Source organism: Chrysochloris asiatica, unplaced genomic scaffold (genome assembly GCF_000296735.1).
Source record: "Chrysochloris asiatica unplaced genomic scaffold, ChrAsi1.0 scaffold00006, whole genome shotgun sequence".
Lineage (NCBI taxonomy): Eukaryota > Metazoa > Chordata > Mammalia > Afrosoricida > Chrysochloridae > Chrysochloris > Chrysochloris asiatica.
In genome coordinates, this window is record NW_006408524.1 from 9,041 (window position 1) to 73,214 (window position 64,174).

At 39.7% G+C, this 64,174-nt stretch overlaps 1 protein-coding gene across 1 annotated transcript; it reads left to right on the top strand.

Moving 5' to 3' along the window:
• Positions 1-4,889: 4,889 nt before the first annotated feature.
• Positions 4,890-39,218, top strand: UBE3A (ubiquitin protein ligase E3A). The gene is made up of 7 exons (XM_006832072.1): positions 4,890-5,029; positions 10,098-10,303; positions 10,907-11,071; positions 13,730-13,885; positions 13,982-14,055; positions 38,256-38,399; positions 39,096-39,218. Exons 1-7 carry the CDS (start codon positions 4,891-4,893, stop codon positions 39,214-39,216), a joined length of 1,005 nt encoding a protein of 334 aa, XP_006832135.1. The 5' UTR covers position 4,890; the 3' UTR covers positions 39,217-39,218.
• Positions 39,219-64,174: the final 24,956 nt, after the last annotated feature.

The window sequence follows — 64,174 nt, forward strand, 5'->3', positions numbered from 1 at the left end:
GTGTGTAAATTTGAATAATAGTGGTATTAACTGGGCTTCCCTGTAGGCGCATGCATATTATCCTATCACAGACAACGTTGTACCTCATGACGCATCTGGATATGTTCTTTTTGACGATGAATGCAACACCATTCATCTTCATTTATTTATTGCAAAGATAAAAAAAAATTCTCAATATCTAAAAACTCCATCCTAGGCAATGATTTAAGTGTATTCACAAGCAAACTGGTGACCAGAGTATCTAAAAAGATGACTGAAGTCGGATTAGCCAGCGTTTCTCATAGGAAGTAGGCAGTCTTAAGTATTAGATCTATTGTACCTGGTACTCCGACCTCTCATTAAATATTTATAACACTAAGGAGCTTTTTTCCAGTTATGGATAAGCACAAATGTGCCATACTGAGTAATAACTCAAAATATTATATAGGAATTCACATGGTTAAATTTTACTTTTGACACTTAAAAAATCTGGCAAGACAGAGGTTAGTTTAAATATATATAGTTAACATAGTAATAGAACATATTGCTTGAAAATCCCTGGGTACCAAAGTATTATACTGAGATGTCATCCTACCTTTGTAACTGGGAATGTTTAGATACTGGATCAGATTTTTAAACTGTGATCTCTAAGATTTCATCATCATGACCAATTAAGAATTCAGAGATTGAAAATAATTTTGCCTTAAAATCGATTGAATCAAGTTTTCATAAGAGCAGTCATATAAAGAAGTTTGGTTGTTATTAAGGGTAATCATCAAGCTGGTTCTGTCTCCTGAAGACTCTGTATGGAGTTTCGGAGGCTGTAAATCCAAGTGGAAGCAGAAAGCCTTACTTTTGCCACGGATCAGCTGGCGTCACACAGTCCAGTGCTTATCTTATGGAGCCATCATGCTCACAAAGAAGAGGCTTTTGTTAAGTGCTGTCAAATCAATTCTGACTCATATAACCCTGTATGGGGTTTCTGAGGAGTAGCTGGTGGGTTTGAACCTCTAATCTTGTTGTTCGTAGTCCAGTGTTTATCCTACAGAAGGTGCTGTTGAGTTTATTTCAGTTCATAGTGTCTGTGTACAGGGTCTCCGAGCATTAAATCTTCATAAGAGTAGAAAGCCTCATCTTCCTTCCCGGGAGCTACAGGCTGGCCTGAGCCATGAACCTTGTGATTTGCAGTCCATTGCTTATCATGTGGAGCCATAGATGTCATTAAATGCTGAGTATATTTATTTCTCTCTGGTAATCAGTGTCACTTGCAGTCTCTATATGAAATTAATACAAAAGATACACTACTTTAGGAAAAGTCTTGTAATAATCAGGCTCATATCATAAAATCTTTCCAGGATATTTTGTAACTGTAGGCCTCTAATTTCCAGATACCCTGTTGCCTTTAAAGCAGTTTTTTATTTGTAAAATACTGCCTGTTAGTTTTTATGATATATCTATTACATAAAGTCCTTACTTTTTCTCTAAGTGACTGGACAATATTTTAGGGAGCTTTGTTTTAAAAAAGGGAGATATAAGATAAGGAAGACCGTAGAAGAATTGATGCCTTTGAGTTGTGGTGTTCGAGGAGAATACTAAAAGTGCCGTGGACTGCCAAAAGAACCAATAGATCTATTTTGGAAGAAGTGCAGCCAGAGTGCTCCTTGGAGGCCAGGATGGCTAAGCTTCGTCTCTCATACTTTGGACATGTTGTCAGGAGAGAACAGTCACTGGAGAAGGATGTCATGCTGGGTAAGATGGAGGGTAAGAGAAAAAGAGGAAGACCCCCAACGAGATGGATCAGCCAGCTGGGTAAGATGGAGGGTCAGAGAAAAAGAGGAAGACCCCCAATGAGATGGGATCAGCCAGGTGGCATCATTGATGGACTCAAGTGTGGCAGCGGTAGTGAGGTTGGCCCAGGATCGGACACTGTTTCGTTCTGCTGTGCATGGGGTCTCTATGAGTCGGTTCCGACTCGATGACACCTGACAACAACAACAACATAAGATAACATACTTTAGCTTATTTATTACCAACACTCTTATGCTCGGTTTCCAGATGCAGAAACTAAAGCACAGATAGTAAACTTAAATATTCATAATTAACATGATGATAGAACATATTGTATTAAGTTGACTTAGTGCCCAGGGGACAGAATGGACCGTGGAGATCCTTGTGGATGAGCAGACATGTAACAACTCATCAGGGATGGTGATGAATTTGCCTGTTTTCATGTGACGTGTCTGAAGTGGATCCAAAACTAGAGCCCAGAGCCTGTGAATCTTTTAGAAACTCTGCATCCAATCCTTAAAGAGGTATCAGATAGAGAGTCAGCTCTTACTTATGAATATTCGTGGAGAAAGGGATATAGGTACATAACCTAAATATTAATCATCAAAAGACACCTTTTGCCTTCATGTTTGTAACGGCAAATACAGACATGTACTTTCACTTCATTTGGGAACTGGAAGAAGAAAACCAGAAATTCCTTATAAGGTAAGACGAAAGGTTGGCTTGATGGATTAATCATACGTCAGATAAGGTGATAAATCTAATTTCAATTCTAGGATTCTGTATGTGTTATTGCTTGAAACATATCCACACGAAACTTTTTCTAAGGTTATTTTCAAATTTACATTTATTTAGAAAACAAAGTTTTGGTATTAGGTTATGTCGGGTTCTTTGTTCTTCGTAAGCGCTGTGGAGTTAGTTTGAACTCAGAATGACCCCACCCCCCACCGTATAGGGTTTCAGCGCCTTTAAATCTTGGAGGAAACAGAAAGCCTCATCTTTATCACACAGAGCATCTGACGGACTTGAACCACAGTTATCATGGCTGACAGTCCAGTGCTTATCGTTTGGAGCCACTATGCTCCCATGTCAGCTTCTTTGTTGTTCTTATGTGCTGAGGAGTCGGTTCCAACTCATAGTGACCCTGTATAGGGTTTCTGAGGCTGTAAATCTTTATGGAAGCAGAAAGCCTCATCTTTCTTGTGCGGAACAGCTAGTAGTTTCGAACTGCTGACATTGCGGTTCGCAACCCAATTCGTAACCACAATGCTACCAGAGCTCCTTTGTCAAGCTTCTTTAGGGAGCATGAAATTGTGTATCCTCTGTTCAAAAAGCATTATATTTAGTTATTTGAAAAGATAAAAATACGCTGTATTTGCTTTCAAAAGTTTAAAACTCTGTACAGAATTCATATATTCTCATTAAACCGTCATAACTTTGTAGTGTGAAGAGTGTTAGCCCTTTGTTTTTTCTTTGTAAATGAGGAAATACAGACTTAATTGAATTGTTTTCTAAAGGTTAAAAGACAGTTGAGATTAGTACAGAGTATTCTGATTTATGATCTTTCCTCAGGAACACCCTGCCTCAAAACTAAATCATGAATACAGTAACATATGAAATGATTTTGTAACCATAATCATTGATTAGCAAGGAAAGAACATTTTTTTAAAAGCTAAAGCAAAGAGATAATGCTAATTAATTTTATAACTAAAATTGATTAAATTCACAAAATCATAAAATCCAAAAGTTGAAGGTAACCAAAATCATTCAGGACTATATAGTTCAAACTTTTGTTGACTTCAACCCCTAGTAAGAAATTTTTTACTTAGTATAAATATGGAGTCCTAGTGTGGCACTGTGGGTTAATACGCTAGACTGCAAAGGCAGTTCAAACTTACCACCTGGTCCTCGGAAACCTTTAAAGTGTCGCTCTGGGTCAGAACCAACTTGATGGCACTGAACAACAGTATACACATATATCCATCTGTCCCTGTAATTGAAACGAAACTTTCACAAGACAGGTGCCATTACCATGTGGAAAACATTCTGATATTTTCCTCAGTGTTTGTTGTAAACCACTAAATGGATTAGACTAATCACTAATGATTGTTGTTTATAAAATATTGATCTAGGTAATTTGACATGATACATGATTGTATTAAATATTACAAATAAACTAGGATGTCCAAAAAAATGCTGTTATCTAAAATAATTACTTTAGGATTATACTATATTCTAGTCATGTTCACATTGCTCAAAGCCAGTTTTTAAAATTCTGTTTGGAATTGTAATCTGCATACCCTTAAATACTCTTCTTATGGCAAATTTGCATCCACAAAGAGTGGAATTTGTTTTAAATGCCCATTTGGACCCAGTTTAGCAAATAAAGTGTGTAGTGTGTGGAGTTACTGTTAGTACATTTCACATAGATGAAACAACTAACTTGTAGCACAAACATTTCATAGTAGAATCTGGTATACATTTTATGACTAAAGAAGTGTTTCAGGGTCTTATAGTGACTGAGATTGATTTCCATAGATAGAAAACATGCTGAGTAAAATATTTATAGTTGGAAAAATGAGAAATACTCGCATTTGGTAATTTACAAGAAATTAAGGTATGAGTAAGTAAGCGTTTGTCTTACCTGCTTCAAGGCAGTGTGAATTTTAATCCATTAAAAAGCAGTAATTTAGACTAAGCACACTTCAGAAAGACACAAATTGCTTGCCTATTTACTGTCAATTTATTTTGAGTTATAAATATGAAGACTCAGTTCTTGACTTTCTATTCTAAAAACATGAAGGACTATGCATAAACAATTTTGAGACCAAATTTTGCCATTGATTTTGCTGATATTATTTGCAGCTTAGATTTGGTAACAGAAAGTCTAATTCTTGTTTTTTACTACAAAAACTGAGTCTGAGAACTATCCTGGACTTCCCTGGCTTTTTACCAGTTTACCTCTTGTTTCCATTTACAAACAAATGAGTCAAAATGTCCTATTTTGCTCCCTCTCCCACTCTTCATTTTTATTTTGTATCTATTTTGCCTCTACTTGTTTTGCTTTCATCCTGATACTTCTGGTCACCTTTTCCCATTTGTTTTTTCACTCACTAGCTAGAGATGATTGCTATGGAAAATCCTGCAGACTTGAAGAAACAATTATATGTGGAATTTGAAGGAGAACAAGGAGTTGATGAGGGAGGTGTTTCCAAAGAATTCTTTCAGCTGGTCGTGGAGGAAATCTTCAATCCAGATATTGGTAAATATTTTAGTGATGTGATTATGGTGTCAAACCATCCTTTTAAATAAAGAATTTTTTTATGTTAGTTTATAGACATTCTTAGTGAGAAAGAACAATAAAAGAAAGTTTTGGTGTGGATTAATTAGAACCACAGATAATGATTTCAGTGGTTCATTGTTTCACATTCTTACTGAGATTACGTAGCCAAATAGTTTAATACAGAAAATCATCTTTTTGGTAACTTCAACTAGGAACACTTGATAATAATGGTACACTAAATAATTAAAAGGATTTATACGCTCTTCTGGATTCCTGGTGTGGTGTGGTGTGGTGTGGTAGCATAAACATTAGACTGCTAGTAACCTCAAGGTTGGGGGTTCAAAACTACCAGCTGTTCCTCAGAAGCCCTAAACAAGATCCTGGTGAATTAGATTCTATTCAGCGGCACTTAACAAATAATGCTCTTCTTGGTAGTCGAAATGTTGATCAAATTTGTGATACAAAACAAGAGCTTATAAGAACAGTGGTCTGAAGAATGTTGAGACTGTCTCAAAATTTAGAGAAAGTCTGGACTGTATCAAACAGATTGATTTGTGTAAGATATCTTAGAGCTGTCATTATCATATTTCTTCCCTTGTTCACCTCGCATCTCTAATGGTATCTGTCTCCCTAGAAATGTCTCACTTCACACACTTTGGGAAAGGCTGATCTGTATGGTTCAGTTGGAAAGTGAAGGAATTGAGTTTCAGGTTTTCTTCCTTGTTGATTGTGAGACAAATAGGCAAAGCAGAACAGGGAAGATATACAACTCCTTGGATAAGTGGATAGCCCTGACCTAGTTCATTTTTCACAGTAGAACAACTTGGAGATTCTGGGCCTGCTTAGTTTTTTAATTGAAGCCATCCAGTGATAGGAGTCCTGCTACGGTGCTGTGGGTTATGCGTTGGACTGCATAGTTGGTTGAAACCACAACAACAGCAGCTCAAGTTCACCAGCCACACAGGGTTGCTATGAGTCGGAACCGACTCGATGGCACTTAACAACAACAACAGGTATAGAAAAGGTTTCCACTAATGGTAACATCTGATTTGTGTGAAATGCATAGGTCGTTACCCTTAATCTTTGTCATTACTGTTAACGGCCTATTTTTAAGTTAAATGCATTGAACTGATCTTTCTGATTGTTACTGGTCAGTAATCTATAAATATATATAACTAAAAGCAAATAATTTTGAGTTTAAGGAAAAATTTGATCAAGGTAATACTTTATAAGCTTCATAAAGGAAAAGACAGTTGCAAAACAAAGGTAATTCAACTATGTAATTTCTCCATTTGGTTTATAGTAAATCTTGAGCTCAAGCTTCAGACCTGTCTATAAATGTTAAAGTACTTATATATGCAGAAATATTTTTAAGAAAAAGATATACTAATGTCTTCAAGGTGTCCTTGTATAGCACCTTAGAGTAAGCACTGGATTGCTAACCACAAGGTTGACAATTCAAACCCACCATTTGCTCCTTAGAAACCCTGAACAGGGTCGATAAGTCAGACCTGGATCCATGGCATTTAACAACAACTATGTTTGAAAGCAAAAAGTTACTAGATAATTGAAATGATAGCGGTAAAAATATCAAAAGAACTAATTTACAAGATGAAGTCTTCCAATTCTTTACCACCTGAAAAACAGTATTTCTTTGGACTCAGAATTTGTGTTCTCTTATATACAGGAGTCCTGGTGTGGCTGTAGGATGAGCACTGAACTGCAAGGTCGGTTTTAACCGTAAGGTTGGCAGTTCAAACTCACCAGTCACTCCTCGGAAACCCCATACAGGGTTGCTAATGAGTCGGAACTGACTCAACAGCAACTTATATATTCTCGTTAATTTATACTTTATTGCTTTTGAAACCAAGGATGTGCATTTCTGAGATCATCAAATTTATTAATGATGTATAATATAATGAACTGTACTTATGTACTTAGCCCTCTTACTAAGGAGCCCTGGTAATGTAGTGGATTATGTATAGTCAGCAGTTAACAAACACATCAGCTTCTCCTTTGAGAAAGATGAGGCTTTCAGCTCCCTACAGATGCAGGGCCGCTCTGAGCTGCGCCAGCCCTGAGGATGGGTGGAAGCAGCAGCAGCAGCAGCAGCAGCAGCCCTCCGTGTTACCATGGTTACAACTAAATGAACCAGATTGTAACATCAGTTTACCTAAAAAACCTCCTTAAGTCTAGACTTTGAACGTCAAGTAATAGATGATTCCAAGCTATCATTTCCTGAAGATTAAAATTTTAAGAACTCTTCATAATTTGTGCTCTGGTGATTAAGAGAACATTTTAAAATGTCTTTATTTTGAACTTAAATGTGAAAATGAAGGAACATTTTTAAGGCTTTCAAACTTCTTGGTAATCTGATTTGAACCCTTTTATAACCAAACTGGAGTCCTGGTGTGGCTCTGTGGGTTAATGCTGCGCTGGCCTGCAGAGTCTGTTAGAACCACAGGGTCCGTAATTGAAGCTCACCAGCCAATCCCTGGAAACTCTATACAGGGTCTCTGTGAGTCAGAGCTGACTCAATGGCACTTAACAACCACTACATCCTTTGAACTGACTCCTCGGCACGTAGTAACATCAACATGACCAAATTATTAATCTGCTTTGTAGCTTTTATTGTTGATATTGTGTGGTTTCAGTAATGGAAAACATGCTGAAATCAAGGGGAAAAAATCAACTTTGGTGTTTTTTTCTTCCCCCTGAGGTAACATGGATTTTGATAACAGTTATGTGGTAGTCATATGTCCAAAGTGGACTCTGATGGTAGGACTGGTGGGGTGAGTCCCGTTTCTTCAGAATCCCGCAGTTACACAGGTCCCCAGCAGGTGGTAGCACGTACTGCAACTGGGATAGCAGATTCCCAAGAACCCTGAGAGGCTGGAAATGTTGGTGGGTGATGATATACAAGGGTAAGTCAAAAAGTATTGCTACTAAACCCATAGAACCCTTTATTAAACAGTATCAAAATGTAAAGTGATTGTTCCTAACATATCCTCCAACTAGTTCTGTATACATCTGAAGGCTGTATTTTAATTCTTTCTAATCCTTCCCCAGAGAATTCTGTGCATTTCAGTTTACACCACGTCAGCACGTCAGTTTGGGCATCTTCGAGGGAATCATATCAGGTTCCTTGGGCATTCTTTGAGTTTGAGGGACAAAAAAAAGTGCAAAGAATTCTGAAGGGGCAAGATCAGGACTGTAGGGTGGATTTTGTTTTCTTAAAACTTCTTCAAAATCCCCTGTGATCATTTTGAGTTCTTCGAGAAAATCTACCACTGTTTTACCACAGGAATCCTCAAACAGTCTCTGTAACCTTCTGAGCTGGCCTCTGCCTTGAGTTTAACTTGTCCAGTAGATCTCAGAAGCCCTTATTTTGACTAGATCTTTTTTGAAAGTACCCTAACAAGAGTAACACAAATGTATTACTTAGAGAACTTATCTGCAGCTGTCCACTGATTGCAGAGATGCATTTAAAAGCATTTTGTTTGAAATATATCTGTGTAGGTGTCACAGAAGGATTAAAATGTAGTTATTATGTACTATTTTATTTCTACTGAAATTAGAGTTTTTTAGTTTTGAGATCTAAGTCTTAACATATTTCTTCAATTTCACAGTAAGAATTGAAAAATTCATATGTAAAAAGAAAATGTTATAAATTCCTATACAATTCTTAACTGACTTTTCCTTATGACATTGATTTGAAGGGAAAAAGGCAGTGCTGTCTTAGTAATGGCTTTCAGATTGATAAAACCAAATATATATCCTGTTCTCCACTGCGTGAATAGCTTGGGTGGCACCAGTGGCTGCTCCCCTGATGGTTTAGAGCCCTGGCAGCACAGTGGGTTATGTGAGGGGCTGCTTAACCTGAAGATCAGCATTTGGAGTCCACCAGCCGCTCCATGGGAGAAAGATGAGGCTTTCTGCTTCTGTAAAGGTTTGCAGCCTTGGAAACCCTATGCAGGGTCGCAATGAGGAGAAAGGACTGGGGGACTCCTTCTGTAAAGATAGCCAAGAAATCCTGGGCCGGGGCTGACTTGATGGCAGCTAACAATAAGTAACATCAAAATGATCTTCAGATTTGGATCTGGAATAATGAAGGACCCAGGTGAAACTAACAGCAGACTGCCTTTATTTTCTATAGTAGCTTACAGTTCATGTGTGAAATAGCTTTGGATTGTGGACATATTCTAAGTTTACCAAGCTTACTGACTTAATAGCCTCTTTTCTTAAGCCCTGGTGTGGCATTCTAGGATAAGCATGGGACTGCTAACCTCAAGTTTGGTGATTCAAAACCACCAGATGCTCCATGGAAACCCTTTCTAATGTCTCATTAGAAAGGTGCTAGAAAAAGTTCATTGTCTTAGTGTGCAGTTTTGAAAAATTGAAAACTACAATAAAAACAGTTTAAATTGTATGTTTTTTAAATGGATCAGTTATGGTTTTATAAATGAAGTTTGCTCAAAGTATGATAGCCTTTTATCTTTATTGATAATTTGTTTTTGTTTTTCTACCATTGAGTGGATAAAATATGTATGTTAATTAATTTTTCACGTTAGTGGAAGATTAGAAATTTTGAATTTAATGAGTAACATGCACCAGAATTGCTTATTGCTTTGTTTCCTTCATTTCTTAAAGTTACATGTTACCATTTGCTGTAACTTATAATAATAAAATCAGAATGTGTTTGAATATTGGCTTCTCAAGTGCTCAAGTAATAGAAACAGATTGACAGTTTCAGAAACCTTATCATGTAGAGTTTGTAAGTCAGAATTGACTTGATGGTAGGAGGTTTGCTTTGGTTTAGTCAGTTTATGTACGTAGCTTTTACAGTTTTGTTTGCATATGAAGTTCTTGTGGTTAATGTTTTCTATAGGAATTTGTCAGTCTATTCTGACTACTCTCAAATTTTGTACAACTGGTACTCGAAGTTTCATATGTGTAATTATTTCAAATTTATATTTTGATTGTCTTCCATTGTCAGTCTTTAATAGAATACAAAAGTAATATATTTTTTACAACTCATTTCTTATAGGTATGTTCACATATGATGAATCTACAAAATTGTTTTGGTTTAATCCATCTTCTTTTGAAACTGAGGGTCAGTTTACTCTGATTGGCATAGTACTGGGTCTGGCAATTTACAATAACTGTATACTGGATGTACATTTTCCCATGGTTGTCTACAGGAAGCTAATGGGGAAAAAAGGAACTTTTCGTGACTTGGGAGACTCTCACCCAGTAAGTTCTTTATGTTTTTTAGTTGATACCTTAGATTTTATTTAAATGTTAGAATGTAGTTTAAATTTTAGATGTTTTGGAGTGAGGGAGTATTTGTTCATATATCCAGAACAATAAAGTTATTTTAATCTTATGTTGTACCGTTAAGACTTAAAAACTCAAAGGGAAAATGTTTCATATGTTGCTGTCAGCAAGCAGCTTTTGTAAGACCAATAACATAGAACAGTGGCTTTGAAACAATTTGCTTTTCTTTAAATGAAACTCTGTGAGATTGCCAAATGAAGTCAGTGCTGGCCTGACTGACGTGCTTGCTAGCTGCAGTGTGTGTTTCCGTTTCTGGCTTCCACGGTGTCCTTCCCTAACTGATCGAGCAGAGTGTGAGTTCTACTGCTTAGGTTGTGCTAGCAGAGAATGGGACACCGCATCAATTAATGGCAATCATTCTGTCATTTCTATGGTGTAAACTATTTAGGGACCAAACAGAATGCTAATTGTGTTTTAATTCTTCCTGACAGACTCTTGTTTTCCATGAAGCATGATACAAACAATTTGTTGTACTCTGTGGTATTATGGTAGCTTCAGTTTTCCCTTTCTTATTGTTAGGTTCTGTATCAGAGTTTAAAAGATTTGTTGGAGTATGAAGGAAATGTGGAAGATGACATGATGATCACCTTCCAGATATCTCAGACGGATCTTTTTGGTAATCCAATGATGTATGATCTCAAGGAAAATGGTGATAAAATTCCAATTACTAATGAAAACAGGAAGGTAACACATTTTTGTTTCTTCATTGTTCTTTCTGGTAACCAAATTTCAAAGCATGTGTTCCTGTAATTTTCAAAGAAGTGTCTAATAGTTTGTGTCAAGAAATCTCAAGTAACCAAGATTATGTAGATATAATCACATATTTTAAAACCTTTGTTTGGTAATAAGTATACTTTGTGATTGTATTTTTTAAAAGTCAGTTGTAGCTAATGTATCTTAATAGTATTTCAGAATTAATCTTAATACATAAATAAGCATTAATATATGAATGGTCCAAGGAGAAATTTTGGAAAATACCAAAAAAGATAACAAAAATTAATTCCCATTTCCCATAATTATGCTGGTTTTGTTATTTATCCTTAATATTTTGAATAAATATAAGGTACATCCCTCCCAGCCCTTGATTTTTCTCTTGCTGTGTTATTTACCTAGTCCTTCTTACCTTTGAAGTGTGGGCACTGAAATCTTTCAGGCTGTCAGGGTGAGAGAACTGAAAGAAGCCAGAGAGTGAGCCTGATTCAAACACACAGTTTTATTTTCTGTGACTCTGCCCTCCCTCATACTATGGGAAAGTTGCTTGAGTGGACATTCTCATCCTAAATAAGGCCATCCTATAATTGCCATTCAGGCCTGGATCACACTACTGTACTCTCTAAAAATGGTCAAATTTTCATTCTTTTGGTGCCATTATGGAGTCCTGATGTGGCACTGTAGGATACGCAATAGACTTCTAACCTCAAGGTCTATGATTCAGATCCACCAGCTGCTCCTCGAAAACCCTATACAGTGTTGCTATGATTCCTAACCGACATGACAGCACTAACAGCAGCAAGAAGTGCTATTGTTTTCAGAATCATATAGTGAGTGGTTGCTGTAAGAATGGTATGGCCCTATGTTTTATTACCAGAAACTTTGTAACCAGACTTAGAAATAGAGGAGGCAAAGACGGATGCTTATTCTATATCCTAAGAGGTCAGAGGGTAGAGATAGTTGGACCAGGGTTTGTCAACCGTGGCACTGTGTACTTAAGGGGCCAGATCATTCTTGGTTGTGGGACTGTTGCTTTGCCTTGTATAGGATGTTTACCAGTATCCCTGTGGCCTCGACACACTAGATGCCAGCAGCACCTTCCTGAATCATAATAGTCAGAGTGTCTCCCGACATTGTGAAATGTCCTTTGGTGGGGCACAGTTCTCCCCATTCTCTCCCACTCCCCATTGTGAGCCACTGCTTTACCCATAGCACTCAATGGGATTTCATTGGATTATTTATCTAGACGTTTTGAGACAGAAGGAAGGGAGGCCATAATAGAAGAAAAGTGAGAGGCTGATTTTCCATAGACATGCATAGTGTGAATTGAACTCTGGAAGCGAGAATAATAACCTTGTAGTGAAACAAGGAAGCCCCTACAGCTAGGACTTTCTACATGCAGCTCTTCTCTATTTGGTTTAAGAAAGATTTTGCTTTTTTTAATGTCATTGATTGACTTAATCTGTTGATGTTACTCCCCCCTAAAGCTCCTTATTTAACTATTTTATGAGTATTGTTATGAACTTGGAGTGGGCCAGGCAGTGTGGTCAGTAATAAAGAACTCTTGGTGTGGTGCTGTGGGATAAAGCACTGCACCGCAAGGTTGTTTTGAACCACAGATCAACGGTTCAAACTCACAGCCGCTCCTTAGAAACCCTATATAGGGTAGCTGTGAGTCAGAATTGATTCAGGAACAGTTAGCAACAGCAGCAGGCAGGCAGGCAGGGAGTTTCACTGTGGGGTATTGAGTGAATACTGGGCTTTGTTTCTGTGTTACATGCTATAGAGTCACTTCTGTTGTGTATATCCCATTTTTTTTGACATAACTACACTTCTCATAATTATTCTTTAAATCAAAACTTTCCTGTTAGCTAAAAAACAAAAAAAAACCACCTGTTTATCTGGAAACAGGGTAATGACCTAGAATATAACTGAAAAATTATTTTAAAATATAGTTGTTGTTGTTAAGTACCGTCAAGTTGGTTCCAACCCATCCCGACCCTGTATAGGGTTTCCAAGGAGCAGCTGGTGAGCTTGAACCACCGACCTTGAGGTTCAAACAGCTTTGCAGTCTGGTGCATTAACTCACAGAGCCACACATTTTGAATGTTAAATGTTACAACACTTGAAACATTTTAAAATATTTTAAATGTTAATGCTTATTAGAATACAAAGTACATAATCCATTCATGACTCGGAAGAGATGCATATATATCAAACAGAACGGCAACTTTTTACTCAACTGAGGGCAGTAGGCAACACTGGACTGCAAGGCCAGTTTGAACCACAAGGTCTGCGGTTCAAACTCACCAGCCACTCCTCAGAAACCCTATAAAAGGGGGCTGTGAATCAAACTGACTCCGCGGCACGTAATAACAACAACATGAGTCAGAATCGACTTGATGGCTGTAGGTTTGGTTTAATCAGTTTGTGTACATAAATTTACAGTTTAATTAGGCTATTGCTCAGAGCCATGAATTATAAAACCTTTTTCTTTGTATATGTAAAATTATCCTTGAGTATGTTTTCATTGGGGAAAATCAAATTTGTAAAGCTGTGCATTTCTAAGAAGCTGGCTGTGTTTTTGCATAGCATATTAAAAGAAGTTCTTGTGGTTAATATTTTCTACAGGAATTTGTCAATCTCTATTCTGACTACATTCTCAATAAATCAGTAGAAAAACAATTCAAGGCCTTTCGGAGAGGTTTTCATATGGTTACCAATGAATCTCCCTTAAAGTACTTATTCAGACCAGAAGAAATTGAATTGCTCATTTGTGGAAGCCGGGTAAGAAAATAGTGGTCTACAAAATGTTATGTATTGACTTATTGTTTGTAGCTCTGTGGTACCGAAGATGTTAAAGATGTTTTCTTATATTTGCAGAATCTGGATTTTCAAGCACTAGAAGAAACTACAGAATATGATGGTGGTTATGCCAGAGACTCTGTTCTGATTAGGTGAGATATCTTAATTACTAAAAGGAAGTTTTGACTCACTAAAGAAGGCGTGTTTTGAGATGTTGACCTTTATCTGTTTACTAGTTTCCTAATAAGCAAACTCAAAAAATTTCAGTTTCTGAAATTAGAAGTGTTTTTGAAATATAATCATCACTTTTTAAAGTTAATTTTGTAAGTTGCATCATGAATGAAGTGTTGTGAGGTTCCTTCGGCATATAGGATATAATTTGTCTATAATATTCCTGACTTTCTATTTGTTAGAAGATGACAATGAAAATAGAACTACTATCTCAGAATATTTTTTCTTTGTGAATGGTTAAATAGTTCCCTTTGTATTCAAAAACTTTTGTATGAAATGGTACTTCCTTTTATTTAAACATTATAACGTGCCAAGATGCATCCTTGTGTTTCCATCTCACACCTGACGACACTGAACCTAAGCTCATGCAAGGAGGCTAAGCTTTCCAGTAAACACACGCTTTGTGCAGCACAGCCTCTCTGTACCATACTCTCCAAATCTTGGCAGACACATGTCTTCCCCTCCCATCCCGTGCAGAGGAGATAATAAAGTGGGTGAAGCTGCCTTTTGGTACATACTGGGAGGGTAAGATAAGCAGCCATGTGTCTTCCAAGAGGTGCTCCAGAGGTCACTGTTCAAAAGGTGATTGTACTCAAACATGAGACCCCCAGAGTGAATAGCACTTGTATCCATCAGGAGGTGCTCTTTTATCGTGTGGTGTTCTATTTTGTTTTGTTTTACATTGGTTTGAATGAGGTTACTGATGAACTGCTGTTACACTCTTGGTCATTTCTAGCCATAGTGATGAACAATGACCACTACCTTGCTAAAGGGGTTCAGATACCAGAGTACTAGGAAGCAACACAGTGATATATCTGTAATATTGAGCAGTTAGGGCCTCTAACCGTTCCTATGAAAAAAGTAGCATCTTTACGTTTCTCTGAGAAACCTTAATGCTATGGAGCCCTGGTAGCGTAGTGGATTATGAGCTGGCCTACTAACCACATGGTCAACAACTCGAATCTACCAGTCACTCCAAGGGAGCTAGAATAAACTGTCTACCCCTTGTGAAGATTACTCTGGCTGTACCTCTTCCAACACTGATCATTTATTCGTCTGGCATCCATGATCCTTTCTATAGTCTCCTCTAACACGTAACTCAAATGCATCAGTTCTTCTACGATCTTCTGTATTCACTGTCCAACTTCCATATGCATTTGAGGCCATTGAGAATACCATGACTTTGTTCAGACTGCACCATATTCATCAAACTCCTACATCTTTGCTCTTGAATACTTTTAAAAATGTCATAGTATTTTCAGTAACCTCATATGCATGCAAAAGCTGGACAGTGAATAAGGAAGATTGTAGAAGAATTTATGCTTTTGAGTTATGGTGTTGGAGGAGAATATTGAAAGTGCCATGGGCTACCAAAAGAACCAATAGATCCGTTTTGGAAGAAGTGCAGCCAGAGTGCTCCTTGGAGGCCAAGATGGCCTAACTTCGTCTGTCATACTTAGGACATATTGTCAGGAGGGACCAGTCACTGGAGAAGGATATCATGTTTGGTAAAGTGGAGGGTCAGAGAAAAAGGAGATGGATTGGCCAAGTGGCAGCATTGATAGACACAAGCATGGCGACAGTAGTGAGGTTGGCCCATGATTGGGCAGTGTTTCGTTCTGCTGTGCATAAGGTTGCTATGGGTCAGTACCAACTCAGTGGCACCTAACAATAACAACAGCTTTGTTAAGTCCTTTTCACATTCAACAAGCAGAATTGTATCATCTGCCTATGGCAGGTTGTTAATGAGTCTTCCTTCAATCCTGATACCATGTTCTTCTTCAAAGAATCCAGCTTCTCAAATTATTTGCTCAGCATACAGATTAAATAAGTACAATGTTTTTTCTTTCTTTCCAACTTTTTACTTTCTTCTTGCATGATGTTGTTGATGTTTTTCCACACTTCTTTTGATCTTCAGTCATTAGTATCTAATGTATGAATAATCGATGGTCTGTTTCACGTTCTGCCCTTGGCCTTATTTTGACTGATAGTTGTGAGCTTTTCTACCTTCTCTTCCCAAAGATGTAGTCAGTTTGATTCCTGTGTATTCCATGTGGTGAGGTCCATGTGTATAGTAACTTTTTTTTTTTTTTTTAAGTTTTTATTGTGGATTGAGTAAAAGTTTACAGTTTGAGTGGAAGTTAGAGGTCATCAGTTTTACATTCAACAAACTATACATCTTGTTTCATTATCATGATTACAATCCCCTCCATGTACCATCAGTTAACAGTATTTAACTTTTTTTTTTTTTTTAACACTCAGGCATATATAATAATCTACACCATCAGAGGGCACATTCTACAAGTCTGCCTTTTGGCTGCCAGCTCTCAGTCCCTCTCTTTCCATGATTCTAGAGTCCTCAGCTGTCCCCTCTCTCCATGTCTCCATCTCTGCCTCCATCTCTGGCATTGCTGCTTCTCTGGATTAGGGTCCTGCGTTCTGCTTGTGCTCTTCTCCCTTGATGGTCCTAGGGTCTTCTGTTTCTGGACTGTAAGATTAACTACTCCCCCGTTTTTGTTACAAAACTTCTACCTTTACAGTTGTGACAGTTGCAATTAGTTGTGATGATAGTCACTCACTATTGATCATAACAATCTTATCCCCATCTTTTTTAACCAGACACATCTAGACAGATGAAAACTATTCACTGGGACGCTTTCTCCTCCCCCCACTCTTAAACTCGCCTTTGAAACCTTGTAAGCCAGTCATTTTGTGCCTTTATCACCCCCTTGTTTTAGGTAGGCAGTGTCTAAGTTGCCTATCCCCATCTACCCTGTGTACAGAGGGGATAGCAGTATAGTAACCTCTCATGTTGTTTAAATAAGATATTTGCAATGAAGATTTTTTCCACGCAGTGTCCACATAATTTCTATCACCAAGGCCATATTTTCTAACTACTGATCCTTTTTCACTGATCCTTCATAGTTCAGTCACTGGTAATTATCAATGAATGCTTGATCTGTTTCAGACTGAAGAAGTTGGTGGAATTCTTAAATTTTATCATCATTGGTTTTTGTGGTTGGTGCATAAATCTTAATATAATCGTATTAACTCATCTCCCTTTTTGTTGTGTGCCATTGAGTCTGTTCCATCTCATAATAATCCTGTATAGAGTTTCAGAGATGTGACTGTGGATTTCAAGTACTAACTGAGTCCATTGCATATCCTACCATGCCACCAAGGCTCCCTTGTTGGTATCTTCTTTGTAGGCTTATGGTTGTTATCCTATTATAGGCAGCATTTTACTTTGAGATCTTGAAAAAAAAATTATTTTTGATCTCAATCTTTATGCACTCCATTTTATTTTTGACCACTCTAGTTTTCTGGTAGCTGAGTGGTTACGAATCAGGCTACTAATCTCAGGGTCAGCAGTTTGTAACTACCAACGGTTCGGCGGGAGAAAGATGAAGCTTTCTGCTCCCGTAAAGATTCACAGCCTCGGAAACCCTGTGCAGGGTCGCTATGAGTCAGAACAGACTCCACGGCACACCACCACCACCACCCAGTTATCCTAGATTCATGCTTCGTGCTTGTCATTTCTGGATAATAATGGCTGTTTGCAGCTGTTTCTCATTTTGAGTTGTGTCCAATAAGCAAATAAAGATCCCGAATGCTTTACATCATTCATGCCATTGTACTCAACTCTACTTTGAGGCAATACCTCTTCTTCCATCTTCTAATCTGAGGGGCTCATTTCTCAGCACTTTAAGTTTTTCACTGGTTAATCATCCTTGGAAACCCTCTCCAGGGTCTCTGTTATGAGTTGGAAATGACTTGATGGCACTTAACAACAGCAATCGTTCTGAAGTGGTCTGCCTTTCCTTAGTCTTCCTTTGGCTGGAAGCTCCAATGAAACCTATTCACCATGGGTGGCCCTGCTGGTATTGAAAATACCGCTATACTTATGTCACCACAGTTATAACAAACCAACAAACAAATGGTGGTGAGTGATTACTTAGAAAAGCTGTGTTAAGTAGTAGCATTCATCATCAAAAAGAACATATAAAGATCTATCTTGAAGTACAATACTGTCTTAAGATATCCATATGCCTATACGGATGACCAGTTAATACCACTAATACCCAAATTGATGCAACCAAGTCTGCTAAACCCTGTGATAATGAAATTGAAGAATTCAAACAAATTTTTCAATATGAAATTGGTCAAACATACAATCATGATAGATGTATAATTATTGGTGATTGGAATGCAAAGCTTGGAAACAAAGAAGAAGGATCAGCGGTTGGAAAATATGACCCTGGTAGTAGAAATGGTGCTGGAGAAATGATCATCATAGAATTTTGCAAGACCAGTGGCTTACTTCTTCATTGCAAATGCCTTCTCTGCACTCACACACAAAAATCTAATTGACTAAATCTGTGACCAGAGATGGTGGAAAAGCTCCGTATCTTCAGCCAAAACCAGGCCAGGGGCAGACTGTGGAAAAGACCATAATTTGTTCATATGCAAGTTCAGGCTGAAGCTGTAGAATATTAAAACCAAGTCCAGGAGAGCCAAAAATATACCCTTGAACAAATCCCACCTGAATTTAGAGGCCATTTCAAGAACAATTTTGATTTGTTAGACACTAATGAAGGAAGACAAGAGGAGTTATGAGATGACATCAGGAAAATCATGCAGAAAGAAAAGAAAAGGTCATTTAGAAGGCAAGGAAGAAAGAAAAGACCAAGTCAATGCCAGAAGAGAGTCTGAAACTTACTCTCCAGCATAGAAATGCCAAAGCAAATGGAAGAAATGAGAAAGTAAAAGAGCTGAACAGACGATTCAACAGAGCAGCTCAAGAAAACAAAGGCAAGTACTAAAATGAAATTGTGCAAAGACCTGAAGTTAGAAAACCAAAATGGAAGGGCATGCCTCAGCATTTCTCAAGCTGAAAGAACTGAAGATAAAATTCAAACCTCAACTGGGATGATCGAAGAATGCTATGGGTCAAGTATTGATTGATGCAGAAATCAGCAAAAGAAGATGGGAGGAATAACCCAGAGTTATTGTTCTAAAAAGTAATGGTTGATGTTCAGTCACTTGAGGAGGTATCATATGATCAATAGTCAGTGGTACCGAGGGAAGCAGTCCAAGGTCACTGAAGGCCTTGAAATAAAAAACAAGCCTCCCGGAATTCATGGAATACAAATAAAATCTTTCAACAAACTGATTTGGCACTTGAGGCACTCACTCATCTATTCCAAGAAATTTGGAAGACGGCTTCCTGGCCAACTGATGGAAAGAGATCCATATTTGCACCCATTCCTAAGAGAGGTGACCCAATGAAACATGGGAATCATGCCACATGCAAGTAAAATTTTGCTAAAGATAATGCAAAAACAAATGCAACTGTACATTGCCCAGGACCTGCTAAAGGTTCAAGCTGGATTCAGACAAGGATGTGAAACTAGGGATGTCATTGCTTATGTCAGTGGGATCTTGGCTGAAATCAGAGAATACCAGAAACATGCTTACCTGTTTTATATTGACTATGCTTTTGACTGTGTGGATCATGACAAGCTATGGTTAACATTGTGATGAATGAGTGTTCTCGAACACTTAATTGTGCTCCTGAGGAGCCTATACAAAGAACAAGAGCCAGTCATTTAAACCAAGCAAGAAAACATTGAAAGATTTCGCCAGGGTTGTATTCTTTCACCATACTTCTTCAGTCTATATGCTGAGCAGATAATCCAAAAAGCTGGGTTATATGAAGAAGAACATGGCATCAGGATTGTAGGAAGACTCATTAGCAGCCTGTGATACACAAATGGTACTTCCTTGCTTGCTGAAAGAGAAGAGAACTTAAAAAATCATTAATCATGAAGATCAAAGACCACAGCATTCGGTAATGGGTTGCACCTCAATGTAAAAAAAAACAAAAATCCTCACCATTATGATAAATAGATTGGCATGGTCAAAGATTTTATTTTGCTTGGGTCCACTATCAGTAGTCATGGCAGCAGTGGAGAAATCAAAGGACTATCACGCTAGGCAAATCTGCGACATAGAACCTCTTTAAAATATTCAAGAGCAAAGATAACAGTTTGAAGAGTAAGATGCACCTGGCCCAAGGTTTAGTCTTTTCAGTAACCTCATATGCATGTGAAAATTGGACATTGAATAAGGGAGATGGTAGAAGAATTAATGCCTTTGAGTTACAGGAGAACTGAACGTACCATGGACTGCCAAAAAACAAACCAATCTGTATTGGAAAAAATGCAGTGCAGCCAGAAAGCTCCTTGGAAGTCTGGATGACTCGACTTCGTCTCCCATACTTTGGACGTGTTATCAGGTGGGACTAGTCCCTGGAGAAGGACATCATGCTTGGTAAAGTGAAAGGTTAGTGAAAAAGAGGGAGAACCATCAAATGAGATGGATTAGCACAGGGTTACAACACTGTGAGGATGGCACAGGACCGGGCAGTGTTTCATTTTGTTTTGCTCCGGGTCACTATGAGTTGTTTGTGCCGTTAACTTATAGCAACACTGTGTAGGCTTTCCTAGGAGTAGCTGATGAGTTTAACTGCTGACCTTGCGGTTCAAACTGACCTGGCGGACCAGTGCATTATCCTACAGGTCTACACCTTAGTGGTCAAAACTCAGTTTATGTGATGATCTGCTCTGTAAAGCTTCACTTAATTTATAATAAAAATTAAAAAGCAGAAAACAACAAACGTATGATGAATAGCTGTACTCTGAAACATGTGTTGTCACCATTAGTCAGAATTAAAAATATATTATCTGTTTATGTATGAGTCTTAATTGTGGATTCTCAGTTCTGTTCTTTTGATCTCTTTATAATTATGCCAAAAACCACACTTTGATGACTGCAGCTCTGCAGGATAAGTCTTCAAATTAAGTGCTGTGGACTATCCAATTTTGTCTTTCTGGGAGATAACTTTGGCATTTGTATATCTTAGAATCGATTTATTAATTTCTACTAATTAAAACAAGGCTAGAATTTTGATTCTGATTATTTTGAATCTGTAAGTTAATTGAAGAGGGTTGATATTTTAACAATACTGATTTTTCAGATCCTTAAAGTGTATTTTTACTTTCATCTAGACATTTAAATTTTTCAGCATTGTTTTATAACTTTTAGTGTTGAAGTCATGTATTTTTGTTAGTAATTTATTTTTGAATGTTTTTCTTTTTGATATAAGTACTATTTTTAAATAATTGATTTTTCCATTGTTTCTAGATCATACAGACAAACCCAGTGTGTTATGATCCTTCTGAATTTATTCATTCTAGTAATTTTGTTTTGTTTTGTTTTGTTTTAATGTATTTTTCAGGATTTTCTATCTGATTAGTTAAATTATTTTCAAATAAACAGTGCTTCACTTCTTTTAATAGTTGTCCGTCTGATAAGTATTTTTTAGGCATTATGCTTTTTTAAGACGATCTTGACACATACACACCCAGGTATTTTTATAAGCATACAGTTGCTTTTGAAACTACCATGGGGGGCGAGGCAAGGTATCCGCCCCATTAGAATTGACTCCCAGGTCCAGGTCTGATCACTTAGCCCTCCGTCTGTGGAGAAAGTGTACTGTTACTATGTACAAGTTTTCCACTGTAACTGTGGCGTCAGATGTTAAGTTTCTGGTAGATGCGCTTCATCAGATTCACAAAATTACATCGATTTTCAGTTTGCTGGTAGTGTTTTTATCATGAATATTGATTCTTACCAAGTGCTTTCATGCATCTAGAAAAATGATCATGTACTTTATCTTCTTTAGTCAGTTAATGTGATTAATTTCTTTGAATTTTCCAATGTTTGATCAGTCTTCTTTCCTAGGTAAATTCGATTTCGATCTATGTTTACGAGGAATTGTTGTTAATTGCCCTCAAATTAGTTTTGACTCACAGCGACCCTGTATAGGGTTTCCGATGAGCAACTGGTGTGTTTGTACCACTGATCTGGTGGTTAGTAGTTTAATGCTTATCTTAAAGCGCCATTACCAGGAACTTCTTAATGAGGAATACTGAACTGCAATTTCCTTTTGTCTCACATATTTGCTCAGTTTTGTTGTAAAGGTTTTGATGGCCTTGTGTAATGATTCAGAAATATTTATGTAAAATTGGTAGATTTTTCTAAATATGGAATTCACCAGTGAAAATGCCTGGGTCTCAAGTTTTGTGAGAGTTAAAAAATTTCTTGCCTTTAGAAATTTTTGTATTGAAATAATTAAATATTCAACAGAAATTTTTTGTTAAAAACACAGACATCGGTATCATGCTCCCTCCATTTATTTTAACACAATAATAACAATTTGCATAAGAGTACAGTGACAAAATGAGGAAATTGACATTGGTATAATCCTTTGAATGGTTTAAAATCAGGAGAAGTGTGCTCCAGGATTGTATTCTTTCACCATACTTGTTCAATCTGTGTGCTGAGCAAATAATCTGAGATGCTGGATTATATGAAGATGAATGAGGCGTGTGGGTTGGAAGAAAACTCTTTTAACAACCTGAGGTACGCAGATGATACAGCCTTGCTTGTTGAAAGTGAAGAGGACTTAAAATACTTACTGATGAAGATCAAAGACCATGACCTTTGGTATGGGTTACATCTCAGTGTGAAGAAAACAAAAATCCTCACAAGTGAACCAATAAATATCACACTTGGGACATATGTGAGAGAGACCGGTCCCTGGAGAAGGACATCATGCTTGATAACGTGGAGAATCAGCAAGATCAGCAAAAAAAGAGGAAGCTCCCCAACAAGATGGACTGGCACAGTGGCAGCATAGCAAAAATTGTGAGATTGGCCCAGGACCAGGCAGTGTTTCATTCTGGTGTACGTACAGTCATTACGAGTCACTACCAACTCGACAGCGCCTCACAGCAACAAGCCATAGAGCATATTGAGAGTTTTCTAAGTTTACTTGTATGTGTGTATCCAGTTTTATCGTATTTGGCATAATCGTATCATTATCAGAGTACAAATCTGTTTAATCACAGGGTGTACCTCATTGGGACCACACTTGCACCCCTTTCCGTCTGTGTCGTAAGTTTGTTGTTTGCAGTATTGTATATAAATAGTATCATACTTTTCTTTGCAAAACCTATTCATAGTATGCTTTTCATCAGTGCGAGTTTAGCAGAAGCAGCAACTGATAATATCATGATTTTTGTTTATTCTTTATTGATATGACAGGTTCATTAATGAAAGATTTTCAGATATGAAGCCAGTCATGGTACCTGAGCAAATATTTCCTCATGTACATAGTGGTGTCTATACAGGGTTGAATTCGATTTGATAATATGCTTGTAGCAGGTTTGTGAGAGATACTCGCTTGTTTTTTTTTTTTGGGTTGTTGTTGTTGTTGTTGTTCTATTTTGACTAATTTTAGTATCAGAGTAATAATGAGTACACCCCCAGTCATCTGTCCATTTGTTGTATTGTGGTGGTTTGTATGTTGCTATGATACTAGAAACTATGACACCAATGTTTCAGATACCACCAGGGACACTCAGGGTGGACAGGGTTTCATGGAGCTTCCAGACTAAGAACAGACTAGTGGTGGTGGTGTGCCATTGAGGCAGTTCCAACTTACAGCAACCCCATATAGGGCTTCTGGAAGGCTGGTGTATTTAGACAGCTAATGTATGGCTCACACTGACCTTATTATGCTCTAGTGTGTATCCTACCATGCCACACCAGGCTTGGAAGAAGAAATAGGTGTTCCTAAAAGATCAACCCCTGAAAACCATACAAATAGCAGGGGACCGTTGTTAGATATAGTGTCGAGAGATGGATCCCTCAGATTGGTGGAAGACACTCAGAAGACAACAGAAGAGCTGCTTTTTCAAAGCAGTCAACCTTAATAATCTGGATGGAGTATAGCTTTCAGTATATTCATTTGCTGATGGATCATGACTTAAAATGCAAAGAAAAAGTGGTAAATATCCATTAATTAGAATGTGAAATGTACAAAGTGTAAATCTGGGAAAATTAGAAGTCGTCTAAAATTAAATGGAACTCATAAAGATGTATATCCTCCTGCCTCCTCATAGTAGAGTTGACTGGTGATGCGAATGGAGTAAAGCCTTCAGGGCATTCGTTTGCTACAGGGGCACAACTCAAAATGAAGAAAAAACAGCTTTGGACATCCATTGGAACATGGGGTGTATGAAGTATGAATCTAGGAAAATTGGAAATTGTCAAAAATGAAGTGGAACACACAAAACATTGGTATTCTAGGCATTAGTGAGCTGAAATGGACTGGTATTGCTCATTTTGAATCTGACAGTCACACAGCATATTATGCCAGGAATGACAAATTGAAGAGGAATGGCATCACATTCATTATCTCCATGGGAGAAAGATGAGCCTTTCTGTTCCCACAAAGATTGAAAGCATTGGAAACCTATGTAGGGTTGCTATGAGTTAGAACTGACTCAACAGCAATTAACAACAACACATGAAAGACAAGTTCATAAAGTATTAGCTAAATTTTTACACCACCAAAGCCAGTGATGAAGATTGAAGACGCTTACCAATTACTTCGGTATGAAATTGATCAAAACTGCATTCAAGATTCATTGATAATTACTGAGCATTGAAATGTGGAAGTTGGAAACAAAGAGCAAGGATCCATAGTTGGAAAGTAAGGCTTTGGTGACAGAAATGATGCAAGAGATATGCAAGAGATCTCTTTATAGAATTTTGCAAGTCCAGTTACTTATTCACTGCAAATATGCTTTTCAACAACAAACAATTGACTACACAGGTGGGATACACAAAAATTAAATTTACTTCATCTGTGGCAAGAGACCATGGAGAATTTCAGTTATCAGTCAAAACAAAGCCAGGGGTTGAGAACAAATCATCAGTTGCTCATATGAAACTGAAATTTTAAAAAGTTAATGAGTGCCAAAATGCAGCCTTGCATGTGTGGTTGTCAAGTGCCATTGAGTCAGTTCCCACTCCTAGTGACCCTACATTGGGTTTTCGAGGAGCAGCTGGTGAGTTTGTACCACCGACCTTGCAGTTCAAACCAACCTTGAGGTCAAGTGCATATCCTGTGGCGCCACACCAGGGATATACCTCCTCAATTTAGAGACTTATTTCAAGAACAGACTCGAGGCACTAAATACTAATGACCAAAGAGCAGAGGAATTATGGGATGATATCAAAAACATCGTAAGTGAAGAAAGCAAAAGATCATTAAAAAGATGAAAAAGAAAGAAAAGACCAAAATGGATATTAGGATAGATTCAGACTTGTTCTTGAACATAGAGTAGCTAAAGTGAGTGGGAGAAATGATGTAAAAAAGTGAACAGAAAAATTTGAAGGGTAGCCCGAGAAGACAGTGTAAATTTTTATAATGAAATGTGCAAATACTTAAAAATCAAAAGGGAAGACCATGCTAAGCATTTCTCAGGCTGAAAGAAGTAAAGACAAATTCAAGCCTCAGTTGGCAGTATTGAAGGAGTCTGGGGAAAATGTTGAAAGATGAAGGAAGCAACAAAAGAAGATGACAGGAATACATAGTGTTAGAATGTTTCAGACATTTCAGTAGGTAGCATATGATCAAAAACCAATGGTATTGAAGAAAGAAGTCCAAGCTCCTCTGAAGGCATTAGCGACTAGGGGCTGACTTAGAATGCAGTGGGTCTAGAGGATAAGCTACTGAACTGCAAACTGCAAGGTCTGTGGTTCCAGCTCAGTAGCTTTTCTGCTGGAGAAAGATGAGGCTTTCTACTCCTGCAATGATTTTCAGCTTCGGAAAACCTATACACAGTCACTGTGAGTTGGAACTGACTCTGTGGTACTTAACAACAACAGAGGTTGACTGAATACCAATTGCAGTGTTTCAGCAAACTGATTATGACCAGCCAGTTGTATGACCAGCCAGTTGGAGGAGGTCTCATCTGTGCCCACTTTGAAGGAAAGTGAGCGTACAGAGTGCAGAAATGATTGAACAACATCATTGATAATCTTGTGGTTACATTACAGCTTCAGACACCCTATACAAGGTTGCTATCAGTTGGAACCCACTCCATGGCACACAACTGCTTCTCTTTGGTGAGGCATGTGACGTTAGCTGGTATTGATGATGTTGCTACTTGAAACTTGCATAGGTCAAACCCGAGTGCAGTCGACTGCGATGGTAAATTTTCAAAATGAACTGCTGCAGCAGTAAGTTGTTCCAAACACAGATGCATATTTCAATGCGTGACTCCTCAAAGTAGGAAATTCATCATTCCTTATGTGACATTTATAGAACTCAAGCCATGGAAGGTTATTGTGCATAGCTTTCAACTCACCATCACTTTGCAGCTGAATGATTTCGTGTTATAGGGTATCAGGCACATAGAGCACTGGTTCTACATTGAACGGTGGAGCAAAGATGGTCAGTTCCATTTGTTAACATTCACATCCTTGAATTTTTCATTAAATCTCAGTTAGTTTCACACAACTATCATCATATTCAAGTGTCGTAGAAGGCTTTGTCTTTTACAGAGTTATTTAGCTTCAAATGATTTCTTGTTTGAAAGCAGGGAGCTGAGAAGCTGCCTGGGGCTGTGTAGCTGGTGTTCAGCTCTGAGAGGTACGTGGTGATGTCCACCGTGAACACTAGATCCCACAGCCACTTGCTGTCCTGAGTACCCTGACAGGCTTTCCCTTCATCTCCATGAACTGCTTGTCTTCATCCCTCGCAGTTCGTTAAACCTCACAAGCATGTTATGTGACTCAGCCACTGCACTTCATGGTGATAAATAGGATTACTGTCCTCAGACTCAAGATCATGCAGTAACTCCTTAAACTGGCAGCTTCGGACAACATTTATGCACAGCACTACTGTTGATATCAAGGAGCTCTGGTAGCGTAGTGGTTAAGAATCGGGCTGCGAACCACAAGGTCAGCAGTTCGAAACTACCAGCTGTCCCGCGGGAAAAAGAGGAGGCTTTCTGCTCCCGTAAAGATTTACAGCCTCGGAAACCCTGTGCAGGGTCGCTATGAGTTGGAACCGACTCCACCACGGCACATAACAACAGCGACTGTTGATATCACACTGTTGAGCCACAGTGACTGTGTGCAGAGGCTGTCTTGGTGTATGATGCAGTGATGTGTAATTAAATCAGTTCTTTCTTGACAAATGCAAGTAACCCTTTTTGTGAGCCAACCATGGCTGGAGCTCCATCTTACAGCAAGGTCACTTAGCTTTTCGAATGTTAACTCGAGTTTTCCATTGATAAAACAAGTCTCCTCACCTCTTGTGCCATGTGCAGCTTACAGTGACAGCGTCTCCTCTCATGTGTCTTAGTCTGCAGTTATCCCATTAACAAACACGGCCAGCTGGACAGTATTTGATGCATCTGTTCTCTCATCACAAGCCAGAGAGAAAAACTGGAAACCTGCAGAATTCTTCAGTGTTCTGTCCATATTTTGTACTAAGTCAGTAATCTGATCTGAGATGGTTCTCTGAGATAATTTCCCTTTGTCAGGTGCTAACAGTGCCTCTTCTCAAACTTCCTCTACTTGAAACCTCAGCCTCTTTACCATTAGCTCACTTGCTACATTTGTTGTGTTGTTGTTAAGTGCCATTGAGTCGGTTCCGACCCGTAGCACCCTCTATAGGGTTTCCAAGGAGTGGCTGGTGAGCTTGAACTGCCAACCTTGCAGTTGAGGTCTAGTGAAAGCGTCTTGTGATTCCAAACTCTGCTGGAAAGCACTGATTTTATCCAGAAGCATTTGGCTTCCCAATTCTGTTGAGTTTTATGGATGACCTCTTTCACTCTATAAGCTTTCCAAGCTACATCAGTATTGTAAAGTGTGTGATTCCTCTGTCTTCATAGTTGTTAAGTGCCGTGAAGTCGATCCTGACCCATAGCGAACCTGTGTAGGGTTTCCGAGATGCAGCTGGTGAGCTTGAACCGCCAACCTTGCAGTTCAAATGGCTTTGCAGTCTGGCGCATTAACCCACAGCGCCACACCAGGACTCCGTCTTCATAGTACTCTTACGTAAATATGTACCATATTTTGCTTATCCAGTCATCTGTTTATGGGCATTTAGGTGGTTTCTACCTTTTACCACAGTAATGGTAAAAAGAATCAATCCACCAAAAACACATACTAAGACACAAAGTCTGTATGTACACACAAAAAAGCAAATATTGTATGTCCTCACTTACATAGGAGTCCTGGTATGGCACTGTGATAAGCACTGGACTGCTAACCTTAAGGTTGGTAGTTCATAAGTACCAAGCTGCTCCTTTTAAACCCTGTACAGGGTGGCTATGAGTTGGAACCAGCTCAACAGCACTTAACAGCATGTTTGCTAATTTTCTTTCTTCCCAATTTTATCTGATATTAATATTAATCTTTTATGTTAATTTCCTTTAAATTACACTTTAGTTTTGAGATAGTTGTAAATTCACCTGTGGTGGTGGTTATGTGCTGTGGAGTCGGTTCCAACACAGCGACCTTGTGTATGGTTTCCGAGGCGGTAAATCTTTACAGGAGCAGAATGCCTCATCTTTTTCCTGTGGAACGGCTGGTAGTTTTGAACTACTGACCTTGAGGTTAGCAGCCCAACTTATAACCACTATGCTACCAGAGCTCCTTAACTTCATCTGTACTTGTTAAAAATGATACATAACGACTCTTGTATACTTTTTAACCAATTTTCCTTTGATAGTAACTACAAACCATTCTTCCAGTATTACAATCAGTACATTGATGTTGATACATCCAAGATGCAGAACAATCCTGTTACCATAAGAATCATTAATGTTGATGCCCACACCTCCACCCACTCTCTTCCCTCTCCCTATTCCCTGCCCTGTCTCCTGGCAGCTACTAATTTGTTCACTAATTCTTTAATTTTATGCTTTCAAGAATATTCTACAAATTGATTATAGTATATAAAATTTGTGACTTTTATCTTTTAATTTAATAAAATTTCCTTGAAATTCATAGGTTTTTATGTAGTAGTATTTCAGGGTAAGGGTTTACACCAGTTTGTTTTAACCAGTAACTGTTAAAAGTACTTCTAGGTGATTTCTACCTCAGAGCTATTACAGTAAAATTGCTTTGGACCGTCGTGTGTCAGTTTTTATGTAAATATAAGCTTTCATTGCTCTGGCATAAATACTAAGTATGAATTTTTTTACTATTGAATTTTGACATTTAAAAAAATATGTATATGTACAATATATATATCGTCTAGATATGTCTGTATTCTATATCCAAATATACGTCTATAGTCGTCTATATTCTAGCCTTTCTCTATTGAAATACTTTTTCACATATGTAAAATCCACATTTGTGTAGGTCTTTCTCCTTTCAGTTGTATCAGCTTGTGCTTCATGTGTTTTCATGCTCTGTAGGATGTTATCTTGGTGGACTGATATTTTTTTCCCATTTCTTTGTAATAGTGCCATAGTGTCTTGGGTTTTTCTTTGCTTTGAATGCTGCTTTATCTGATAATGTCACCATTTCTGTTTTTCAAATCAATACTTTCATGACATATCTTAATCTATTATTTTATTTTTGACACATGTTGTAATTGGGATTTGTTTCTTTTTAACAGTATATTTGGTTTGTGCTTTCTTATCCATTTTCTGTCAATCTCTGCCTTTTAAATGGTATCCTTATACCTTCTACATTTAAGGTAATTACTGATATTAAGTATTTTTAGAGCTAAACCTTCCTGGTTTATTTACTTTTCTCATTTCTTTGGGGTTATCTGTTATTTGTATGTATTGCTGTGTGAATTTTATTTTTAGTGGTTGCTCTGGGCATTGCATTATACATAAGGGAACTTCTCCCTCTTTGTTGGTCCTGCCCCATTTTGAAGTGCGCTTCCATTCCCTTCCTTTTACCTGCTGCTCTTTTGACTGTTGCTTTGAGTGTCAGAGCTGTTGTAGTTCTGTCTCGGTCATTAAATCTGAAAGATTCATGAGGAGAGGACGATAGTTTTAGCTTTATCACTGTCGTTAGCCAAACGTCAGCATTAGATCTGCTAATACCAACTCTTTCACTGTTTCTTTCTGAGGATGGCTTTATTCCCTCTTTTTCCTGAAGAATATTTTGACCAGTTAGTAAGTTCATACTCAATAATTATTCCTTTCAGCATTTGACAAATGTTGTTTCGCTTTGTTTTTAACCTCTGTGTCTACAGATGAGAAATCTGCAATTCTAAGTGGTGTTCTTCTGTAGTTAATATTTGTTGCTATTAATTGCCATCGCATTGGAATGGCTGGTAGGTTTGAACCACCAATATTGTAGTTAGCAGTCCAGTGCTTATCCTACAGTGCCACACCAGGACTCAGAACTCGGATTTCTAAAAGTTCATGGAAACATTATCTTCGTATTCAATTTTTCCATAAACTTTTTGTAGCCTCCTCATATTTCATTTTTCTAGCTCTTTAAAGACTTTTGACTTTCTCTTTAGTTTCCAAAAATTGAATTCTGGTGTGCCTTGGCATTATTTTGTTTCAGTTTGTGCTCTTTGGGGGGTTTTGTCCACTTTATTCTTTTTGCTTGTGTCTTTTACCAGGCAGGGAACCTTTTCAGCTATGATTTCTTCAAATCCTTGGTGCCCCCCTGTGAACTTGAGTGACACACCTGTGGAATGTCTCATGTGTCCCTGAGGCTGCTTTCCTTCTTTGCTCTGTGTTCTTTTTACATGTTCCAATTTCTGTCATCACTACTTTACTATTATAAACTCCCTGTCAATTGTTTGTCTTTACTGTTTTTGTAATTGCTGAGATTTTTCTTTTATATGTGTTTCAATAGAATGTGTTACTTGTGAGGTCGTTTTAAAATGATTGTATTAAAATTCTTATCAGATAATTCCAGCAAATACATCCAACAATTGATGTATCTCAGTTGTCGCCTGAGTGAATTTCTTTTCTTATTGTGGCTTCCTTGGTTCTTAGTATGACAGGCAGTTTGGGGTTGTACCATGGACACTTTTGCTATCGTGTTAGGAGTCTCTGAGTTCTTTTTTTAATCTTTAATGTTGGCAGGCCTATCTAGGGTTAACATGTAGGCTTTTGTAAGCTGTGGTTTCAGTGGCAGTCTAGTTCCAAGGGCCTTTGTGCTGCTGTTCAGTGCACACAGATCCCTTTGGTGCTGTTGAGAGGGTAAAAGGAATTTCTTCCTCATGTCAGGCTGTTTGGTGTTTCTAGGTGGGAGGTGAGTGTTACTAGCCCATAGGAGAGCACTTCCAACAAAGTGTGCTTACTGTGGTGAGACTCCACTCCCCATACCCCATTCCTGGAGACCCTGGCCGTGTCCCTTGCTGTGCTGTTTTTCTGGGTGGAGAGGAGAACCTTTACTGCCCTGTCTGGAACCCCTGGTGCAGTTCCCCTTGTTTGTGTCTAGATGAGTCAGGAAGGAAGATCAATGCATTGACATGGAGAGGGAGGGAGCAAGTTGTGGCCAGAATAATCAGTCTTTTGAGATCAAAAGGATGCGTTTGCCCAAGGACAAAGTTTAGCCAGAAGGGTTAGGAAATGAGAAATGGAAACAGGAGATAAGAGGAGGAATCAGGGAAAGTGATATGTGTGAATTGTCTTACGGGATACTGATTTGCTTCTCAGTTATCACCAAGTGGGTGCTTGGTGTGGCCTGTGCCACAGGGTGTCTCTGGATGGGCATGGGGGGTTCCCTCACTGTCTTATTTCTTTTTTATTTATAAGAATTGTCTTCTTTGTTTTGTGACCCTTGTGTTTCTTACAGTTTAGTGCTCAGCTTTGACGTTTTCCTAATTCTAACTATTTTCCTAGTTCTGTTGTATCTTCTCAAATATAAGTTTTCTTCACTTACCTTTATCCTAAGGTTTTTGGATTTTTATATGGAATTCATTTTATTTTTAGGGAATTAATTTTCAATCACACATGTACAAAAGGACTTTCAAAAGTTTGTGGGAAGCCTCCATTATCTTTTAATTCCATCATTCCACAATCTTTTTGAAACCCACCCGTAATACTTATTTACCCCAGTTTGCTAGTAATTTATTTAGGGTTTGACTGTGATCCTTTTCTGTTGCTGATTTTTTAAATGTGCTGAATTTTTCTTTTCTTGCAAGAAAAGAGAGTTAGACGAGCATAGCTTTCCTACTTCCGGGCTCTCCATTGCTACCCGATGATTGACACTGTGGCCTTGTGCTTTCTAGAATGGTCTCTTCCACTCTCCTCCCCCACCTTTGTCTCTGCTGTGCATCATCTACTGCATTTGCACTTTATTCCTTGCTGTCTCTCCTCACTGCAGAGTCTGTTTAGATGTAGAGTTTTAGTGTTCAAGAGGTTTAGTTTGGATTTTCAGAGCAAATCTGTTTTCATTCAACAAAACGTTGCTTCATGTCCTTGCAGTCCCCACTGCCTGTCGTCCTGCTGCATACAGCTCTCTGCTTTCCCAACTCTGTGCTGGCCCAAATGGGCAGTCCCCAGTGTTATTGTTCTAGAGACTTACTATGTGACTGAAACTGAGACACAGGGTTGACTTGATACTCAAAGATCCTACTAGTAAGCCTGGTCTTCCTTTTTTTTTTTTTTTTTTTTCAATATCTTATTTTGAATTTTCCTCCCACTTTATCCAGCACCTTCTAATGTGATCACTTTCAGAGCATTCCGTTGTGGCCAGGCGCCATTGAGTTCCTCTGGGGCTAGGGCACTGGAAGCTATGCATCGGTCCACTGGACTGTTTCCAGGCCTTCTTTACTCTGCTTTGCTCCTCACAGGGAAAGACCAAGAGTTGCAAGTATGGGAGATGAAATCATACCATTCTGCCTATACTTCTTCCAAGTCAGATATGATTATTCTTCTGGCAGTTCATGGTACTTTTTTTTTTTTTTTTTTAATGACCCTACAAGCATTTAAGGAGCTCTGGTAGCATAGTGGTTATGAATCGGGCTGTGAACTGCAAGGTCAGCAGTTCGAAACTACCAGCTGTTCTGCAGGAGAAAGATGACGCTTTCAGCTCCTGTAAAGATTTACAGCCTCGGAACCCTTGTACTGGGTCACTGTGAGTCGGAACCGACTCTATATAACAACAACAACAAGCATTTATTGAAACTTTAACATGCCAGACACTGTTCTTTGTACTTCATGTGTACTGAGTTGCTTTAGTTTCACTACAGTCTCTTAAAAGGAGCTCTGGTAGCGTAGTGGTTACGAATCGGGCTGCGAACCTTAAGGTCAGCGGTTCGAAGCTACCAGCCGCTCCGCGGGAGAAAGATGAGGCTTTCTACTCCCGTAAAGATTTACACCCTCGGAAACCCTATACAGGGTCGCTATGGGTCGGAACCGACTCGATGGCACATAACAACAACAACAACAGTTTCTTAAGGTAGGCATTGTTGTTAGCTCCAAGTACAGAGAAGAAAACTGAGGCATAGAGGCATACCCATTGGTATCTAGTCATATAGCTTTCAAGTGGAGCAATCAGGAGTCCAGTCCGTACCCTCGCCACTCTCTTCCTTTGTAAGAACATCCTGGGAAGAGGGGTTTGTGGGCTATGATGGAGATGGGGCCGTGAGTGGGAGGAGTTGCCATGGTGAAATCATGGCTTGTAGCAGGTTGAAGACTGAATAGGGATTGAAGATGCAGAGAGATTGTTTGGCTTTTTTGTTGTTGTTAAGTACCGTCGAGTCGATTCCAACCCATAGCAACCCTGTACAGGGTTTCCAAGGCTGTAAATTTTGACAGGAATAGAAAGCCTCCATCTTTCTCCCACAAAGCATCTGGTAGTTTCGAACTGCTGCCCTTAAGGTTTGCAGCCTGATTCATAACCACTATGGTACCAGAGCTCCTTTTTGTTCTTAGGTGCCATCAAGTCAATTCCAACTCTTAGTACCCTATGCACAACAAAACAAAACAGTGTCTTGTGCCATCCTCACAATTGTTATTAAACTTGAGCCCATTGCTGATGGCCATGTTGTTGGGGGGTGGGGGAGGGGTCTTTTTTTTGCTGACCTTCCATTTAATTGAGCATAATGTCCTTCTCCAGGGACTGGTCCCTCCTGATAATATGTCTGAAGTATGAGAGATAAGTCTTGCCATCTTTGCTTCCAAGGAGCATTCTGGTTGTACTTCCAGCACAGATTTCATAGTACTTTTAATAGTCTTCTCCAACACCATAACTCAAATGCATCAGTTCTACTGTTTTCCATATTCACTGTCCAACTATCATATGTCTATGACACTATTGAAAATATCATGACTTGGGTCAGGCACTCCATGGTACTTTTAATATTCTACTCCAACACCGTAATTCAGATGCATCGATTCTTCTATGGTCTTCCTTATTCATTGTCCAACTTTCACATGCTTATAAGGTGATTGGAAATCAGCGCTATGGCTTGGGTCAGGCACACCTGACCTGACTGATAGCTTTGCTCAGAGGTATTTTGCAGCCGATTTGAGGGAAGAACATGCTCACCATTTTTCAAGCGAGGGAACCGAAGAAAAAATGCAAGCCTCAACTCGGAATATTGAATGATGTAGAAAGCATCAAAATAAGATGGAAGGAATATACAGAGTCACTGCATCACCACAAAGAAATGCCCGGTGTTCCACCATTTCCAGAGGTTGCATATGATCAAGAGCTAATGGTACTGAGGAAGAATTCCAAGGTGCACTGAAGGCATTGGCAAAGAACAAGGCTCTGGGAATTGATGGAATACAAATATTTCAGCAAACTGATCCTGCACTGGAGGCACATATCTCTGCCAATAAATATGGAAGACAGCTACTCCATACTTGTGCTATTCCTCACAAAGGTGAAAATAAAATTCACATGCAAGTAAAATTTTGCTAAAGATAAAAAATGGATGCAGCAGTACACAGAGAACTTCCAGTGCTTCAAACCAGATGAGGATATGGAACGAGGAGTTGCTGATGTCAGATGCATCTTGGCTAAAAGCAGAGAATACCAGAAAGATGTTTGTTTGTGCTTTGTTGACTGCATAGAGGTTTTTGCATGTGTGCCTCATGATAAGCTATGGACAGCATTGCAGAGAAAGAGGATTCCACAAAACTTAATTGTGCTCTTGAGTTACCTATACATACACCAAGAGGCAGGCATTTGAATAGAACAAGGGGATACTGAATGGTGCAATATTAGGAAAGGTATGTGCCGGTGTTGTATTCTTGCATTATAATTATTCAATGTGCATGTTGAGCAAATAATCTGAGAAGCTAGATTATATAAAGATGGATGTGGCATCAGGATTTGAGGATGACTCATTAACAGCCTAACACCCTGCGATATGCATATGGTACAACCTTGCTTCCTGAAAACGAAGAGAACTTTGAATACTTACTGATGAAGCTAAAGACCACAGCCTGCGGTATGGGTTGCACCTTAATGTAAAACATCAAAATAAGTGGAGAAAAGTTTGAAGCTGTCAAAGACCTCATTTTACTCTGATCAACCATCAACACTCATGGATGCAATAGTCAGGAAATCAAACAACATATTGCATTAGGAGAATTTGCTGTAGAAGATCTCTTTAAAGTGTTCAAGAGCAAAAATTGTCAGTTTGAGGACTAAGGCGTGCCTGATCCAAGCCATGATAATTATCCATAGCCTTGCAATGAATAAGGAAGACTGTAGAAGAATTGATCACATTTAAGTTATAGTGTTCGAAGAGAATATTAAAGAATACCAAGGAAGGTCAGAAGATCAAATCTGTATTGGAGGAAACACATCCAGAATGCTGCTTAGAGTGGAGGTCCCTGGGACCATCAAGTGAGAAGAGTGGAGTGCAGGACCCTACCCAGAGAAGCAATGGAGGCAGAGATGATGACGTGGAGGAATAGAGCAGCTGGGGAACCTGCCCTCAGGGAGGGAGAGGGGCTGTGTGCTGATGGCCATGGGGCAGGCTTGCAGGGTGTATGTACCCTTTGGTTGTTTGATGATGCATGGAGGGGATTGTAACCATGGCAATGAAATATGATGAGTGTAAAGCTAATGTTCTCCCATGTAAACTATTACATAATTCACAATAAAAACCTAAAAAAAAAAAAAACCCATAATGCTCCTTTGAAGCCAAGATGCCCAGACATTGTCTCTCATACCTCAGAGTTATTACTAGGGGGCATCAGTCCCTGAAGAAGGATATCACACTCATACTTTATACTTGGTAAAGTGGAGTGTCAGCAAAAAAGGATTTCCATGCCTCAATCCCCCACCCGCAGCAAGCTGTATTGGCACAGTTGCAGCAGTAATGGACTTTGTTGATGGTGAGATTAGCAAAGGACCAGGCCATATTCTTTCTGTGAGTTGGTCCCAACTGGACAGCACCCGACAACAACAAACGTTCCTTTATAGCCAGAGGCTACTTTCAGGTAGATGTTCCTCTGCCACCTAAGATGTTCTGTTCCCTCCAGACACGGTGCGTTCGTAAGAGGGCTATTTCTGGTCCCAGGTACTTTGTTTTAAACTCTGTTGCCGCTGTTGTGACAGGACTCTTGTGTTGTGGTGGGAACCCTAGCCACTGTTAGCTGTATACACTGTTCTTGCAGGGCTTGGCCGGTGTGCACTCAGTTGCTGCCATTTATTTTCCCACTGTGGCTTAGTTCGGGTTGCTGCTCTGTCACCTGCTTTTAGCCAGGGATATTTTTATGTGATTTTCTCTACTTTTTGTTTTGGATAAATTTTAGCAGCTGTTAGAATTAAATCCATGCAGCTACCACTTTGTTACAGAAATTCCGAAGCTGTTTTCCTTTTGAGCTTTTCATTCTATAAACATTATAGTCTCCGTTAAGTTCTGATACTTTATAAAAGCAAAGAAACTGCTCCAGACTCTTGACAGACTGGCAACTATGACTATTGGTGGTTTGTCACTTGCTTCAGGGTCTGTCTCCTCCCCTCAAGAGAACCCTTAGGTCTGCTTTCCTGTCAGGCATGTTAGCGAGATTACCCCACTACACAGCAGCTTTTCCATTTCGGCAAAGGGTTACAGCAGCTTTGGTATCTCTTGTGGTATCTCTTGCCAACTGTCCTTTGATGAATAACCTATGTTGTGTTTCTGATTCCTCCTCTTTGTCTTTGCTGACAGATGTTCCTACACATTCCAGGTTCACTTTCCTCTTGTTGATTGGGCCTGTTAGGTGGGAGGCAGGGAAGATGTTTGCAATGCATTGCCCCAATACCCCGATGGACATCTGATTGGGGATTCAGAGAAGCAGGTGAAGATTGTGGTTACACTCGATGAGTTTGTATTTTCTTGAATGGATTCAGAGTAACTGTGTCATATCATTGTTTCCCCCCAATAGTTTTTAAAAGTAACAAGGCTTGAATGGTTTTCTTAAAATGAAATAACCACATATGATAGAAATATTAGGATAACCCCTTACCCTTAGACAGCATATACCTACTTGGTCCTAGTTTATATAAAATTTGTATACTATTGTATTATGCCATTAGACATGTGGGTTTTACATTTAACTCCGATGCCATCAATCTTCTACATGTTTTGCATGGTGGGGATATTCTTTTTGTCCTTCCCCACCATGCAAAAGATGTAGGGGATTGATGACATCGCAGTTCATGTTTCAAAGTAAGTTCCTTTTGGTCTTTCTCAATTCATTATTTTAGTTTTATATTTTGTTGTTACATAATACACCACCAGGTGATTTATATACTAATACACTAGACACTAAGATTATCTAGTTTTATAAATAAGGTAATTTTGAACATAACCTTTTTACGTATTTAGAACTATTTTCTTGTGATAATTTGCATAAATGGAATTACTAGTTCACCAGAGCTGTCGAGTCAGTTCGGACTCATGGTGAACCCTGTATAGGGTGGGTTTCTGAGCAGTGGTTGGTAAGTTTGATCCACTGACCTATCAGTGCAAACCAACCTTGGGGTCAAGCGCTTATCCTATAGTGCCAGACCACCGAAGACCAAAGGAGGTATGTTAGCATTATGGGTTATGAGTTGGGCTGCTAACTGCAAGTCTAGCAGTTCGAATCTACCAGCCACTCCATGGGAAAACGATGAGGCTTTCTGCTTCTGTAACATTTCCTCAGAAAACCTATACACGGTCACTGTGAGTCGGAATCGTCTGCATGGCACAGCCACCACCACCGTTAAAGCAAATGTCAAACCAAAATCAGTATTTTGTTTTTCTCATTAGGGAGTTCTGGGAAATCGTTCATTCATTCACAGATGAACAGAAACGACTCTTCCTACAGTTTACAACTGGCACCGACAGAGCCCCTGTGGGAGGACTAGGAAAATTAAAGATGATCATAGCCAAAAACGGCCCCGACACAGAAAGGTAATTGCAAACTCACCCTCTCAGAAGGAAACTTGTGCTTTACTTCACGCAAGTATGGAATTGCCCTTGTAGCTTCCAATGGAAATTTCACAATCAGATGAAACAGTGGGGCTCCTATTGATTTGGAGTTTTGAAAATTAGTTTGGTTCAAAGCCACATTTCATAGTGAACAAGTGATTGGACTGAGGCTTGGGATTAGCTCATGCTAAAACCTTCATTTGTGTATTCTTGCCGTTTGTATTCTTTCCCAATTGTGTATAACTTAGTATTTTTGGTAAGCAGGAACCATACATTAAATAATGCATATTTAATGGCTAAAATGTATAAAGCTTCCATCAATCTTTTGTATTATTTTACACATAATAGATTCTAATATATAAATGGATTCATATTGCTAGCAAAATTTGTGATAAAACAATTGAGGACCGTATTGGAATCTTGAAAAGTAGGTTTAAATATTTCATCTTAAAGTAACTTTACAAGAAGACACTGAGATTTACTCTGTAGGCATCTTTAAAAGAATGCCTGGTATGAAGTGTAGTAATGCCGTAAATGCATCCTTATTTGTCGTGAAGATTCTTATTGCTGTGTATGGTCTCTACTCAGGCCATGCCAACTCTGTGTACCGTGTAACATTGGACCATGTGTCGCATGACTTACACTTCTTCTGTATTTTCCCCCTTTCTCTCATTTTAGGTTGCCCACATCTCATACTTGCTTTAATGTCCTTTTGCTTCCGGAATATTCAAGCAAAGAAAAACTTAAAGAAAGATTGTTGAAGGCTATCACATATGCCAAAGGATTTGGCATGCTATAAAATAATTTAAAGGAAAAAGAAAACTAAGACAAAACAAAACAAACAAAAAAACGGGAGAAAAAAAAGGAAAGGGAAAAATAAAGATAAATTTTAATAGACATAATGAGGGATAAAATTTGTGGTGATGGTGTCCCAGTACAAAAAGGCTGTATATGAGAGAGTGAGGTGCAGTAGCAATCTGTGTCTGTGCCCCCCTTCTTTATTGGGGACAATATGGGCTGGAACAGCACATTTCAGCTGCTTAAATGAACAAATTGTTTATTTTATTAGTGTGTATGTGTGTGTGTATGTGTGTGAAAGTGTTACATATTCTTTCACCTGTATGTGTACAGAGAGGTTTTCTGAATATTTATTTAAGGGTTAAATCACTTATGCTTGTGTTTAGTACTGCTTGAGGTTGAGCCTTTTTGAATATTTAAAAAAAAACAAAAAAAACATATAACAACAAAACTACTCTCCCACGGAAAATATTGCCATCATTTGTAGACTCTGTAACCTTCAAGTATGTGCTATTTTTTTGTCCCTGTGTCTAATTCAAATCAGGAACTGTTTTTTTGTTTTGTTTTGTTTTAAAAACCATTTGCTTTTGAAACTTGAAGTCTTAGAAACAGTGTGATGATGCATTGCTGCTGTTCTAGCCCCCAAAGAGTTTTCTGTGCATATTCTTGAGAATCAATAAAGATGGAAGGGAGAACCTGGAATGTTAACTGCAGCCTTCAGAACCTGACTTAAGCTAACAGCACAACAAATTAAAAACAACTCATGCCACAATATGGTGTCTTCATGTGTCTTGCAGTGAACTGTTTTTATAGCCAATCCACTTCCTTAGCATCTAAAAGGACAGGGATTTGTTGTTGTTGTTACTGTTGTGTTAAGTTTACTGGGAACAGTGCATTTGGCCAAATGAAATGGTGATTAAGTGGCAAGAAAGTTAGGAAATTCTTTACTATAAACAAAAAGCATGTGAAAGTGCACTTAATGGTCATTTTTACAAATTAATTACTCACCTGGATTTTAAATAAGAATCCAAAGTCTTCCCTTTATGTTGTCATCATCTTGTCTCAGCCGCCCAATTAAGGCACATGGTCAGTGTTGTAGCGTAATGTAAGTGGCAGTTACTGGGCCTTGTTTCCCTTAATCATCCATCACGCCAGCCTGGAAATGAGCGGAGCTACTACTCCTAGCATCCCCAGAGATAAAAATCCACTTCAGAACGTGTTAAAAGATTACTGTACTGTGGAGAAATACAAATACGGTTCAATTGCTGGACATTCAGAAGTAGTATCCCCTTTTCCTAGTTTTCTGTGACTATGATGTTAATTTCTCTTATTGCAATCTAAAATTTAAAAATTATGTATTTTTAACTAAGGAGAGACATATTGATAAATTCTTTTTGCTGCAAGCTATAGTTAATGTGCTCAGCTTGTGCCTTGTCGATTGTTTTAATTATTACAGACCAACCAGATGGTTTGTTTTAGATTAGCATGAAAAATCCAGATTTCAAATCATTGGCGGGAAAAAGATATCTTTCAGGATTATATTAATAAATTATTTTAGTAATTGAGACAAAACTATTGTGTGCCATAGTGCTAAATAAAACAGTGACGTTTTCACCATTATTTAGTGGAAAAGAAGACTGTGCTTTCTATATTCTGATGAGGTAATATGGTTTCTTATAGGCCAACCTTTATAATACTATTAAGTTGTGTATGCTCCTTTGATGCAAGGGATCTTAATGAATCTGCAGTCATCTTAAAAGGCCTCTCATCCACTGTGTCTCTATGTGTAATGAAGGTGAGAACAGGAGAAGCAAATACTCTGGGGATATTTTAAATAATAAATTTGTAAAGAAATGTGTACTCATCAATTCTCTCAAGTTTTATTATCACTACACCGGGGAACCCGGTGGTTCCATAGGATAAAAACTGGATGTGAGTCAAAGGTTGGCAGCAGTTCAGGCCCACCAGCTACTTCCATGGGGAAAAGATGAGGCTTTCTGCTCTTGCAAAAGATTTAAGGCCTTGGAAACCCGACACAGGGTTGTTATGAGTCGTAACCGACTCCGTGGCACATCACAACTAACTGAAGTTGTAATGACACAAAAACTTTTGTGGGTGGTAGTAGATTACTTACTAGCTTGTAGAATCCGTATCAGATAGAGTGCTGGAATTCTATTTCAGTGAAACAGTTGAAAATTTAACATAGACAGACATTGATTGGCTAGACAGGCTGTTCTCAGTTGCTTAGTAATTAATTATCCTGTGTCATTGCTGTGTTTATACTAGGGTTGACTCAAGTGTCACTGAGTTATAGCTTAAGGAAAACAGACGTTTTTACCAGACTGGCAAATCCTTCCATCCCAATGTCATGCTTTAAGACTCTTTTGCTGAGATATTATTGTATGTAGTTTCATTTTCTGTGACTCTACCCACAGCATCAGGGAACCTTGGGGTTTGGGTGAAGGCCAAACAGTAAGTAAAATAATTAGCTTTCCAAATAAAAACAACTTGGTTTTGCATTATAATTCTCGCCCCTAGGAATGACTGGTTAGTTTCAACTGCCGGCCTTGCAGTTTAGACTTAACTTGCGGTCCAGTGTTCACCCTACAGCACCACATTGGGGCTCCAAGCCTTCCACTAGCCTTTCTCAGAGGATAATATCTTTCCTACTCTCAACCTCTGGTGTGGCGCTGTGGGTTAATGCGCCAGACTGCAAAGCCGGTTGAACTGCAAAATTGGTGGTTCAAGCTCACCAGCTGCTCCTTGGAAACCCTATATAGGGGTCACTATGGGTTGGAACTGACTCAACGGCACTTAACAACAACAACCCTCCACTTTAGCCAAGAATCCCAAAGCATAGCTTTTACATGCTCCCTCATCTTTTCTCTCTCTTAGCTGAGTGTTAGTATGTGGAGGAAGTTCAGCCTCCCCGACACCATGCCTTTCTTGGTGCACATCCTGTGGATTGGCATTTGTTAATCACTGCAGTGGCTCCATGGAAACTTCAAGGGTAAGGGGAAACTTTCTAGTTGGCCAAGTCCGGAATGCCTGTCTTTGACCTTGATAGCACCCTGACCTTGCCTGCTCCTTCTCGGACTGCTTGTTTTTCAGTCCCCACGCCTAGTCCCTCATCCGTATTTAGACCTTAGATGTTTTACTATAATTACACTTAACACGTTTTTGTCTCTACTTGTCCAGTCTCTCTGGGTAGCCTCACCTGTTGTCAAGATCCTTGTAGAAATTCATCTTGTTCAGACCTCTTTTCTAGGATGTCCTTCTGGTAGCTCAAAGTAAATACACCAGAAACAAAATTCATCTTGCTGCTCCCACCTTTTCTTTGTTCCTTCCTTAAAGCTTCCATTTCAATCCAGTTTTAAGAAGTCACTTCCATCTTTAATTCCCCTACCTGCCAATGGTTTATTCTTAAACCTCTTTATCAGTCCTCAGTTCAACTCCCTGAGTCTGTTATGCATCTGTACACTGCTCTTCCTCTTCATTCTGCTAGAATCTCAATCAACAAAGCTAACAACTGCCCCCACATTTATTTACCCTTGGTAAATCTCCAAGCCTGCCATCCAAGCCATCTGTAGTTTGGGCCCTGTGTACCTTTTACAGTTTGGGTCTCTGCTAAAGTACCCCGTCCTTGCGCCTCCAGCCAGCACCTTATCATACCTACTTCATGTTACTCAAAACCAGTTTCTGAAAGCTCCCCATCCATAAAGACTGCTTTGATCCCACAAAGGGTCTCTGTAAACTCAGCAACCCATGCTTGTTAGGGTAGCACAGCATGTTAGGACACGCCTTTTGTACTGCACAAGTAGAAGTCACTGGGATTATTTCATAGGGTCTTGGGCCATCCTCAGTAAGTTCATCACATATTTTAGTGCTTTGTTACGAGGCTTCTGTTTTAAATTTGTCTAAACCTGAAAAGGTTTGGACAACATTGCATATGTGTCAGCAAATTCATGACTCCTGCCCCATGTATGGGTGCGTTGCTAAAGGTGGCGCCATCTTTCCACTCAGTGTGTCACCACTTGAATGAAAATACGCCACCTGTTTGGTCACTGAAGCCCGCTCCTGTCTCCTTGGATGTCCTCCTCCATCCTCCACCTCAAGTGTACTAAAAATACTTTATATTTTTAAATATTTGAATACTTAATGGCTAAGGACTTGGCCCTTCAGGAGGAAGCTCCCTAGAACCACTGGCTCTGTCCTTTTCATTCTAAATGGAAGATCAGCCAGAGAGGAAGAATGAGAATGAGGCCTTGAGAGCAAGATTCGTGCCTGCCTTGCCCCCCTGTGCTCTAGCAGTCAGGATCTGTGTGCAGCCAGCCCTCTGACCACTCTCTTTCCCCCACAGTGGGCATCATGCGTCATCCCCACTGCTGCCAGCCAGCTATCACCCTGTCAAGGAGCAATTAACCTAATAATGCCGCATCCATTAGGAGTCTGCCTCCACCACCGAGACCCTGGCAATCATAATCATCTTTTCCCCTCTGGACTTGCGTATCCGGGGCATTTCATACAAATGGAATGTTACAATTGGTGGTGGTAGGTGCCATCGGGTCGATACTGGCTCACAGTGAGTGACTCCATGCAAAACAGCGAAACGTTGCCTGGGTCTGAGACAAATTCACAATCATTGTTATGTCTGAGTGCATCACTACCGCCACTGCCAATCCATCTCGGGCTGACCCTCCCCTTACCGAACATGATCCTCCCCGACTTCTCCAGTGCCTGGTCCCTCCTGATAACTTGTCCAAAGTATGAAAGATAGTCTGGCCATCCTAGCCTCCAAGGAGCACTCTGGCTGTACTTCTTACAACACAGATCGGTTTGCGCTTTTGACAGTCAATGGTACTTTCAATGTTCTCTTCCACCACCATAACTCAAATGTGTCAATTCTACGGTCTTCCTTAGTCACCATCCAACTTTCGCATGCATCTGAGGTTATTGAAAATACCAGAGCTTGGTCAGGAGCACCATAGTCCTCAAACTGAATCTTTGCTCTTCAGCACTTTAAAGAGGTCTTGCAGCAGATTTGCCTAATGCAATACATCGTTTGCTGCTTCCATGAGTGTTGATCCTAGCAAAATGAAGTCTTTGACAACTTCAGTCTTTTCTCCATTTATATGGATGTTTATTGGTCAAGTGGTGTGGATTTTTGTTTTCTTTACATTGAAATGCAATCCATACCGAAGGCTGTGGTCTCTGATCTTCATCAGTATTTTAAGTCCTCTTCCCTTTCAGCAAGCAAGGTTGTATCATCTACATATCACAGGTTGTTAGGAATGTCCCAGTTATTTTCACCCCAATGCCTAAGACACATTTGTTGAATGAATGTTTCTGCTGTAAAGCCAGAAGGCCTACTTAGGTTTTAGGTCCTTGTAGAGGCGTAATGTGGCCTGGTGTAGTGCTGTGTGTTAATGCGCTGGACTACAAGATCCATTTGAACCAAAAGGTCAGTAGTACAATCTCAACAGTCACTCCTCAGAAACCCTATACAGGCTCGCTATGAGTCAGAACCGACTTGACGACACTTAATAACAACAGAGGCCTAAGGGAGTGCAGATTCTGTAAAATAAGCACTGGACTGCTAGCCATAAGGTTGGCAATTTTAAAAAAAAAACTAGATTGGCTACTGTAGTCTATAATCACAGACAAGGGAGAGAAGGAAGAAAGAAAAATCTGTAGCCTAATGAGTATGATTTTAATATCCTCTTTCAGCTTCTTGTCTTCAAGGCCAATTTTCATCTGTTTTGTTTTTAAACTCTCTCCCTCTCCACCCTCTTTGTTCTGTCATGTTCCCTGTTCGTAAACAGTTCAGGGCCAGCTGTAGCCTTTTTGAGAAGCTTTTAGCTTTAAATGCTGAGAGTATCTGTGCATAAACTGTGTGGTGGGTGGGGGAGGGCAGTGAACAGATTAAAAAAGAAACCATCAGGACAAAGTGTTCCGAGGTTCCCAAGGCGTTATTCCCTGACAGGTCTTGCCCCCCCACCTCCTCAATTTGGTCTTGCCCAAGTTGTGGGCTCCAAGCCTGGCAAATTCTAAAGTACAAGAATTTCTTACTTCTGCTACAAGTTTCACTAGCTACAAACCTTCAAACTTTTAAAATATTCCTAGATATGTGGTTCAGAGTTTTGGAGCTCTGCCCTGAACCCGCCTCGCCTGGTATTCATTGCTGACATAGAGCTTCACTGCACCTCTCCCCTACCTGCCAGCAAGCCCCACCCTCTAAGCTTGGCAATTTAAGAAGACCAAATACTGCACAGGAAAAAGATGAGGCTTTCTGCTCCTACAAAGATCGGTTGCCTCAGTAACTCCATACAGGGTTGCTATGAGTCGGAACCGACTCCACAGCAGCAACAGAAACCTAATAGAAGGCACACAGACATCTCCACACCTGTATTTATTGTAGCATTCACAATAAGTCCAGGTTTGGCACTGTAGGATAAGCACTAGACTGTTAACTTTAAGGTCAGAGGTTCAAACCTACCAGGTACCCCCCAGGAACCTATACAGGGTTGCTATGAGTCAGAATTGATACCATGACATATCACAACAGCAACAACATTCACAATAGCAAACAGATGGAAACCGCTTAAGTGTTTTTCCATGGGTTAATGAATAAAATGCAGTATAAACACAACGGAATACTCGTCAGCCATAAAGAATAATGATAATCCTTCGACACATAATGTGCATGAAATGGAGGTCATCAGGGTGTAATAAGTTAATCACAAAAGGACAAATACCATTTGATCTCATTTTTATCAAAAAGACTAAAATGGATATGCATATGAAAACCAGTGTTCAATGATGGTTACTACAATGAGTGTGGGCAGAGACAATCAGTCTTTAGAAAGTAGACTCTTGTCATTTGGGAGATGGGAAAAGTAAGACTGAATGTCTGTGGCCAAGGTATATGATCTCACTTAGATGTCCAGAAGAGAAGGAAAGATGGGTCTCTTCTGATTGGGTAGCCATTGAAAACCATATGAGTGGCAGCAGAAAATGGCCAGACATAGTGCCAGGTGATGAGCCCCTCAAGCTGGAAGGCACTCAAAGCACGACTGGAAGAGCTGCCACCTCAAAAGAGACTTGACTGTCATGATGGGAATGGAGCAAAGCTTTTGGAACCTTCTTTTGCTGATGTGGCACAACTCACAACAAAAAAGGAAACAGCTACAAATATCCATTAATAACCAAAGTGGGGAATGGACAAAGTATGAATTTCGGAAAACTGGGAGTTTCAGAAATGAAATGGAACACATAAAGGCTGATATTCTAGGCATTAGTGAGCTGAAATGGACTGGCATTGGCCATTTCGAATCAGACAATCACGGTTCACTGTGGGAATGACAAATTTGACGAAATGGTGTCACATTTATTGTCAAAAAGAACCTTTCAAGATCTATCTTGAAGTCCATTCCTGTCTGTGATGGAAAATATACATATGCATCCAAGGAAGACCAGTGATTAAAATTTATGTACCAACGAACAACTAGTAATGATGGCTATTTCAGTCTGAAATTGATCAAACATACAATCAAGATAATTAACAGGATTAGAATGAAAAAATGGGGTGAGCAGAAGGATTGTTGCTATTAGGTGCCACTGAGTCGGTACGGACTCATAGCGACCCTATGTACAACAGAATGAAACACTGCCCGGTCCTGGGCCAACCTCACAATTGTTGGCATGCTTGAGCCCACTGATGCTGCCACTTTGCCAATCCATCTTGCTGGGGTCTTCCTCTTTTTCTCTGACCCTCCACCTTACCAAACATGATATCATTCCCCAGAAACTAGTCCCTCCTGAAATATGAGAGATGAAGTTTGGCCATCCTGGCCTCCAAGGAACACTCTGGCTGCACTTCTTCCAACATGGGTCTGTTGGTTCTTTTGGCAGCCCATGGCACTTTCAATATTCTCCTCCAACACCGTAACTCAAAAGCATCAATTCTTCTACGGTCTTCCTTATTTACTGTCCAGCTGTCACATGCATATGAGGTTATTGAAAATACCATGGCTTGAGTCAGGCTGACATCTTTTCTCTTCAGCACTTTAAATGTCTTGTGCAGCAGATTTGCCTAATGCAATATGTTGTTTGATTTCTTGACGGCTGCTTCCATAAGTGTTGATAGTTGATCCAAGAAGGATTTGTACTTGGAATATATGGCCTTGGTGAAAAAAATTATGCTGGCGATCACATGAGAGAATTCTGTACGACGACTGACTTATTCATTGCCAATACCCTTTTAAATAATAATAAAAAAGGCAAGTGTGCACATGGACCTCACCAGATGGAATACACAAGAATCAAACTGACTGCATCTTTGGGAAGAGCCAGTGGAAAAGTTCAATATAATCAATCAAAACAAGACCAAGGGAGACTGTGGAAGAAAACCATCAACTGTTCATATGTTAAGTTCACACTGAAGCTGGACAATATTAAAACAAGTCTACAGGAGTAAAAAGAAGACCTTGAATTTAGAGATCATCTCAAGAACAGGTCTGAAGCACTAGACACTAATGTCCAAAGACCAGAAGAGTTATGGGGTTACATCGCGAATATCATACATTAAGAAAGCAAAAGGTCATTAAAAAGGCAGGAAAGAAGGAAAAGACCTAAGTATATGTCCAAAGAGACTGAAACTTGCTCTTAAGTATGCCTTCCAGCATAGAGATGCTAAAGCAAATGGAAGAAATGAGTAAAAGAACTGAAGAGAAAAAGTTCAAAGGGTGCTTGTGATGACAAAGGTAATGAAATGCGCAAAGACGTGGAGTCAGAAAACCAAAAGCATATCCCAACCTGAAAAAAAATCAAGAAAAATTCAACTTACAATTTTGAAGGATTTTATGTGCAAAATAGAGTCCTGGTGTGGCGCTGTGGGTTAATGCACCTGACTGCAAAGCAAGCCAGTTTGAACTGCAGTGGCAGCAGTTCAACTTTACCAGTCGCTCCTTGGAAACCCTATACAGGGTTGCTATGGGTCGGAATTGACTCAATGGCACTTAACAACAACACGTGCAAAATACAGAGTCCTGGTGTGGTGTTGTGGGTTCATGCGCAGGACTGCAAAGTCAGTTTGACTGGCAAGGTCAGAGGTTAAAGCTCACTAGCTACTCCTAGGAAACCTTATACAGGGTCGTGATGGGTCAGAACTAACTCAACAGCACTTAAAAACATGCAAAATACTGAATGATATAGGAAGCATCAAAAGAAGATGGAAAAAATGAATACACAGTGTATCTTTATCAAAAAGAATTGGTCAATTTGTGACCACTTCAAGAGAGAGCATGTGATCACGTACTGATGGTACTGAGTGAAAAAGTCCAAACTGCACTGAAAATATTAGGGAAAAACGAGATTATCAGTTCAAGTATTTTAACAAAATGGAGGCATTCACTTGTCTATGCCAAGAAATGTGGAATAATCCATTATTTGTGCCAATTCCAAAGAATAGTGATCCAATGGAATACGGAAATCACTGAAGATGCAAGAAAATTTTGCTGAAGATAAGGAAAAAGCAGTTGCAGCATTACATTGACAGGAAACGGAAATTGTGCTGGATTCAGAAGAGGTGAAATTAGAGATATCAATGCTGACGTCAGATTGATCTTGGCTAACCGAGAATACTAGAAAGATGTTTACTTATGCTTTATTGACTGTGCAAACACATTCAGTTGTGTGGATCATAACAAACTGGATACAAAAATGAATTAACACTGCGAAGAATGGGTATTCAGAACACTTAATTGTGCTCATGAGGAAACTGCATATAGACCAAGTCATTAGAACAGGACAAGGCGATTCTGAATGGTTTAAAATTAGGAAAGGTGTGAACCAGTGTTGTATTCTTTCACTATTAATCAATCCGTATGCTGAACAAATAGTCTGAGAATATAGATTACACGAAGACCGTGGAATCAGGATTGAAGGTAGAATCATTAACAACCTTCAAACGCAGGCAGTACAACCTTGCTTTCTGTAAGTGAAGAGGACTTAAAGTAGTTACTGATGAAGATCAAAGACTAGAGCCTTTGGTATGGATTACACCTCATTGTTAAAAAAAAACAAAAAAACATCACAAATGGCTAGTAAGTACCATAAATGGAGAAAAGTTAGAAATTTTCAAAGACTTTATTTTGCTTGGTTCTACAATCAACACTCATGGAAGCAGCTGTCAAGAAATCAAAAGACAGATTGCATTGGCCAAATTTGCTGCAAAAGACCTCTTTAAAGAAGTCAAGAGCAAATATGTCAGTTCAAGTACTAAGGTACACCTGACCCAAGCCATGGTACTTTCAATCACTTCATATGTGAGGATCCCTAGTGTAACACTGAGTTAATGCGATGGACTGCAAAGCCAATTTGAACTTCAAGATTGGTGGTTCAAGCTCACCAGCTGCTCCTCGGAAACCCTATACAGGGTTGCTATGGGTTGGAACTGACTCAATGGTGTACAACAACAACATATGCATGTGAAAGTTGGACAATGAATAAGGAAAACCATAGAAGAATCAGTGCGTTTGAACTGTGGTGTTGGTGAAGAATATGGAAAGCACCATGGAAAGCCAGAAGAGCAAACCACTGTTTTGCAAGTACAGCCAGAATGCTCCTTAGAAGCGAGGATGGTGAGAATTTGTCTCATTCGTTGGACATCTTATCAGAAGGGAACAGTCCTTGGAGAAGGACCTCATGCTTGGAAAAGTGGTGGTCAGCATAAAAAGGCAAGATCTCCAACAAGATTGCTTGACCCCATGGCAGCAACATTGGGTTCAACCATAAAAACAATTGTGAGTACTATGCAAGCCTGGGCAGCGCTTCATTTTGTAGGGTAGCTATGAGTCAGAACCCACCCCGTGGCACCTAACACAGTAACAAGTACACACACAAAAATACACCACTGCTAAATTATAGAACATATGTAAATTTGCAACAACAAAAGAGGGGAAAAAAACACAAAAATATATTTCAGTTCATGCATGCCCAGGTTTATTCCAAACAAAACCTGTTTAAACTGAATGGTGCATAACTACAGACAAGTTCTCTCAGAAATACAGTTGTCTTACTCTCACTGTTGTTAAGTGCTGTTGAGTTGGTTCAGACGCATAGTGACTCTGTATAGAATGTCAGAGGAGTGACTGGTAGATTTGAACTACCAAACAGTGCTTTTCCTAAAGTGCCAAACCAGGCCTCCTTAGTCTCATTGTTAAGTGCCACAAAGTTGGTTTCAACTCATCGTGAACCACCGACCATGTGGTTCAAACTGATCCTGTAAAAATTCTACTCTTACCATGACTTTAACTGTAATCATGGAACTTAAACATTTAGAAAAATAGAGTTGAATAATATTCAAAAAGAGTCATATATTATATGATTAATTTGAATGCAAGCTCTCCATCAGTCACACACAGACACACAATGATAAGTTTTAAAAGTATAGCTACTAGGGTTCCAGTTTATACTTGACTGGATTTAGTCCAAACAACTGTTTTTAAGCCTGTGTCTATGATCTGTGAATGGCTGCAGACAAGGTGGTTCAGTAGTATACTTGTCTTAATCTAGTTAGGGTATCTTCAAAAGAGATCCAATCAAAATAGTGGTTTCCTAGGGGATTTCCTGGGCCAGAGACATTAACTCAGAAGGTAGATGGAGAATGTTTTACGGAATTCCAAAGCCATGGTATTTTCAATACCCTCATATGTATGTGAAAGCTGGAGAGTGAAAGAGGAAGACCATAGAAGAATTGATGCCTTTGAGTTGTGGTGTTGGAGGAGAATATTGAAAGTGCCATGGACCTTCAAAAGAATTAATAGATCTGTTTTGGAAGAAGTGCAGCCAGAGTGCTTCTTGGAGGCCAAGATGGCTAAACTTCGTCTCTCATACTTCAGACATATTTTCAGGAGGGACCGGTCACTGGAGAAGGATATCATGTTTGGTAAGGTGGAGGGTCTGAGAAAAAGAGGAAGACCCCCAACGAGATGGATTGGCCAAGTGGCAGCATCGATGGACTCAAAGTGTGGCAACAGTAGTGAGGTTGGCCCAGGATTGGGCAATGCTTCGTTCTGCTGGGCATAAGGTCGCTATGAGTTGGTACCAATTCAATGGCACCTAACAACAACAATCTTGACAAATATTCTCAAAGGGCACAGGACAATCATAAGGGCTTATTATGAAAAAGTTTTAATAAAATTGAAATCTGCATCGAAGAGAAAAATGTCAGGAAAGTTGTGACAACCACTTTTTTTTTTTTTTTTGCCATCATGACAATGTACTTTCTTTGGGGTAGCAAAGGATGTCCTAGAAGAATTCCACAGGGAAACCTTACTCCATCTAACCTACTGCCCTGATCTTGTCCCTTCAAACTTCTTTTTGTTCCCAAACCTCCAAGAACATTGGAAAGGAACACAGGTTGATTCCCTCCAGGAGGCAGAACTGCTACTTTCACTTGGTATAAGGCAGAGTCCAGGTGCCAACCAGTCGCCTCGGACTCAGCAACTCTGCACAGGGTTTCCAAGGAGCAGCTGCTGGGTTTGTACTGCCCACTTTGCAATTAGCAATTGAGTGTTTCCCCTAGAGCAGCACACCAGGACTCCTGGAGCTCGGTGAAAGGAACCACTGTCTTTACAAATGTATAGACTTAGATGGAGAATATGTTGAAAAACAATAGCTTCACATCTTAATATTTTAAATAAAATTTTCTATGATTTTGTAGCAATATTTTTGACTTACATATACAAGAAGGCTTCAAAAAAGTCCTGGAAAAATAGAAATAAAAGGTAATGGATATTTTCCAGGAACTTTTTGAAGCCTCCTTGTATTGTGGTGGTGGTGTGACATCGAGTCAGTTCAGATGCATAGCAGCCCCGTATGAGGTTTCCAAAGCTGTAAATCTTTATAGGAACAGAAATTTCTCCCATATAGTGGCTGATAGATTCCAGTATCTGACCTCGTGTTTGCAGCCCCACTCATAACCCACTAAGCTATGCCTTTATTTATATGTAGTGTAGTGCATTAATATGTCTCTTCTAACCTAAGTCTTTGTTGTTGTTTTTGTTAAGTGCAGTCGAGTCAATTCCAACCCATAGCAACCCTGTGTAGGGTTTCCAAGCAGCAGCTGGTGAGCTTGGCAGTTCAAACGACTTTGCAGTCTGACGCATTAGCCCACAGCGCCACTCCATATGTCTTTGTAACGCTCATCAAGTGATGGGTCTGAATAAGAGAAAGTGGGAGAAGATGCTGAGAGGGTGATATGATTCTACTGTGACTGACTGCTAACAATGTTTACTGTGATTGTAAACACTTGGAACTCTAACATGGGTATAATATGAGCCATCTCAGAGGCTGCAGGGAGGAGTCTCAATTCCATCCAAGAAGATGCAGGAGTGGAGCGCATCCTTTGGACCCCAAGGTCGCTGCACATTGAACTTCCTCAGCCCATGGACAGAGAGCTGTGACCCCAGAGGTGTGCCAGGAGTGGACTCAAGAGCCAAAGCACGAGGCAGACAGTGTGCTTCTGAGCCCACGGAGCAACTAAAAGTGTACTTTGGGGTAGGAGGCGTATATTCAGAGTGGGGTGCCTCCAGGCACATAGTTGGGAGAGTTAGTTGTGCCGACCCATGGAGCTAGATATGAATGCCTTCAGGCTGAGGCTTATGGTGGAGTGGTGCAAGCTGCGGGAATTATTTAGCAGTACTATGCAGAGGTCAGGCCAAGTGGTCAAAGCCAACAATCCCTCTAATTGGTATATATTCTCAAGAAATAATAGCTATGACACATATAGATCTATGCACAACTCATGTTCATCAGAGCACAGTTCACAACAGCAAAGAGATGGTGACAACCTAAATGTCCATCAATAGAAGAATGGATAAACAAACTTTGGTGTGCTCACACAATGGAATACTATGTGACACTGAAGAATAACAATGAATCTGAAAACCACCCCACAACATGGATGGACCTGGAGGACATTATAATGAGTGAAATTAGTCAATCATAAAAGTGCAAATGCTATAGGGGACTGCTGTTGCAAAAAGTTAAAAAGATTTTTTGATAAAAGAAACATTATATGAGATGGGGGGTGTGAGGAGTGGAGGGGAAATCGTTCACATACTAGAGGGTTAACATGGATGAGCAGGCAGGCAATATACAACAAGAGGGAGGCTGACAGGAAAGATGAAGGTAGCTGGAGACACAGGTAGAAATATTCGCAAGTGTTAAAGTGAATAGCGGTAAATGCTGTTAACTGATGGTGTTGCAATCATTCTAGTGAAGCAAAGCGTATGATTTAGTGAATGTAAAATTGATGATCTGCTCTGTGAACATTTACTCAATTCATGATAAAAAGTTTTAAAATTCAAATACATGGCTTTAGAGATTAGAAAATATAATCATGTGGCAAAAACCTACCTGTGGATCAGGGAGACAAAGGTGTGATTGATTGATGGATTGATTGATTTACCTTCCTTCCCCACGCGCCCCCCCCCAATATTTTTAAACAACACACGTGTTACATGTTTTTTCCTAACATGAAATCCCCCTGCCCACCACCCCCCGCCCAAACACACACACAGACACACACAGTACAACCCTGGGAAACCTCCTACTTTCCAGGTGCTCAGAGCCATTTAAAGGTTGTTAGCTGAGAGAAGAGCTATATTCAATAACCCAACTCGGATTCAAATCTGCAAAGTCGACCCTGGCCAGCCCTAAACTAGCTCTCACTAGTAGAGGGGATAGAGGAAAAAGAAAAAATGGGAAGGAAACAAGGCCGCCAATCTGTGTGGGTCCACCAGCTGGATGTAATGCAGCCGGTGTGAACTTTCTCAGACTGCGAGGAAGGCAAGAGGCCAGTAGGCGGTGGAGCAAACCACCTACTGGCAGAGAAAACCATTTACTTTCAGTCACTGACTGCCTCCTTCCTCCACCTGTGTGGGCTGTATTTTATTTTTTATTTTGTTATGTTTTATCTTGTTTCTTGGAATTCCTTTTTCTTGCATCACTCAACAGAAGACAGTAACCGCAGCCATACATCCAAGCCACAGATATCCCCTCTAGAGCCCCACCAATTGGTTGAGAGCCAATACAAGCTACTATTCACCAGAGCAGCGTCTACAATCAACATCTGCTAAAACCATTCTGAATTGAGCTGAATAAACAGTAAACAGAGAAGCTCATCTCTTGATCAGACCCAACAGGAGGCAACTGGTGAGCACCTAAGGATACACCAGCATACATTAATCAAATTAATACAAAAAAGCAGCAGAAATTTTCTTATCACATGCAACAAGAAGACAGACAACAAATGACCAAGAAGAAGAACTAGAAAGTGCATTTGAGGAATAAAAGGCACTGGAATTGCCTACCTGAAATAGAATTCAGGAGATTTATATTGAGGCACATGAAAATGTTCTACAGAAAGGTCGAGGAAAATGAAGAATTCAGAAAAGTGCTATAACCAAACAAAATAGACATAGCATTGGAGACAACACAAAATCTGCAATCAGAGGTCCAGATGATCAATACAAAAATATCAGAAATGGAGAAGACATTAAAAAAGCAATGGATTAAATTGAATCAATGGAAGCCATACTTACTGAGCTTAAAGATAAGTCTGTTGCCCAGGAGACATCAAGGCAAGTGGTCGGGTCCCCTCAGTATAAACCCGCTTCCAGCACTAAGACTCAATGGGAATACACACTCTGATTGGTGACCACATTTGTCACCGATAAGGGGAAGTGAGGGAAAAGCAGCAATGAAGCTGCAAGCTAAGCCCTACAATGTTCAATAGACTCCTATGAACCCAAGTGGAGACCTGGTTGGCCAGCAGTGTGGCAAGGTCTGGGGACTCTTGGGCCCAGAGTCAGTGACATAGCCACAGAGGACTAGAGTGGAGAGTGACGCGTCCAGCTGATAAGAAGAGAGGGCATATACACACGAACACCCACACTTGCAGATAATACCCACTTGACCTGGTTTCAATGACTGGATGATCAGAGCTCAATGAGAAGAAGAAAGAAGAGGAAAAAAAGAGTTAATCTGATACAATTTGAAGAACTTGACCTATACTTATGGATGGAGTAGCTCAAAAGAGGGAACAAATCCTTATAGCAAGGATCAGTCCCACCCCTTCCATACACAGAGAAGACAGAGATGGGCAACTTGGACATTGGCTACCCAAAATGGGGGGAGGGGAGGGGGCTACAAAGGTAAGAAGTGACTGGCTTACAAGCTTTCAAGAGGGAACCTAGATCCAGAGGGCATGGAGGAAGGTAGAATCTCCACTGAGTAGTACCCAATCTGTCTAGGTGGGGCTGATGAAATGAAATACGGATGGGTCTCTTGTGATACAACAGTGAATAACTTATCAGGACTGATTGTGAGGGTTGGAAATGTAAAGGTAAACATTCTGTAGCAAAAGGAGGGGAGTGATTAACTTTTCAGTCTAGGATCAGAGGTCCCTGGGACCATGAAGGGAGAAGAGCAGAGAGCAGGACCCTACCCAGAGAAGCAGTGATGCCTGAGATGGAGGCAGAGACGATGACATGGAGAGATGGAGCAGTTGGGGACTTTAGACACAGAGAGGGAGAGGGGCTGTGTGCTGACGACCAGGTGGCAGGCTTGTAGTGTATACCCTTTGGTTGGTTGATGATGCATGGAGGGCATTGTAACCATGGCAATGAAACAATGTACGATAGGATGAATGTGAAACTAATGCTCTCCAATGTAAACTATCACATAATTCACAATAAAACATTAAAAAAAGAGAGAGAGATAAATCTGTCAATACTGCTAAGATAGAAGAACAATCAGAGAAAAAGAATGAAAAAAGTCTGAAGAAAGCCAAAGATCCATGTGGGACAAGATGAAGAGGAATATCTAATGGGTGATTGGATTTTCAGAACAGGAAGAGACAAAGAAACCTACATAAGATAGTCCAAGAGCTGCTTGAAAAAAATTTTCCTAAAATCATGAAAGATAAGAAGATAAGCATTCAAGAAGCTGAACGAACCTCAGGCAGGATAGACCCCAAATGAAAATCACCAAGACATACCATAATCAAACTCTCCAAAATCACACACAAGGGAAGACTCCTGAGGGCAAAATACATCAATCAAACCCTATTAGAATTGAAGAAAGAAATAGACAACTCTACAGTAATAGTAGATTTTAACACACCATTTTCAAAAAAGGACAGAACAACAAGAAAGAAATTCAACAAAGACACACAGGAACTAAACAACATGATCAATCAACTTGACCTCACAGATTTGTACAGAGCATTCAACCCAATAACAACACAGTACACATTCTTTTCCAGTGCACATGGAACATTGTCAAGAATAGACCATGTGTTAGGCCATAAAGCAAGTCTTAATAAATTTAAAAACATCAAAAATACTATTAAGCATCATCTCAGATCACAATGCTATAAAGTTTGAAATCAACAATAAGAAGATCAAGAAAATAAAATCAAATACATGGAAACTAAATAATACCCTGCTTAAAAACTACTGGGTGGTAGAACAAATAAAAAATAGAACATTATCAGATATAGTGACAGAAGAACATAACTCAGACAAGTTATTTGACACTGTACAAAACCATCATCCTTCTATTGTCCAACTAATTATGTATTCATCGTCTTCTTTTAAAGACTCACCAGAGTATATTTAATGTCCATATTTCTAACATTTCTTTCTGTTGCTAGTGACATATGTATTCTCTAACATAGTAGACCCAAGCCATAGTATTTTCAATAACCTCATATGCATGTAAAAGTTGGACAGTGAAGAAAGAAGACTGTAGAAGAATTGATGCATTTGAGTTATGGTGTTGGGAGACAGTATTAAAAGTACCATGGGCTTAAGAAAAAAAAAGTACCATGGGCTGCCAAAAGAACAAACAGATCTGTGTTGGAAGATTCCACAGTCTTGTGAGTCAATAGTCAGATTCTGTGTAAATAAAGAGTATCCTCCAGATTCACGTCTGAACTGCAGATTTAGGATTTGCCAGTGTGATTAAATTTCCTTGACAGCCCATGAGTTCTGTGACTTGTTGCAGTGAATTGCAGAACCCTGAAACATTGTGGAGAATATTGAAAGAAGGAGTAGTGGTTGATATTAGGAGTATGGAGAGGTATAGCATTTCAAAGGAGCTCTGGCAGTGTATGGCAGGTGGTGATGAGTCGGGCTGCTAATATCATAGTCAGCAGTTCAAAACTACCAGCTGTTCTGCGGGTGAAAGATAAGGATTTCTGCTCCTGTAAAGATTTACTACTTTGGAAACCCTGTACAGGGTCACTATTAGTCGAAACCGACTCCATGGCACATAACCACCACCACCAAAATAGCATTTCAAGAAAGTTGGACCTTTGGATTTTCTTGTCAATTTCTTCATAGTTTTATTGTTTCCAAATTCTTCCAGTATTTTCCTTTACTTGATTTGATGTGAAGGTGTATTAAGCTTCTTTGAGGTTACCCTGTACTTTATTAATTTCCTTTAGATGACCCTGTAACTTATGAATTTATTCCCCAAATTAAAACAGACTGCTTTATGTTGAAATCTACTTTACTTCCTTTCCATTGGGTATTTTGTAATTCCCTTCTTTTTGCTTGTCTTCATGGCTTCTGCTGAGAAATCAGAGTTCAGTCTTTTTGGTTTTCCTTTGCTTGTAACATTTCCTTTTTTCCTTAGCTGCTTTCAGGATTCCTTCCATATCTTTGATTTTGGAGAGTATGATTATGGTATGTCATTGATTTTCTTTTGGGGTCTATCCTGCCTGGGATTCATTCAACTTCTTGAATGCTTATCTTCTCTTCCTTCATGATGTTAGGGATATTTGATTTTAGAAGCTCTTCGATGATCTTTTCTGTGACTGTCTTTTTCTCTTCTTGTTTTATAATTCCAAACACCCATATGTATTTATGCTGTTCCACATGAATCTTAGTCTTTCTACAGATTTTCCATTCATTTTTCTGATTGTTCTTCTATTTTACCAGTATCGAGACATTTATTTTCAAGCTCAATAATTCTGGCTTCCATTGTTTCAATTCTACTCCTTTGCCCTTTCAGTGTATTCCCCATTTCTGCTATTTTAAAATGGATCATTTGAACCTCTATTTGCAGATTTTATATGGTCTCCAATGATGTATCTATTTTGTTTGACTGTTTCTATAGCACTTCTCTGAATTCTTCTTTGTTTCCTTGGCCTTTCTGTGAAATATCTGGATGTATCTCAATATAATTCTCCTGAATTATTTTTCAAGTAGTTCCAGTACCTCTTCTTCCTCAAAAGCATTTTCTAGCTCTGCCTCTTGGTTGGTTGTTTGTATTACTCCATCTTGTTTCTGCATGTGAACACAAATTTTCTGCTGCTTCTTAGGTATTGTGGTGTTGTTATATTTATATTAAGTTGATTAATGCATGCTGGTGTATTCTTAGGCATTTACCAATTGCCTCCTGGTAGGTATGATGAGGAAATGAGCTTCTCTGTTTACTGTTCATACAGTCCAATTCACAGTGGTTTTAGCAGACATTGGTTGTTGTCATTGCTCTAGTATATAGCAGCTAATATTGACTTTTGCCCAATTTGTGAGGTTGTAGAGGGTAGCTGTGGCTTGACTGAACAGTCTAAGTTGCTATCATCTGTCGTGTGATGCAAGAATAAGGAAACAACAACAAAGCAAAGAAGAAAAAAAAAAAACCCTGAAAATCAGTGGCTTTCTCTCAGCCAACAGGTGGTGGATGTGCTCTGCCACCTACTGGCCTCTTGTCTTCACAACCACCTGGGCAAGTTGAAATTGGCCATTTGGTGTCCAGAGGGCCCAGACAGATCGCCTGTCTCCTTTCCTCCTATTTTTTTCTTTTCCCCTCAATCTCATGTGTCCACTCAGCCCCCTATCCTAGTGAGAGTCAGTCTGGGGATGGCCAGGGTCGATGTTGCAGATTTGGAGCAGAGGCTGCCCTAATGGGGTTATTGTATATAGCTCCATCCTGGGGGTTACAACCTCTAAGTGGCTTTGACCACCTGGAAAGTGAGAGATTCCCTGGAGTTTCATTCTGTTTGAAAAAGAAGAATAAGATAAAATGAATTGCCCCTTTGTCTCCCTGAGCCTCAGATAGTTTTCTGCAATGTGAATATGATTTTTCTTCTCTAACGCCGTGCACAAACTTTCGAGGTGGCTATGCAGGTTCCATTGGCTGATGCTGCTCATCTCTCATCTCTCAGCATGTCTATTCAACTCTGTCTCGCAGAAACCACTTGACCCACTTTTCTATCATTTTCTCTGGAGCACAGAGTTCCAGGACTGTCCTCTGTGTCTCTCTTGTTTGGTTTTTCTGGGTCTTTGCAGCAGAAAGCCACCATAGCCTTTCTGCCTACTCATCTTTTTTCCTGTCTCCAAAAGTCAGACACTGGGGATGTTTTCAACCTCTACCTCACAGGGACCAGCCTCATGCTGATTTTTCTAAAAGAAATTCTTGTTGCAGAGACCCACAGGGAAGATTATGACTATAAACAATATCCTCCTTTGGCATTTGAAAAGATGAATTCACTGACTCTGAAGTTCTTATATCACTGGCTGCCATACACATAAGAAATTTTTAAAGTACCAGTATAGCTGTTCATCTGGCTTAACTGAAGTATTAAAACTTGTTATGGCCTTGACCACAGAAAAATATCACAACATAAATAAATTGGATTAATGAAATGCATGAAATCATTAAAAAATATCAAACAAATGGCTTTCTTGTAATAATTTATTATAAAGGCATCCAGTAAGGGGATAAGGATGGGATGTAACATCCTTATTCAGGCCAAAGCCCTGATCAGATGTAAGGGGAGTTTCTGAGGGGTGTGGCCTTCATTACCTTTTATCTTATAAAAGATTTTTTTAAAAGGAAGAAAGCAAGGAAGGAAAAACCTGACTACAACCAAGAAAGATGAGCTGGGAGCAGAATGTGTCTGCAATGAGAACCTCTTAGACCCAGAGAAAGACCAAAGTCAAGTCACCTGGATATCTCCAAGGGCTGCGGGACCCACAGATGTTGAAAGGAGATGAAGACCTTCCTCCTTCAGAACCTACAGAGAGAGAAAGGCCTTCCCTGAGATGGTGCCCTGAATCTGAACTTCTAGCCTCTTTAACTATGAGAGAATAAATTTCTGTATGTTAGAGCCATCCACTTGTGGTATGTCTATTATAGCAGCACTGTGTACTTAAGAATTAGACTTGCAAAATAAACAACAACATTGCCTACCATTGTAAAAAAGACACTTGAGAAGGAGAGAAAGGAATAGCCAGAAACATCACCATAGAAATCTTGTAAGTTCATCTTCAGCCTATAACTGTTTGGAATACCTAAAAGGGGACTAGAACTTGCCTCATGAAGGAGGCTTTCTATGGAGCCTTTGCATTGCATAAGACCATAGGTGGAATCCTGAACCCCATCCAGATCTTCTGAGGTGGGAAATTTCCGCTTGAAAGGACAAGCAGACCAGCCTGGAGTGGCTAAAAGAATAGAAGATACTTCTTGAAAGAAAGACCAGCAGGAAAAATCAAAAACAATAATGGCAGTCTGACTGACTGACAAGCAAGCTATTTGCCTAGGAGCCATCAAGGCAAGTGGTCAGAACCCCTCAGAGCAAACCCCCTTCCAAGACTAAGACTCAAGGGGAATACACGAGTGGGGCATGTGGTCTGGCTGGTGACCACATTGGTCACTGATAAGGGGACGCGGGGGAAAAACAGCAATGAAGTTGTGAGCTAAGTCCAACCACGTTCAAAAGACTCCTGTGAACCCAGGTTGAGACCTGGTTGGCCACCAGTATGGCAAGACCTAGGACTCCTGGGCCCAGAGACAGGGACATGGCCACAGAGGAATAGAATGGAGAGTGGAGCATCCAGATGATATGAAGTGAAGGGAGATGCACAAGAACACCCATACTTGACCTGGCTTCAATGGCTAGATGATCAGAACGCAACAAGAAGAAGAAAGAAGAGGGAAAAGTTTATCTATATTTATGGATATAGTAGCTCAAAAGAAGGAACAAACCTCTACAGCAAGGATCATTCCCACATCCCCCCCCCCCCCCCCCAGTACACAAGGTTGACAGGGATGGGCAACTTAGACATTTGCTACCCAAAGTGGGGGGGGGGGAGGGCTACAAAGGCAAGAAGTAAGTGACTTACAAGCTTTCAAGAGGGAGTCTAGATCCAGAGGGAATGGGGCAAGGTAGAATCTCCACTGAATGGTTTCCAATCCGTTGGGATGGGGCTAATGAAAGGAGATGGGGATAAGACTATTGTAGTTCAATAGTGAATAATTGCAATCAGGACTGACTGTGAGGGTTGGAAACGTAAAGGTAGATGTTTTCTAACAAAAGTAGGGAGTAGTTGATTTTGCAGTCCCAGAACGGAGGTTCCTGGGACCATCAAGGGAGAAGAGCAGAGTGCGGGCCCCTATCCAGAGAAGCAGTGATGCCAGAGATGGAGGCAGAGACAATGATGTGGAGAGGTGGAGTGGCTGGGGACTCTGGACCCAGAGAGGAAGAGGGGCTGTGTGCTGACAGCAGGGGCAGGTTTGTGGGGTGTACTCTTTGGTTGTTCGATGATGCATGGAGGGAATTGTAATCATTGCAATGATATGAAATACATTTGAATGTGTTTAAATAAATACAGGATGTATTTATATTTATATATAGAATGTATATAAATAAATACAGGATGAATGTAAAGCTGGTGTTCTCCCATGTAAACTATCACATAATTCACAATAAAATAAATAAATAAACAACAAAGCAAAAACCCCAGAAGAAAACAGAATTGAAACAGGGGGATAAAACAGGCAACAGAAATAGCCAATTTGAGTGATCAGAGGTGACTGATTTAACAGAACTTCAAAACAGCCATTATGAAAATATTTTTAAAATGAGGTACTAGAGCTCTGTGCCAATAACATCACATCTGTACAGTTGTGTATTTCTCCCCAAAATATGACATATTGAACTGGATGCCAGTGTCCACAATTTCAGAATTTTAAATTGGTTAAAAGTTAGATGAAATACGGACCACTTCAAGTAGATAGATCATGAATTGTTAAGAAGATAACATAGGGTACCAATCTAGCTGCGTACACTCAATTACTTTGAGATGCAGTCACTTGTCCAATAGTGAGGTTGGACAAATTAAAATAAAATGGTGACATGCACCTTATGTCACTAGAATGATGATTTTATAAAACATACGGTGGAAAAATGAGCCAAGGATTAATTCATAAAATTCCAAAATGTTAGGCATCTTAGATCAAGTTGTTGTTGTTAAGTGCCATTGAGTCGGTCCTGACCCATACTGACCCTGTACAGGGTTTCCAAGGAGCAGCTGGTGAGCTTGAACCACTGACCTTGTGGCTCAAACCGATCTTACAGTAAGGTAAAATGATTCACAGCTGGCAAACCAAAATCAGCAGGTCAGGCAGCAGCCAGGAAGGCCGGTCTGGTAGGTTAGAAGGCAGGTGCTGTCGATTCCTGGGATCCGCAGCTAATAGAGCAGACTACAGGCTAGAGTCCAAACCCTCCCACCGGCATCTCTGTCTGCCCCTGGCACTGCCAGCACCATTGGATCAGCTGGATCACACGTCCCAATAGGCAGAGTGACTTTCATGGCAGTGTGAACCTGTTGTTCTGGGTCCTACTCAAAGCTAGCAGTTTCCCAGTGACTTGATAAATAGGCTGTAGTAACACACACAAATGAGGGCTGTGTTTCCTTCAAAATCCAAAGAGGCCCACAAGGCATTGCACTTCTTTTTTAGTTATGGGAGGGGCCAGATGCAATAACTTGTCCTTCATTTTGGTAAGAGTATCTCGACATTTCCCACACTACTGAACCATTAGAAATTTCACTGAGGTGGAGAGCATCGGAATTCTTGTCCGGTTAATTTCTCACCCTCTAGCACACAGATAGGAGTCCAGGCAGCACAGGTTTTGTGTTGGGCTGCTTAACTACAAAGTCATTAGTTCAAATCCATCAACTGTTCCTTTGGAGAAAGAAGAAACTTCCAGCTCTCATAAAGATTTCCAGCTTTGGAACCTCTACGGGGTCACTGGAAGTAGGAACCGACTCAATGACACACAGAAGCAACAGGAGCATGCGGTTATCTTACCAATATGTCTAAAGTTATTAATATTTCCGCCTTTTTAGGTCCAATTGCCACTATGTCATCAATGCACTGGACCAGTGTGGTGTCTTGTGTTAGGGAAAAGCGATAAGGTCCCTGTGGAATCAATTATGACATAGTGCTGGAGGGTCCCCTGAGACAGGACAGTTGAGCTGTACCAGTGGAGGTGGATAGTTGGCCTTGCCATTTGAAGACAAACTGCTTTTGGTGATTCTTTGAAGCTGGAATTGGTAAAAAGGCATTGGCCAGGCCGATAGCTGCATATCAGGTAAGACAAGATCTATTAATCAGATAAAGCAATGAAATCACTTCTTGAACAGCAACTGCAATTAGGGTGAGCACCTGGTTAAGTCCACTGTCCTTCCCCAAAATCTATCTGTTCTTTGGGCAGGCCAGATAGGAGATACAAATGGTGATGTGGTGGGAATCACTCCCCCTGTATCCTAAAGTCTTTGTTGGTGGCACTCATCTCAACAGTCCCTCTAGGAATGTGGGCTTGCTTGGCTTTACTATTTTCCTAGGTAGCTGTTGTTGTTGTCAAGTGCCATCAAGTTGGTTCTAACTCATATTAACCCTGAATAGGGTTTCCAAGGAGCAACTCTGTGATTCGCAGTCCAGTACGGATCCTAGATATAGTTCTGTGAGCTTCCACTTGCCATTGTTGTGTTGTTGTCAGGTGCCATTGAGTTGGAACTGACTCATAGCGACCCCATGCACAGCAGAACAAAACAATGTCCGATCCTGGGCCAACCTCACTACCGCTGCCACACTTG

What these genes read in the sequence shown, in the direction of transcription:
- UBE3A (XM_006832072.1), top strand. Translation starts at nt 4,891, where the DNA reads ATGATTGCTATGGAAAATCCTGCAGACTTGAAGAAACAATTATATGTG. An exon ending in AATCTTCAATCCAGATATTG is followed by an intron (nt 5,030 to 10,097) that starts GTAAATATTTTA and finishes CATTTCTTATAG; the next exon opens with GTATGTTCACATATGATGAA. An exon ending in AGAGACTCTGTTCTGATTAG is followed by an intron (nt 14,056 to 38,255) that starts GTGAGATATCTT and finishes TTTTCTCATTAG; the next exon opens with GGAGTTCTGGGAAATCGTTC.